This window comes from Arachis ipaensis, chromosome B5 (assembly GCF_059453495.1).
Source record: "Arachis ipaensis isolate K30076 ecotype BB chromosome B5, ASM5945349v1, whole genome shotgun sequence".
NCBI classification, from domain to species: domain Eukaryota; kingdom Viridiplantae; phylum Streptophyta; class Magnoliopsida; order Fabales; family Fabaceae; genus Arachis; species Arachis ipaensis.
This window is the reverse complement of record NC_142440.1, coordinates 29,446,471-29,499,424: the sequence shown is the minus strand read 5'-3', so window position 1 is coordinate 29,499,424 and position 52,954 is coordinate 29,446,471. Positions and strand designations below refer to the sequence as shown.

Here is a 52,954-nt window from a genome sequence, read left to right as displayed (position 1 = left end):
TCTACAATTTATGGTGCAAAAATATCTGTATGCCTTCTTTTTCCTGATTGGGACCGAAAATAAACAGTGATTATTATACTTCGCAAGAAAGACGGCAGAACAGTGGATCTCAATATTCCCGGCAACTATGCAATTGCTTGCTTTTCTTACAATCAAAAGTCAAGTCATATAACGTGGAATAATTGGCGCTGCGTAGCTAATGAATATTTTGAACGTGTGCTTAGAAAATATTAGGTAGCGTTTATTTTCACAGAGACTGAGATTGGAAGATTGGGATTGAGTTTAGTTCTGGGACATAAAATTTCAATTCCGTCAGGATTAAAATGTTTGGAGATAGAAACTGAAATTTTATTAATATTTTTTTTAAAATTATTTTTATTTAATTTTTAAAATTTTAAATTTATTTTTTAATTTCTATATTTATCTTAAACTAATAATAGTATATTTTACATAAAATACAATACAAAAATTTAATTTAATCTTTGTTTCTCAGTTTGTATTTTTCAATTGCAGTCTCTCAATTTTAGTTTCTTTCAAGAGGTAAATATCAAATCGGTACCTGAAAAATTCTGACGCTGACAAAATAATACCTGACTTTTGTTATTGACAAAATAGTCCCTAAAAAATTTTAAAATTTGACAAGCCTGCTCCCGAGCTTGCTGGAGCAAATCTCTAGCAAGCACAATATTGATGTGGCCACCGTGTTTTGGTGATTTGGCAAATCACCCCCTCCCCAACGCACACTCCTTCTCCTTTCCTCCCTCCCCATCGCAGCCCCCATCCCCAACGCACGCTTCTCTCCCATTGCAGCCCCCGCCCCATCATAACCCCCTCCCCAATGTACACTTCTCCCTTTCTCCCTCAACACCACCGCAGCAACAACAACCTTAACAACATCAACAGCAACAACCTCCTCCACTCTTCCTCCCCAACGCACACTACCCCTCCCTCTCTCAACCCCACCACTCGCAACAACAACAACCTCAATATCAATAGCAACAATAATCTCCACCATTCTTCCTTCCCCAACGCACACTCCTCTCTCCCTCCCTCAACACCATCACTCACAGCAACAACCTCAACATCAACAAAATTGTCCCAAATCATGAATTGTCCCAAATTTTTAGGTTAATTTACCATTCAAAAAGATTAATAACAATAAAATTTAGAGAAAACAAACAATTTCATATACAATTATCAAAATAAAATAAAATAAAGTTTAATACAGACACCACCAAAGCAAGAAGCAGATTTAGACAAGGCCAGAAGAAGAACACCAGAGACAGAGGAGGCACGACACGACAGAGCCAAGATGGAACACAGACAGAGGAGGCAGGGCAGCGACTGGGGACGAGCAGTAAGCAGATACAAGCAGTGAAGGCGACAGCAATGAAGGTGCACAGACGAGGAAATGTCAATGAAGGAGACAGACGACGCTGGCGGACACAAAAGACCCGACGACGAGATGGCGACAGTGCGGTGTCGGTAACACTGTAAGACTGGAAAAATTGAACTCCACTGCCGTTTTGGGGGAGAGTGAGTTGAGAGTGTGAGACAACGTGTTGGGAAGGGGATTAGGGTTCAAAGGGGTAAGAGAAAAGGATTAGGGTTCAGAAGGGGGGATTTTGGATTGAAGAGGGGAGAAGTGCGTTGGGGAGGGGGGATTAGGGTTAAGGAGGGGGAGGGAAGGAGTAGAATTGGGGAGGGGGGAGAGTGCATTCAAGAAGGGGAAGGAAGGAGTGCGTTGGAGGGGAAGGATTAGGGTGGGGGAGTATTTTTGCCATGTCATCAAAACGTAGTGGCTATGTCAGCATTGTGCTTGTTGGAGATATGTTCCGACAAACTCGTGGGTACGCTTGTCAAATTTTAAAATCTTTCAAGGATTATTTTGTCAATAACAAAAATTAGGTACCATTTTGCCAGTGCAGGTACCGATTTGGTATTTACCTCTTCTTTCAAATGCAACTTTAGTGACACGTTCTTAATTGTGCTGTTTTTTTTTTTCCCATCATTTACATGTTTTGCCACTATATAAAATATATTCAAAGTGATTTTCTTTTAAATCAGCTAATTGCGGTAGCAATTTCTAGACAGTCTACCACTTTAATTTGCGTTGATAATTCCAACTGGGGCTTTCGTAAAACAAAATTTCAAAGGCTGTTGCTGTGGTGTATAATTTGCCCCTCTTGTCCTACAATGACTTAAAATTTTTTGGTCTTCATGTGCCTTCTCTTTCTTTTTTTCTTTTTTTTTTTATTTTTTTCTTTTTTTTATTTTTAATTCCTTGTATCAAATTAAACACGACTACACCAAATGGGTTTTGAGGTAGGTGTATGCCTTGAGCAATTGCATTATTATGCCCAGAAAAGGAGGTGTTATATGTTAGCATAAACTGAGGACCTATGAGAAATAGCATTGAGGTATTCATAAATTCATCCGTATTTGAATTTAATTTTATATGCACGGAGTGTCTAGTCGTTCAATAAGATTCAATAGTTAAAAGTGAGATTTCATATAGCATTGTGGGTTAGAATTCTAACCTTGTCAAATATAGTCGCATATATAGGCATTTAAAAAAAAAAAAAAAGCAGCGTAGTAGGTTGATCGTGTGTTAGCTCTATTACCATGTCCTTTAATATAGTATGTAGATACTGCTTCGTATATCTTTTCCATACCTACCAACAATGATGTCTCATTTCAACATCAACTAGGTTCAACAGTTTCTGACAATGGTTCACATTGCTTTGGTACTACTTTTCAGCCTTAACTAGGTTTTTTTTGGCGACTTGTAACTTGTAAGGATTGACAGGAAATGATAATTAATTATCAACTCTCATGCCCCGCTTTTAAAAACCTTAGTTATTTTATTGACATGGGGCTAAATGATTAGTTAGAGCTATAAGAGTTGTCCAACTTTGGAAATAAAAAAATATTGTTAAAATAATCTAAACCTTATTAATGATTTTTACAAGTTAAAAAAAAAAAAAAGACAAAGAACGTATTATAACATATATATTGAAATACAAATATATATTGAAAATAAATTAAACAAACACGTGTATTTATATACAAATATATTGATAGCTAATTTATACCCACATCACCCACTTATTGAGATATTTATAAACTAACAAGAAAATTAGTAATGATATTTATTAATAGAAATCTGACGGTAAAAAATAAAAAATAAAAAATTCCCAAAGCCTTAATTAAGAACCAAGAAGACTCTCATATTCCGTACTGTATCTGATGTCATGCTATGAACAATTCGGCTATAATAAGTAGGTCCAAACACTATGAACCCTGAAGTCCCTGTTCCTAATTTCATATACAGCAGCCACAGTCTTGAGTCTTGACGAGGTAGTTACAATTTACAACTCTACTAGCCAACAAAATAGTGACGGTTGAATTTTCCTATGATTTAATTGATAACATTAATTAACATAACTTGTATTGTCTAAGTGCGTTTGATGCAGCATCACTAATCACTGTTCAGCTTAATAAGTAGTAGACATCATTCCAAACTAACAATGTGTTGTTTCTCCGAAGTAACATTATCTTACATGACATGATTGAATTATCATATATTCCAGTACATTTAATTTCTCCCCAAGTCAGTTTTGGTATCCTATGAGGCCCCCCAGATAAATAAAATATTAGAATTATAAACCACTTTGGATTTGTCCAAAAGTGAAACCAATATATACCCAGTGGTGGGAGAGCAAAGCTTATTTTTATTTTGGGTTTAGCTTGATAGAGTAGGGACCATGGTTTGATTCTCAAACTAACGTGTAATGAAAATGGAATTAGATTGAAAATTATTAAACCCACCCACTTAGACTCCACAACCCATATGTTCTCTTTTTATTCCACATGTTAGGATAGTGAAATGCTACATGACAGCATGCCTACTTGGAATTCTCCTCCTAAAGCAATGCAAGAAAAGGAACAATTAAGAAAATGTTTTATTTATTTATTTAACATTAAAATTATTATCATCGCTAATATTCATTTTTATCATTTTTAGATTTAGACAAATTCTCATTTTAAGGTTGAAATTATTAACTTGTTATATTTGACTGAAGTGTTTCGTTGATTATCATCTGTTTTCTTCTGATAATTTTAGGTACTCTTTAAATAGTATTTTAAAACGTTCCACAGAACTTATCCTCCCTGAAAATGTTGCTACGACATGTGTTTTTGGGGTACAGACTAGGGGTGCATATGGGCCGGGTGAAGTCGGGTTTGATGTGACCCAAACCCGACCTGAAATATACACTGGGTCTATTTATTAGACCCGAACCCGACCCTAAACCCGATGAAACCAATACACTTTCGGGCCACAATTATACCGGGTGAAAATCGGGTGAAAACCGAGCCGTTAACATTACATTACGTTGATACCTTCTTGTAAGCTAGCATGTAAAAATATCCAAATTTCTAAGACTCCAACCATTATTTAACATGGTAAAATTCACTTAGAAAAATATAACAAGAACCAACCCTTCTTTAAAATTAAAGCATAACCACAATCAATACTAAAGCAAAACCACAATCAATACTAATATTGTCTAATAATACCAAATATTTAAATCAATACAAATAACACAATATTATGCATTAGTCTAAAGTCTTATGCATTCTAAAAATAAAACATTAACTTATAGTCTTATAATGACTAATAACAAAAAATATTAAGGTTTACAATACTTAAATTCCACATAAGAATAGTCATGATCCATCACTAATAACACAAAATATTAATTATGTATGATAACCGGGCCACCGGGCCGACTTCGGGTGACCCGAGCTATGGCCCGGACCCGACCCGAAATAATGACCGGGTCTATTTTTGAGACCCTTACCCGGCCCTAAACCCGATGAAATCACACCAAATTAACCCCTAAAGTGTTCGGGACCGGGTCGGGTCGGGTCTGTGCACCCCTAGTACAGACTCTCTACTATTAGTCGACAAACAAATGGTGGTGAGAGCATTCATCACTTATAGCTTGAATTCTGATTTAGAGGTATTTTATTTTGGTGACTCGAAAGAAAACAACCAATAACAAAGAAAGAAATAAAAAAAAAAAAAATAAGAAACTGCTTAAAAAAGGCAGTCTGGTTGAATACTACTCTCAAACTCTTTTTTAAGGTAACAAAAGCTCCACTTGAAGAGAAATGGTCCTCATTGCAGTCTTTGCCATGATGTCTGCTACTGTATTTGCATCTCTCAAGATCAATCGGAGATCAGCACGCCATTTTCAATATATAATATCTCGGATTTATAACACAAAAGGATCAATAAAACCATAGTAATTTTGTAAATTATTGACAATAGTAAAGACCTCCACATAGTTTGTCTCACATATAATGTCTTCTTGCTCCGAGTTCCATGCTAAAAAAAAAGCCTCTTCAAATAGCAAGCAACTCTCCTTGCAAAATACTACTACTCTCAATTGTTTTCAGACAGCCTCGTTGCCACTTTTCCTTCCAATCTCTGCTAATACAAGTAAAATCAACCCAATCACCATTGTTAAGATAGTTAGCGTCACAATTAATCTTAAAGATATCCACTGAAAAAAAAAATCCAAGAACCACTAATGGTATAAAACTATAATTAAATAGAATATTTTTATTTTAAAATTTTATCAATATTTCTTTTTAAATGTTTAAATCATGTTAATGAATTGAATAACATGAAAGATAGAGGGAGAAAGGAGTGGGAATTGATTGGCATGAGAGATTTATTGGTGGAAGAAGTCAACCAATGGAAGATCTAGTTATAGACAATGGAATAAAAACACAATCTAATCTTTTTTCTAAATTGTCCCAAAAGCAACATAGTGTAGGGTCCATGCTAGAACAACTGTCTAACGCAAATGCTAAGTTTATTATTTGAATAACATTATAGTTGATGACTTGCATTCACCTGAAAACATTTGTTGTATAAAATATAGGCTTTGCCTGCTCTAAGAAGATATGCCCAGATCTTATGGAAGACTCTTAATTAGTAGTATATAATATATGCTTACATCATCAACCACTTCTTTTATTCCTTCATTTAGGAAAAAAAATAATAATATTTCTTTTTTTATATATATCACATTCATAAAACATGGTCAAGAAAAACAGACTAATAATCTTCTTTTTAATGTGGTTGTGGGTGGTGGTGGGGATGGATAATTACAAAAGAAGCTTCATTTAGTGCTGATTAATCACATTTCTACAGTTAATTAGCTTTTTATTAATTACTTAAATTGGATTAACTGTATTTAATGGGACTAGATAGACTAGCCTAGATATATATATATAGCTAGGAATCCATATTAACAATAATAATATTTATTTGTGCCATTCTCTAAAATAATATATTAATTTATTATAAGCTTAGTTAGCGGACAATACATGAAGCCATTAAGTCATTGGCTGGTTACTAAAATAATCTTATTAGATATGCATTTTAGTACAGTAGTAGATATGTTATAAAGTTAGTGCACCCTTCCTTTCTTTGACTTTTGCAGCTACAGTTAGTTTAATAACTTTAATCATGTCTTAGGCATGGAATATATCTCTTTTTTAAATTAAGGATTTCTCCCCAAGTGGAACTATAATTATTATTAAGTGCTTATGAACCATCTAATTCTATACTAATTTAATCACACTGAATCCTCTCTGATTGAGAAGTTTGAGGTGTATCTAATACAATATGAAAGTATTTTTAATATTCAACTATGATATGTATATACTAAAATAAACTATTAAAATTAGCTATTAATATAAAATATATATTAAAATAAAAATATATATTAAAAATAAATTATATATATATATATATATTTATATATAAATATATTAATAACTAATTTTAATAACTGATTTTAATCAACGAATAATATTTTTGTTTTAATATATAACAAAGCATTGCATGAGAGACGGCTTTTAATTTTTCTTATCTGACTTTTTCTTTTTTTCATTTTTCTAAGTCTCCTATTTTATTCTATTGATCCGTTGGGTAGTCCCCTTATGCTGCCCATGTATTAAAAAACTAATTATTTTAATGGATATATCAACTTATCAGATTACTGATCGTCGAATAGATATTTTAATCTATTAATGAGAAATGAAGTTTTGAGTTTTAATTTACTTAAAAATAAAAATAAAAAATAAAAAAATATTACTCTTTAATAAGACTTATAAATTAAAATTAAATTAATCAAATTATTAATAATAAAAATAGACAAAAATTTTGTTTAAAAAAATAACTATGTTAAGTGTACATAAAAAATTTATTATCTGTAGTATACAATATATTTTAAAAATAAGTTAAACAATATTTATATTTATATACAAATATACGATAACTGATTGGATAATTGATTTTTTGTATATACATAGAATATTTTTATTAAAAAAATACTAAATTAAAGTTATTTTAATAGATGCAATGCATGATATAACCTAAGAGGTTTCTAACTTTCTATAAAAGGAACACATGCCAAACAACTAATCATAGTACATTTCTACTTCAAAATATCACCCCAAACCTAATAATTAAGAGAGAGGGAAAAAAAATGGAAAGGGATGTGTGTGATCTTTCTCCCACATGGGATTGTGAAAATGGCAATAATTCTGTGGAGAAGAGGCTAAGGCTATTTGGATTTGAGCTGAATCCACCTTCAAACAATATGAAAGATCCTAACACTACAGAAGGATCAGATGAAAGTGTGAATTCATCATCTAACTCAGTTTCTTCAGGAGGGGACAAAACCACAGCACAAGATCAAAGAACCACAACCAATAATAATAATGAGAAGAAGTTTGAGTGCCAATACTGTTTGAAGGAATTTGCAAATTCACAAGCACTTGGTGGGCACCAAAATGCTCACAAGAAAGAGAGGATGAAGAAGAAAAGGCTGCAGCTTCAAGCAAGGAAAGCCACCATAAACTACTATCTTCAACAACCCAATTTCCAAAACAACAATTATCATGGTTTTTCTTACCATAATCAGAATCATAATAACAATAACACACCTTGGTTCTATGATCCTTCTTCCTACAACTACTATTCTGACTTCACAGTTTGTGAAGAATCTCAAATTAGCTTCAACCCCAATGATCAAGATTCAAACTTTTTGGTTGAGAAAGCATCAAATAGTAATTGGTATTCATCTCTGCCATCATCATATCAAGCTGCTTCTTCTTCACAACAAGATTCTTGCATGTTCAATTTCTCTAATACTAGTATAGATAATAATAATAATAATAATAGGGCCTACAACATCTTCAAGCCTTGCAACTTTCTTGATTCTTCAAATCATCAAATACAAAGCCATAGTAGTAATAACAAAGCTTTGGATCTTCAATTAGGTCTCAATTTGGAGTCAAATACAAAAAGGGCCTAATTTATTAGTAGTATTATTATTATTGATTAGGGCATACAGGATATATATAATTTATTTATAGTTTCTATGTTTTTGGTTTCTTGATGAATTGTTCAAATGTATGAATCTCAAACATATATCTGGAAAAAGAACAAAATTCACAGTTCATTATAGTGATGATTTTTAGGAAAATATTATAATACAGCTCTTGTGGTAATATTTTCTTTTTAAGAATATAATTTAACCATTGGAAATTGTATATGATTTGCTGTACATATATAACATAGAAGCTTTATTTTATTTTATTTTATTTTCCTTTACTATCTCGTTTAATTATGCATATTATTATAAGATATATGAAGGAGCATGCACTTAATATCAGAACGCTTAGTTGCATGTAAAGGGTGTTAATTAAAATATTAAATGCAAATAATTAACCTTTTGGAAAGGCCTAGTTAGTTGCATGCTAATATATAATCTGAATGAAAATAAATTAAATTTCAAGCTATAACATGGTATATAATTTACAAGGAAAAAATATGGATTACCCATGTAATTTCATGATTGCTTCGATATATCGTGTGAGAAGATAATAAATTAAAGACAAGGGTTTATACATAAAATTATTTTATATTTTCTATTCATATTTATTATATATTATTAATTCAACAAAAATCTATTACGTCTCATTTTTTTATTATAATTAAAATAAAATTTTTTTTCTAAAATTAAGATTTCTCTCTTCTCTATCTCTTTTTTTATATTTCTTATTTTTTAATTTATTGATTTTATCTCTCTTATATATTATTATTAATGACTAATTATAAATTTGACAATTAAAATACGTAACATAATATTCTCTAATTATAATTAAAATTAAATTAAATTAAAATTAAAACTTTAATATTAAAATTGAAATTAAAATATAGTTATATTATATATTACTAATTTAACAACCAAAATATGTCACATGACACTCTCTCATTAAAATTGAGATAAATATTTTTCTTCAAAATTAATAAACTTCCCTCCTCCATCTTCTTATCTATCTCTCTCCCCTTTTCTATTTCTCTCTACCCTTTCTACTCTATATATAACTTATAATTTATATTTTATATTTTATATTACTAATTTGACAAATCAAAATATGTCACGAAATATTCTTTTATTACAATTAAAATTAAATCTTTTCCTCCAAAATTAATAAACTCCCTTCTACTTCTTTCTCTATTTACTTTTTTATTCTATAAAAAATAAAATTATTAAAATAATATAATTTAAATAAATTTATAAAATTATAAAAAATACATTAAATTTATAATTAAATATAATTAAAAATAATTCTATAATATTATTCACATAAAAAAAACATATCGTTATATGCATACTTTTTTGTTTTTTTTATTTAGTTTTAAATTGTTGCTGCTTATCTTTTTAATTTATATTTTTACTTTTCTTCCTACGAATATTTATTACTTTTTATTTGGAGAGAATCCTAATGTTATTATTAATAATTAGAATTAAGATTTAATTATTTCAAAAAAAAAATTTTGAATTAATTTTATAATTATCAATATAAATTCTTTTATATTAATTTTTAATTATATTTTTATATATGTAGAAAAAATATTATATTTAAGTAACAAATATTTTTCAAATACTATGATGGTTCCATTGTTTTATTATTTCGTCTGTTATTCAGTAATCCCAAAGTGTCTTTTTTTTAAATAGTTAGAATATATATATATATATATATATATATATATTCTTGCATAACATAAATATTGTTTAAATCTTTCCGATGTAAAAACTGAAAGCTAAATAGTTTGTGACATTGAAATAGGCTTTCGATAGATCATATAAAATGATAATTATGGGTTTTTTCATACTACTCTTTCGATACAGACACGAATGATTTTTGAAAAAAAAAATTAATATCAAACTCGAAGCGCCATGTTATTATTACTTAATATTTATTTAACAAAGACATGCATAATCTTCTTTTTTTTTTTTTTTAAAGGATTCATTAGCTCCAAGCGTGAGGGAATGCTAGACATTTGGTAATTTCTCCTCCTACGAAACGAAAAAATTCCATTGAAGGGGGAATGGATTAGGCATTCGAGGAGGGGGCACTTGCTCCCACTAAGTTTAAAATAATAATAATAATAATTCTATATAAATTAATATATTTGTTTTAATGTAATTTTTTTTGCCCCACAAAAATTTATAAAAATTTATTTTGAGATCCATGTTAAAAATAATTTTTTTATTAAATTTAACGTATAACAATATTTATTTTATTAAATTTGATTTAATATCAAAATTAAGAAGGAGTAAATAAATCAACTCAATAAAAAAAATTAATAAATAGTGATAATATAATTTTTTAAATCCAATCAACTTGTTAATTACCAAACTAAATCTCTATTTTTTAAATATAAGTAAAATTATCAGTATTTTCTTGTCTTAAAAAATTAGTTGAGATAAAAAATAGTATTTATTTATTAATTAATATTTTTTATTTTAAAATAATATAATATTTTTAATTTTATCTTTTAAATAATTTTACTTGTAATAACTATTTTAGACTAAAAAGTATCTTATGTCATAAAGATTATAAAAAATAAACTTTCTAATTTAATGTGAGGTAATTAATATTTGAAAATTATAATGAGTAGTAGAATAATTATGTAAAAGTATGAAAGTTAATTTTGATATATTAAAATATGTATATTTTTTTACATAATTATTTGATTATATTTATTCTTTTAGATAATTATTTACGTGATGAATTTAAAAGATATTTTTAAATTATAATACATAATTAAATAGATGTATAAATTTTTTAATCTAACAGTATATTAAAATTAAATTAAAAAATATATAAAAAATTAATTATTTCAAAAAGAAAGAGAAAAATAATTGTAAATTAAGTTTTTATTATTTGATATAAAAATATTTTTCATATATAGGTTTATTTTTTATGATATTTATACACAACTATAGTTTCAAATTATAAATGTTAATATATTAATAGGCGCTAACGTGCTAATTGATTCAGTCTTTTATTATTAAATGTATATAAAAATACATAAAAATAAAATTAGTTATGATGATAAATTATTTATAATTTAATTAAAATATTTTAAGTTTAAATTTTAGAAATAAAAACATATTTTTTATATAAATTATATATAATAAATAGTATTTTAAGAATGAAAGTATTCATTAACTCTTTTTAAATTTTATATCTCTATTATATTTTTAATATAATTAATCGACAAAATTTATTTTAAGATATATATTTTTGCCCCATTTTTAAATTTTTTTGGGTCTGTTACTGGAAGCAGCTAATCCTATACATACTGTCCGGACGTACAAATTACATAGTATCATAAATTGCTACAATTAATTATTTTTATTTCTCAACAGATTTAACACTTAACCAAATATAAAAATATACACATTAAATTTTTTCAAATTTATTTTAATATAAAATTAAACTCTTTCATATCAAAATAATAACTAAAAAATTTATCATTTAATTCTTTATCTACAGATAGAGATCCTATTTTTTTTAGTCAATAAAAATTTTTATTTTTACGATTTTTTTTATAAAAGTAGTTTAATTTTATAAATTTTTTATACTATAATCTATCAAAATAAAATTAACATAATTTTAAAAAATTTATGTTTTCGTAACGTCATTAGGAACAAAAACACTAATTATTTAGTAATAATTATATGAGTTGATATTTGAGGAGATGTAGACTTTTGATCAGTCATAATTCTCGAGTTAGACGAGAATGATAGTGAATTTTTGACAAATTAAGTTATTAGTCGTTTGACAGGTATAAAAATTAGAAAATAACATACTCCTTTTTGGACGTTCACCTTATATATTTGGATACGAGAGGAATTTGTACCAATAATAAAGTTAGGCGATCAAGTATTTTTAAATTAAGTCTAATTAAGTTATCTTAGTATACATATGTACTTTTTTAATATTTTATTTATTTGATTTTTTTCTCATTTTTTTATTATTATTATCATTGTGATCGTCATGGTCTTCTTCATGTTTTTCTTTTTATATATATATATATATATATATGTTTGAAAAATTAGAACACAAAAAATTTTGATATACATCATTGAAATTTTGATGTACGATATAAAAAAATTGATGTCTAATAAATTTTTTTTTAAAAGATTATATATTTAAATATTGACACTAAACTAACAAAATATACACAACATATAAATTTTAGTATACAATATATAAATCTAAGTAAATATCATAAGAATGTTAGTGTGCAACACATAAATTTTTAGAATATCACATATCCAAATATAAACTCATTCAACTAACAAAATACCTTTAGAATAAAATTTTATATATTATATATAAATATTTATGAGTTATATCTATAAATTTTTATACTATATCAATAAAATTATGTTATGTGCAAATTTTTATATTATATATAAAAACTTTTATATTATATTAATTAATTTTTGTATTCTTTAACAAAAATTCATGTATTATGAAAGTATAAAAAAAAGCAATGGCGTATACATATGCTTTTTCTTTATTAAACTTATAAATTTAATTATTAGACTTTATTACAAAAATACTTATATTTGTAACATTACCGTTTGTACCAAATTCTTGCCAAATTTAAAGGAATACAATTTGGATTGAATATCCTATAGCCTCATTATACTTCTAAAAGGAGTGTGGATACTTTACATCCAACTGTAAAATTTGGGCCATAATAATATATATTATTTTATAAGTAAAAGTAATTGTATTTTATTATTTAAAAGAATAAATATGATTAATTTGTATCTATTATATTACGCCCCAGCAAAATTTCACTCTCCCCATTAATTTAAGAGAGACATGTGATTAATAAATGTGATCATCATCACGTAGCTAGCTATGTGCTTTACACTGATGTATAGGTTTGGAATCTTATTGAAGATATACCTTGTTATGAGGTTAACGTCCTTATATGCTCAACTGATGATCATTGAACCAATACCTTTGCAACATCTATTAACTTGAATTTATGAAATTAAAATACTTATCCTCGTTCGTTTTACTGTTAATTTGACTTCATTATCTGATTGGCGCTTAGATAATCATTTCTTTTTTGTCATAGTGCTTATCCTCATCTATATAGTGCATTCTCTTTTTAGCCTATCTACGACTACGATATCTTCCCTTTTTTGTGATAATATTTTAATTTAATGCATTATCCTTTCTTCCATTCATTATACGTTGTACATTATCAGTTTTTAATTTATCCTTTTTTTGCATTATTAAATTGTAGTCTAATTTTGATATTCTAGCTAGGAGAAATAACGCTTTATTTTGAGACTTTATGGATCAAAACAAGGTTTGGTCAATCACTAAAAATTTGATGCACTAATAACTATTCAAATAATAAATAATAAAAACAAGAATCAATTAAAATGTCATAATATATATAATTAAATATATGTATACAATATTTTTAAGATAAACAAATTAAATTCATATAATTATCTTTTTTTTTTATCTCGTCTTATATTTAAATTTACTCTTTTTTTAATATATAATTGTTTATATTCTTTTATTTAATAACTTAAATTTTTAGAATAGTAAAATTGTTTTAAAAGTCTGATTGGTTGCATGCTGGATCAAATCAACATGATGCCATGTTTTGAGGTTCCATGTGCCACTCTAACAAGAAACCACTACATTTCTATATATACTTGTATCTAAGCTAAGCTTTTACCGTCGAATTTTATTATTTGATTATTTGCCTCAATGAAATTTTGGCAGCATTCATGTTTGTAACAGAACAAACCTAACATTAATTAGAGTATAACATTAATTTAATAAGCCTGCATTACGCTCTCCTAAACTCCTATCTATAAATTAATTTAATTATAAATTTACATATAAATATCACACTCATCGGTTTGTTTGATTATTCATTGTCAAATATTAAGTAGAAGACAAAATAGAGCTCTCCTTTCTTAATTAACCAGCCGCCGGGCACATGCTTTAAATGGCTTTATTATTTATTAATATTTATTAGTTTTATGAGTGCTGAAAGAGTACAATAATTTTAAAATTAAGATCTTGGAGATTGGGGGAGAAAACTATATAAAGTCAATAGCTTTTGTTCTTTCTAACAATATTAGAATATAGTGGGTAGTTGAAGATACATCAAAAACGAAAAGGTTACAGGGTGAAAAAACAATTTGTTGGCTGCCCTTGATTTTTTGTTCTCTCTATTTTTTTGTTTTTGTTTTTTTTTTTGGGATAACTGATGGAAAAACAAAGAAAATAAATAAATAAATAAATAATTTAACTAGATGGATTAAACGGAATACTCTTCATATATATATATATATATATATATATATATATATATATATATATATATATATATTGCATTTTAGTATGTTTTTCATAGTAGTGTTTATAATATTTTAAAAAAAATTATTAAAATTAAAAAAATTATTGTTTAACAAAATTTTAAAAAAAATATTATTAAAATATAAAAATATAACTTTAATAATTTTAATAATACTTACATAATCTCGTAATATATATATTTATTTATTTAATATTCAAAATAATACTGCTCAATATTAAGAGTATATAGTAAATCCCATGAAACTAATTGAATGAAAAACTTTAAAAAATATTGAAGCTACATGAATAGTCATATTTAATAAGTTTTCTCACATAATAGTTTTGTTTAGATACTTTAAGTTTGATTATATATATATATATATATATATATATATACTTTTTCTAGTTGTCTTCTATTTTTAAATTATTTTTTTTAGAGTAATAAGATCAAACTCTAAATTTTTTATTACATAGATGAAATTACTTATTCCAAAAATTTAATATAAATGTTAAACAATCAAATTCAATCAAGCTAAATTTATGTATGCACATATATTTTTTGTATTCTCCTTTCTCTTTCTCCGATCCTCCTCTTCTTCTTCCTACACCTTCATTATTATTATCATCATCTCCTCTTTCTCTTTTTTCTCCTCATTTTTTGTTTGATTTTTTATTTATACTTTTTTCTCCTCTTCCATTACCACCACCAGCACCACCACCACCTTTTTCTTCTTCTTCTTCTTTTATCCTCTTAGCAAGAACCTATGTCACGGTTAAAAAATTTTTCAATCAAAATTAAGGAAATTTTTTTTCATCTTTTCCTTCTTGTTTCACTTTCTCATAATTCTTCTTGTTTTACCCTCTTAATTAACAAGAGTATAAACAAGAAAAAAGAGAAGAAAAACTCAAATAAAAAAAAGAAATAAAAAATACTACAATAATCACCAAGAAGAAGAGGAGGAGAAGAAAAAAGACCATATAATAGCAGTAACAATAAAAGAGCGACGATGAGGAAAAAATGTGCGAAGAAGAAGAAAGAGTACGAAGAATAAAAAGTATATGATTCACGCGTACGTTATGCGAGTGATTTTTGTTAGATTTAGACCAACTTGGTTGGACGTGGTTGACAAAAATACTTAAATGTACAACAAAATAAAAAATTTAAACTATAGATAAAGACATATAAATAATTATATCTAACACATACCACTACAAGAATATACTGGAATAGTAACCGATTTTAGCGACCGAAAAAATTGGTTGCTAATAGCGACTGATATAAAATTTCTTGGACCAAATCAATATTGGTTGCTAAATCGGTCGCTAAATTACATTCAGCGGCTGATTTTAGCGACCAACAAATTCGGTCGCTAATAGCCACCGAATTAGCGACCGATAAGTTTTAAATACAACCAAAGTAAAATCGGTCACTAAAATCGGTCGCTATTTTTTTATTTAGTGACCGATTTAGCAACCAAAACGGAAATAATGTCTTTGGAACTGTTGGTCACAAAAGCAGTCACTACTTTTTATTTTAACGACCGATTTTGCAACTGATGGTGAAATAGGGTGAACAACTATTTGGTTGCTAATTCAGTCGCTAAATTACTGGTCGCTAAATTGGTTGCTAATTGTTAATTTAGCGACTAATTTTGGTGACCAACATAATCAGTCACTAATAGCCACCGAATTAGCGACTGATTAGTTTTATACAGCTAGAATATAAATGGTCGCTAAAATCAGTCGCTATTTTTTAATTTAGCGATCGAATTAGCAACCAAAACAAAGGAAGGAATGTCCTTGGGACTCTTGATCACAAAATTGGTTGATATTTTTTGATTTAGCGACCGATTTTGCAATCAATCTATAGGTAAATAGAATAACGTGGTTGGTTACTAATTCGATCGCTAATGTTGTGGTCACTAAATTGGTTTGAGAACTATGTAAGTTTCCTAGCATTTTTTGTTAAATATTTTCATTTTTGTAAGTAAGTTAGTTATTAACACTTTGGATCTTTTCTAGATTCATGATATCAGAAATTCAGTAATGAATCAAAGTCTACACCACCTGGCATGGGATCCTAGTAAAAAAATGCACAGTTATTTTTGGTATATAGTAAATGGTTTTAAGTTTCACACAGAAAATTGAAGTGTTGGTAAAAATACTTTCAATGTTGGAATTTGTATTAAGGGAGATGATAATTGCAATGAGGAGAGCTATTATTATGGAGTAATTAAAGAAATCATTGAGATTGAATACCCTGGATATGAATTGAATAGATTAGTATTGTTTAAGTGTAAATGGTTTGATTGTACTCTTAATTGTGGAGTCAAGATTAATAAACAACTTGGCATTGTGGAGATGTGTCATACTAGAGAATATTCAAGATACAATCCTTTCATATTTTCTTAAAATGCAATTCAAGTATATTATGTCTCATATCCTAAAAAGATAATAGAAAAGGCCAATTGGTGGGTTGTTATCAGAACCAAATCAAGACGCACAGTTGATGATTGATATACACTAGAACATGTATATCAAGATGAAACAACACCTAAAGAACCTATAGAAAATGATGAACCATTTGGAAGTTTTAGATCCGAGGATGATGCATACGAAGAAGTTCAAGTGAATGAGGTAAATGTAGTTCACATAGATAATGGGGAAGTTTGAGTTTGACAATGATTCTGAATATGACAGTGAAAATCAGATGGATACATTGCTTGATGATAATGAAGAAGATAACAATGATGAGAATCCAAACAATGTTGATTACAATGATTGTAATAGTGATGATTATTAGTCTATCTCATTCAAGTGATTTTTTCTTTAACATTTGTAAAAAGATAATAGTTGCTTATTATTAGGCTATGTGATTGGTACTTGATTATTGTCTTATTTGGATCTTTCCTTTACATATATACAATCTAGTTTTGAATTTAATTTCAGATGTCTGACAATGACAAAAGAAAAGGAAAACAAAAGATGACATCCAACAGTAAAATAAAAAAAGTGAACCTGACACGATTTGCTGAAAGTTTAGAAGAATCAATGACATCCAATTCTACTACTACTCCATCTATTACAGCCAATACACTTCTGTCATTAACTTCCAATCCAAGTACCTTTGAAAATGCTCAACCAATGTCAGATAAAAGAGAGCAAGTACCTAACAATTAAGTTGAAAACGAAGGCAATTAAATTGGAGTGTTATCTACTCACACATCTTCAAATGTTGAGACAAGTCAAAGAAAGATAAAATTGGACTTGGCAGGGGATGAGTATGTTTTAATATTTTCATTTTAATTGTCAACTTAAATGTGTTAAAAGATTGTAGCGTTGAGGGTGCTAGCTAGTATAGTAGTAAGCTTGGTTGAGTTTGGCATGAACATAGTAATAACCGAAAAAAAATTATTTATTAATAGTTTTCATAGGTTTGCTATAATTGATGTGTCTCATGTGGCAAAACATGAGCTTCAAGAATTGTTGGCATCTCTGATTAGGATGAGTTTGAGGCTGAAAATTCATGCATCTTATTTTGATGTAATTATAATAGCTATTTTACTAGGGCATTAGACAAAATGGTGAAATTAAAGATTTAATACTGGCCAGAAATTTGTGAAAAGAGGTGATATCAGATTTTGGAATTGGATTTAGGATACACTTGGGATTATTACTTGGCACTAACAGATTTTGTTTTGTGTTTTGTGGGGATAGATTTTGATTTTGTTGTTCTTGAGCTTGATGATTATGTGTCACATTTGTGTTAAGTATGTTTAGAGAAGAATTGAATTGAAGTATATGTTATAGTCTTTGAAATACCTGCTGTCCCTTTTTATTTGAAATATATATTATAGCCTTTAAAATGATTTTAATATCTCAACTAATTGAAATTATTCACAAACTATTATTTGCATAGTTGAGAACAAGGTCTTATCATTCTAAGTTTACTTCCTTAACACTATACAAGACTACAGTAATTTTATTTTTTGAAGTTTTTATATTGCATTTCGATTGATATTAAGTAACATCTACAGATTTTTACCTTCACCTACCGCGGCTCATGTGATTTCGGACATTATTAAAGGGCATTACTCTCAGCCATGGCCTTCGTGAAAAAAAAATACCAGATGCTACTAGAAATTTTTAGTGGAAAATGTTCAAAGTAGGTTGATGGGGGCGGAAATCAGCCAATTAAGAAATTAATATAAGCAATACGTTGCGAGTATAGTTCTTAACCAGCAAAAATCCGCTTATCAATTTAGAAAGGTTGTCACAAAATCAGAATAAAAATACTAGGAGTATGAATCCCAGGTCGTCTCCCAATGAGTTGAAAAAATGGTGCTATCTTATTAATCAGGAGTTTTCTGAGAAATTTTGAGAGTTGAATAACAAGAAATAAATAATTGTAAATTAACGCAATGAAATTTAAAAGAAATTTATATATTCAGAATAAAAAGCCTTGACTGAGGGAATGATTAATTGGAAGTTCTGTCCTTGTTGGAATTCTCTCAAGTGTAGTATAAAAAGGTTGTTATTTTCACTTAGTTAACCCTTACTAAATAAAGGAAAGTCAAGTGATTGAGCTAACTCTTATTCACAAATCATAGTCCTCTCCCTTGGGAAGGTCTACCGTTAGTAAATAGAGAATTAGCCAACAACTTCCAATTTAACTAATCACTTGAGCATTTCAACTCTAGGGTCTCCATTTAATCAACCCCCAAGTCAAGTTGGGAGTCTACTCCATTGACATGAAAATTACTTGCACAGAATTAAAAAGGGAATAAAAGGAAGACATGATAAACAATAACTGAGAATTAATTAAAAGTAAAAATAATTCTTTGCTTTAATAAATTCTAAAAATAATCCAATTATGACTCTAAACAAAGATTAAGGATATGGAAGAGTAAGGGAATAAGAAAACAAACTAGAATAATAAATTCAACGGAGGTAATGACCTTCTCAATATCCAAAGCAAAAGCATAAAACTAAAAAATATGCGAATGTAAAGGAAAACCTAGAGGAAGAGTAATTTCTCTCTAAGATTCAAAACTAAAACTAAAACTACGCTAATGAGAATCTGTTCCGAGTCTCAGCTCGTTCCCTGGCTCTAGTATGTGTTTATAGGCCGGAAACTGGGTCCAAACTTGGCCCAAAATTGCCCCCAGCATTTTCTGTGATTTCTGCAGATCACGCATGTCACGCATACGCGTCAAGCATGCGCACGCGTCACTGTGAAAATCTCTAGATCACGCGCATGCGTGAGCCATGCGTGCGCGTCAATGCTCGCTGGTTGTCTCCTTTATTTCTTGTGCTCCTTCCATTTCTGCAAGCTTCCTCTCCATCCTCTAAACCATTCTTGCCCTATAAAGCCTGAGAACACTGAACACACATATCACGACATCGAATTATAAAAAGGAAAATTAAAATATACAAATTAAAGGCTTAGGAAGCAAGTTTTTCAATCATAGAACAAAACTAGGAAGGAATTATAAAACCATGCAATTCGTATGAATAAGTGTGGAAAGACTTGATGAAACCACTCAATTAAACACAATATAAACCATAAAATAGTGGTTTATCATAGATTTTAGAGAAACATTTAATCTTTGGTAGATTAAGAATTCGTCCTTAGTTTGAAAAATATAATATATATCAACTTACAACTATTCTTATTTGCATTGATTATTCAGAGCAAATATCAATTTGTTCTTCCAGATCTTCATTGGGCTCAAAAAAACTTTGGGAAGCGAGGTGCTGATTTACTAAAAAATTTGTTGGGAAAAGCTCGTGCAAGTCGTGTCAAACCTCAATGGATAAGAGAAGTTGTGTGGGATGCTCTGTGCGCTTATTGAAATACTGGTGTTGGGTTTCTACAAAAGAGTGCACAAGGTAAGTTAAATCGAGCATATGATTGTAGCGGGTTTGGAACAGCTCTTCATACTACTGGCTCAATTTCCGTTACCCAACACAAAGCTAATATGGTGATGTTATAGAAAAATTTAGTTATTTATGTTATAATTTTATACACTTCAATTGGTAGTTGATACTCATAGATTTTTTTAATTTATATTTTTGGTAGAAAAAATCATTAAAGAGGACTCCAACACAGTTAGAATTGTTTGCAAAGACTCACAACACACAAGGATGAGACATGGGTGGATAAGAAATCAAAATATGTTGAGGTGAGTCTATCTTAATCAAAATATATATCACTTCCTCTGTATGTATTAAACAATATTACATTAGGGCTAGTGTTCCACCTGATAGGCATGTTCTGTTTATATGGCTATGTGCTTGGGGTTATCGGAACTCTAGATTTGAGTGATCTACTTTTGAGTAATTGAGTCCTTTTTCAGTACTGTTTAATTTGCCATGAGGAATCTCCTAGTTTGTTTCAGAAGTGTTATGAAATTTCTCTCATGAGATGCATGTAATTGATAATTGTCACTCTTAATTTCTTACACTAATAATATAGTTGAGAGAGTATATTCGAAGATATTAAATACAGATCAGGATCTTTCTTCAGAAACTTAGATTGCTTTTTTCTTTGGATCTGTTCTGTGTTTTTAAGTTAAGTTAATTCTGAAAGTGGCATTCTGATAGAATCATAGGAGTCACCAAGATTTACATCTTAGATTTGTTTATTTATAAGGTGATGTTAGATGTTGGTATAAGGGTTAAAAATTAATGCTAAGGCTGTCTCGTTTGATTCTATAACTTGCTTTTATTGATTCTACTAATTAGTTTATTCAGTTTGTTAGTTCAGCTTTCTGAATTGTGATTTCTACTTGAAGTTATAGATATGAAAGAAACTTGTCTCACTTGCTTTATTCAGATTTGAGTTAATAGTTCTCTTTGGGTTTGGCATGGAAGGGTGGATGATAGCCCAATTTGGTGTTTATCCAAATTGACTCTAACAGTTGCTTGATTGCTTCAAATAAACATCATTAAAAAGTAAACCAACTTGTGGCTGAGGCATGTGAATATGTGATGATTGATAATTGATCTAATTTTGGTATTGACAGGATGAATTTAAGAATACTTTAGAACAGGCTATGCAAAAAGCGTCTAAAGAAGGAAGTAATGCACTAAATAAGATGGATGTGTGGTGTGAAATAGCCGGAGTTAAAAAGGGAAGAATTATGGACTTGGAATAGAATTCACTGCAATTGACAAAAGACCTAGTTATCGTGGTTCCAGTTCTCAGTCATCTGATTGGTTGTGAAGGTCAGAACCTAAAGAAATAATGAAGAAAATGCAAGAGAACGATGACTTGAAAACTAGGTTGGAAAAGACAGAAAAAAGACTTGAACTCAATAACTGTTTGCTTCAACAAATGATGAAAAAGCTTAATTTTCAAATTCTGATTCCTCAACTAGAGGATGGAGAAACAAATATAGGAGAGGATGAAGATGGTGAACGTATGTCTGAAGAGTCATTAGTAGTTGTGATGCTAGTTAGTTAATTGACTTTAAATGATGTAATTAGTAATATGAAAGTGTTGTTTACTTATTATTGTTATTGTCTATGATATTGAATTGATGAGTTATTTTGGTGATTATTTAAGTATGTTATGTTATTTGAGATATATTTGTTATGGGTTGGCTTTATGTGTTAAGGTGTAGGTTTTGTGTTGATGGTTTTTCAATATTTGATGGCCTAGATGTAAAAATTTAGTAAAAAATTGATAATTAAAAAATTAGGATCAGCTATGGAAATTTGGTTAGTAAAATGCTTAGTTGCTAATTAGCGACCGAAATATTGGTTACTAAAATACAGGTCCCCACTTAGCGACCGATTTAGTGACCGAAGTAATGGTCGCAAATTCGCGACCAATTTAGCGACCAAAAAGTTGGTCGCCATTTAGTGACCGATTTACTCAGAGACCGATTTAGCGACGAAAATTTTGGTCCCTAATTACCGATCAATTTAGTGACCGATACTCTTTGGTGAGGGTTGGGTGACTTTGTTCAGAAATCGGTCGCTAACGACTTCGGTCGCTATTTTCTGATTAGCGACCAAAATTTTAACGACCACCCAAATTGGTCACTAAATCGATCGTTATTCCGATAATTTCTTGTAGTGTACGACTAAAAAATATTATCTTGACTGAATATTAAGATATTCAACCTCGAGCAACATTCAATATATAGGTTGTAAAATAAAAAGTAATTGCTAATAAATTAAGATAATCTTATTTAATTATACACTTTAGGTTTTAATTTTTTTTTCATAAAAAGAAATTCATTGTGAAGCATTAAAAAGATAACAATATTAAGAATCATTCCACTTAAAAAAAAACTTTGTTTCATAGTTGTAGTTTAATTAAGTACAGACAAACGTTGCTAATGATATGATAAATACATAGTTTTTTTTTTTTTTTTGGCCACTTGATAAATAAATAGTTGCTAATGATTAAACAATTTCAAAATTATATGTGATAAATATCTTTAAATTTGTTCTTGTATTGATTCAATATGAAGATAAGCCGCCTCTATAGTCTATACTCTATACTATAAGCTTCACGCTTTTAAGGAAAAAGTCATCATTATTGTTACGAAGAAATAAAAAATATAATAATAGCCATTCCACTTGATTAAAAAGGAAAAGATCTGTTTCAAATTGCACTTCAAACGGAAACAGCATATTGCATTGAACATTAGTATATGATAAAATAAAGAAGCTAAGGCTGGTTGCTCATCGGTGTTGTTAACTCATATAATTATTGAAATGTACATGTACGTACCTAAAATAAAACAAATAAACAGAAGAACTAACATAATTGAATTCTTATTTGTGTTGATAAAACTGCTTTTATATATCTTTAATTGAAGTTGTACACTTATACTATCTATTAATATATAATAAAAATGTAGTAAATGGTTCTTTGCTTGACAAGTGGAGTAGTGGTCAATATTCGACAAGTGTTATCTTCCATTGCATGTCACGTGTAAGCTGAAAAGTAAAGCTATATGAAAAAAAAATTAGGATGAATTTGCGCGCAAAAAAATGTCCCTTTGATCTTCAAATTTTAAAGAGGCCTATAAAAGGGGAGTTTAGTTCATGTCCATGAACAATTTTCTTCACTAAAGCTTTTTGATAGTATATATCCCAAAAAAAGTGAGTGACTTTTGGTCCATATCTGCAAAAACATGGCAGAAATATGTGATATGTTAATGGATGTTAATTCAAGAAAACTCCAATGGACCTTCAAAGTTTATGTTGTATACTTATGGAAAGTTCCGAACAAGTTCAACGAAAACGAAATCAATGGTATGGAGATGCTTCTTCAAGATATGAAGGCAAGTTTGTGAAACCTTTTTTGGATCTTGATTTTCTTGCTTTTTTTTGTGTGTGTGTTTGTAACTGACATGTAATTTTTTTAATTTTTAGGGTGGTAGAATCCAATCTTCAATCCCAAAGCCACTAGTGAAGAAGTGAAGAGGCAACATATTGGAGTTTAACATGTACGTCATGTCTAACTTCATTGTAGTGGATAAGAAAGAAAAAATCAGGACAACTACAAATAGATTGACTATAAACTTTTCACATAGAACCACTGTTATTTCGGTATCTCATCCAAGTTTCCCTCTAGAGGCATTTTCCTTTAAGCCAATCCCTGAGCTGCTGGCAGCTGAGAAGCTCGACGATTCATTACTTATAGGTAATGCATAAACTCAAAAATTTCTATATAAACATAGGAATAACCTACATTCTCGTGAGTAATTTAATTTTGTTTGGACATGTCTTTGTGGTTTAGATGTTATAGGTGAAGTTGTTGGAAAAGAGGATCCAAGAGAATTCATTACTAGCAAAGGCAAGGAGACAAAACGTTTGGATGTTTTGATAGAGGACATTGAGTAAGAGTTCCGATAACATTTTTATCTATTTTAATTAGATATGCAATTAGTTTTTAACTAAATGAATATTCTTCTGTGTTTATTTTGAAGAAATAAAAATATTGGTTGTATGTTGTTTGGAGACATGGTAGACCAAATTCTACCCTATCTTAAAGAAGAAAGGGTCGAGCCTTTAATAGTTATAGCGCAGTGCTTTAAACCAAGCAGGTGGAATGGTATGTCTTTAATCCTTGCACTCAGTTAATGTTAGAAGCATAAATCCATAAAAAATATGTGACTCATAATAATGTCTCTTCTCTTAATGCTGATCTAGAAGAGGTTAGAGTTTTCCGTGACAGGTTAGACTAACACCCACATTGAGTCATTATGTTATTAGAAGTGAATATTTTATTTACTGGCCTGTGAATTATTTATTGAATAATTTTTTAGGAGGCATTCTGGGAAACCTGCGAACTCAGCTAGAATTAGTCAAGTGTCATCCCATGGTCTGCGTTCTGGTGCTGAGGAACTAAGGAAGGGAGATGCCATTGTTAAATTTGTACAAGAAGCTATTTTTGAGATTTTTATCATCAGATATTAATTTTTGAATGTTATTGTGGACAGGAAGGGCCTGTATGGATTGTTGGTACAATAATTTCAATAAACTCTGGCAAGGATGATTGATTTTACAAATCGTGTTGAAAATACCCGAAGAAAGTAGAAACTCCTATTGAAAACAAATATGAGTGTGAAAAATACGGACATACTCATGGAGCTGCATCAGTTAGGTGTGTTCTCTAGGTTAAATAAAAAAAAGCATGTTTTTTTATTTAGTTGATTTTTTTTTTAAATTTCATTTTCAGATTTGAAATAGGTACAAAGTTAAGGTAATGGCATGTAATGAAACTGGGAGCATAGCATTGCTAATGTGGGATAGGGAGACGATCCACCTCTGTGGGAGGCAGGCTAATCAGATCAAGGATGATGTTGTATGTTAATTTTTGCAGAATTATTTTAATCTCCATTATCTCTTATTCATATCACAAAAAATATAGGGACTTATATCAATTAACTCATCAGGTTTTGGGTAGAGATGGATACCCCCAACTTTGGAAATAATGATAGATAGAAAGTTATTTTTCAAGGTTAATGTTAAATCTTCAAACATTAGACAATATAATCATATTTATACAGTCATGAAAATTTGTGATTATGAGGAGATTGTAAAGATGAATCACCCAAAGAAAATTCAAAACTCTAACTTTGCTGCTGTAACTGTATATATTTTAGTAATTTCTATTTGACTATGAAAATATTCATTCAAATATGAACTATCACATAACTTTTAAGTAGCATTTTCGGGTGTCTATTTGTAGGAGAATGTGTGCAGTGACTCATTTGATGTGTCAGCAGTTGTGGCCAATATGTATAATGACACTGATTCTATTCTTACTTTGGTAATTTTAAAGAATTAATTTTAGGAAACATTTTTTTTTAAATTTCGGTTTTCTATATTAAAGTTTCAAGCTAAATTTATTTTCTCAGGATGGTTTGGAAGAGTGTGTCACCAGCCTCAAAGAGGAAATCTCAGCTAAAAGAGCTCTCATGGGGTAAAACATACTTTGACTATAAATGTTGACAATGAAGACATAGTGAAATTTTCAACCAACAAATTCAATTGAAAAGGTGAAAAAAGACAGAAGATACAAATTAGTGGGAGTAACAATTGATCATAATACATGATTCATAACATGGTTGGATATCAGGATGTTTATTTGTTTTCACATTAGGAGTAAAAATTAGTTATGGTTTCAAGATGTTAAAGTTAGGGGTCTCTATATATTGAAATGGGCAGTATTTTGTTATTTGCATTGGGAGCAATGTATCAGTTTAGCCCTCAAATCAGATATGGGTTTGACATTTATTTTGTATTACGGTGAATGTTTTGGGTGTGGAATTAGTTGGCTAATGGATTTGAGAATAAATTTTATGTTATTTTCATATGATCAGTGTATCTTTGCTTGACATTTATTTTCCTATCTAAGCTTTTATATGTATTTTTCATCTGCAATATATTGCAGGAGTATGGAATCAGCTATAAAGTATATTGTGAAATTACTTTAAGGTGTACTAGACGGAGCATACTTGATTGTTGGATTGGTATGGTGAATCAATGGAGTTCCCTGCAAATAAAAAAAATTAGGTGTTACTTATGAAGACTTAATCAAAGCTTATTCAAAGGAAATATAATTAGTTCCTTTACATGATTTAGTCAACGAAAAAATATAAACCTTTTTAGGAAATTAACAATTTCTTAAATTTTGTGTGTAGAATAATACATGGTGATAGATATCGACACCAATCTCTATAACTGACTAGAAAATTCTAAACTCTGAATTTTTATACTTTTCAACAAGATATCTTGAAATATATTGACTCATAACAGAATGTATTAGCATGAGGATTGTATCAAAAGTTATATAAATAAAAGAATGTTAGTTTTATCAAAACTTAAATAAAGAAAACAAAGTTAGTAAGATATCTATAACCACACACAGTATATTCTACTAACAAATAATCATAGAATAATAGGACTAAATAAGAGTATATTTTCAATATCAAACAAGATTAATAGAGAAGTAGGACTTGGTAGAAGTGAAAGATGCAGAAAGTTTAAAAAATCAAGGAAAATAAATAATTTCAAAATAAGTAAATTATCAGGTAAGAATATAGGGGGTTAGTGTTTTGAAATTTAGGAACCGGATTGGTCATTCAAATTCATCATAGGTTTTAAGAATTATTAAAAATAATCTCTTGAAGCATGGCATTAGAGATTAATTTGCATGAAATAACGTCAAAGTTAGGATTTTATGTCTAGGAATTGCATGTTAATATAATAAAAATAAATTATATATAAAAAGGGGGATAAGTACTTTTTTCGTCCCTATGGTCTGGGGTCAAAATCAAAATCGTCCCCGACCTTTTTTTTTTATTAAAATCATCCTCAACGTTATAAAACGTTATAAAATCGTCCTTTTCTGTTTTTTTGGACCAAATTATCCTTAACTATTAATAAAAATTAAAAATAATATTAAAAAAATAAAACCCCACCCACCCACACCCATCAGCATTTCTTTGTCTCTCTCCTCTCCTCCCCCCCCCCCAATTTCCCTTCCTCCTACACCCACCCCCAAACCCTCACTCCATCACTCCATCACCCCCTCACCCCCGCCGCCCCTGCGTCCATCCCGCCGCCGTCCCGCGTCTAGTCTGCCGCTGCCCTGCGTCCAGTCCGCCGCTTCTGCTTTTCTGCTTTTGCTTTCTGCCTTCTGCTTCTTCTTCTTCTTTTTCTTCTTCTTCTTCTGTGAACTGGATTTTTAATGAAATTTGTTGTTGTTGATGAAATTTGTTGTTGCTAAAATTTGAATTTCTGGATTTTTGATGAAATTTATTGTTGTTGATGAAATCTGTTGATGATGATGATGATGACCATGAAGAGAGGGGCATGAGAAAGGGGGTTGGGGGTTACGGTGAGGGAGTGGGGTGAGGGGGTTGGGGGTTACGATGGGGGGGTGAGGGGGTGAGGGGTGGGGAGGGTTACGGTGAGGGAGGGGGTGAGGGGGTGAGGGTGGGGGGTTACGGTGAGGGAGTGGGGTAAGGGTGTTGTTGCTGTTTGGTGGTGTTGGTATTGGTGTTGGTGTTGGTGGTGGTGTTTGTATTTGTGTTGGTGGTGGTGGTGGTGGTGAGGAAGGTGAAGAGGAGAATGATGATGATGAGGGTATTTTGGTCCAAAAATTTGAGAAAGGATGATTTTAAAGCGTTTTTGAACGTTGAGGATGATTTTAATAAAAAAAAAGGTCGGGGACGATTTTGATTTCGACCCCAGACCTTGGGGACGAAAAAAGTACTTATCCCCATAAAAAGGTTTAACCAATTTTTAAATGAGTGCAAGATAATACATTGAGATAGGTGTAAACTCTAATCTATTAAAGAAAAAGGACAATTATGAACTCTGAACTTTTATCCATTCCAATAAGCAAGATATCTTGAAATAATTTGAACCATATCAGAATAAAAAGTTTGAGGACTTTATGAATGGGGGTGAATGCTTTGAAATATAAGAATTCATTATGTCATTAAAAAGGCTCATAATTGTCCATATATTGTAAACAAGATCCCTGAATAGCTGGGTGTAGAGATTTAGTGGATTGAGCCAATGGTGCAGAATTTATAACCCACAAACTAACCGGCAAGTGCACCGGGTTGTACCAAGTAATACCTCAGGTGAGTGAGGGTCGATCTCACGAGGATTGATAGACTTAGCAAAAATAGTTAAGTGATTTACTTAGTTAGATAAATAGAAAAGAGTGTTTTGGTGTTCAAAAGCATTAAATAGTAATTCAGAGATTAAGACAGCAAGCAGTAAATTGATGAGAATATATCGAGAAAACAGTTAAGGCTTTAGAGTTATCTATTTTCCGGATTGACTTTGCTTACTAACTATTTTAATCATGCAAGATTCAATTCATGGCAAACTATATGTGACTAAACTCTAATTCCTTAGACCTTTTTAGTCTCCTCTAACCTTCATCAACCGCCAATTCCTTGGTCACTTAACTCCAATTAGAGGGTGAAGTTCAATTCTAGTTTATATGCCACAAAAACCCTAATTACCCAAATATAAGAGGATTATATGTCACGTATCTTGTTAAGTCTAGATAATTAGAAATTTAGGAAAATATATTTTCAAGCTGTTATTCAAGTAAAGAGCTTTTTCAAGTTATACAAGAACTCAATTAGAACAAGGGTCATACTTCCATTCCACCCAAATTCATAAGATAAAGAACGAAAACAATTCTTGAATTAGAAATTAGTACATGAATTAAAATATAAAAATAATAGTATCAATCCATACAATAGACAGAGCTCCTAACCATAACAGTGGAGGTTTAGCTGCTCATGATTCAGAGAGAAAATTAGGATTCTGCAAAATTGTAAAGTGCGGAATGAGGTAGAAGAGAAGAGAAGAAGCTCGAAGGGCTAATTCTTTTTTCTTTTATATCTAATCCTAATTAATATAAAATATAATTCCTAAACTAAATAATATCTTTTCCTAATTATAAATAAAATAAAAGTCTAAATCAAAATTATTTTAGATTGATCCGTGCAGCCTTTGGATGAATTGGGGACCACTTGATTCATTAAGGTCCACGCTGAACTTGGAAATTCTCAAGTTCAGCGTGGATGAGGGAGTGTGTTTCCTTTGTGCTTTTCTTGAGTCCATGCTGAACTTGGATTAACCTAAGTTCAGCGTGGGGTGATACGTGATTCTTCCTTTGGAGTCTTCAAGCTGGCGCTGAACTTGGAAGGAGCCAAGTTCAGCGTGGAGAAGGTAGAGTGAATTCCTTTGGAACTTTGCATGTTGGCGTTGAACTTAACTATTGTCAAGTTCAGCGTGGAGATCATACGTTTATTCCCTGGGAGGTGTTGATGTTGCCGCTGAACTTGAATAACTTCAAGTTCAGCGTGGAGGAGGCAGCATACATTCTTCACTCTCTCCATCCTCTAGCCTTGACTTAAATTCCGTAAAATCCGTCCAAAATGCTACCTGAAATAAACAGAATTGCACACAACTCAAAGTAGCATTCATAGTGGCTAAAATATATTAAATTTTGATTAAACTTAGAAATTCAAGTGCAAATTTACAAAGAAAAGATAGAGAAGATGCTCACGCATCACAACACCAAACTTGAATTGTTGCTTGTCCTCAAGCAACCAAAATTAGTACATGATTAAGATGTGAATTTTCATGAGAAGTGAGAGTTCAGTTATGCTCATGTCTATTCTTAAAGTGGGGTTTATTTATTATAATTCTGAACAGTTTTGGCATCTCACTCTCCTTTGAGTAAGAGGAATGTCACTGTCATTCGGGATTAGAATTTAGATTATATTATGAATTCTCTGATCTTCATACTCTATTTTAATCCTTGAACACAACATATATCCTTTACTTCTCAATGAGTTGGTGCTTTATACCCTGAGTCTAGCCGTGACTTTAAATGTTCCATTTCAATGGTTTGTTGACACAAGAACACCATAAGCACTTAACTGGGGAACTCTCTTTAAGTCCTGATTATTCTTTCAGCTTCTCCCAAACAGTGGTGCTCAAAGCCTTTGGCATACTCTGCTAAATGTATTTGGTCATGACTCTAAATATTCTGTCTCAATGATTACTTGACACAAGAATACCACAAGCATATAACTAGGGAAACAGCTCTTTGAGCTTTTAATCATGTCTGACCTCCCTAGTCATTGATGCTCAGAGCCTTGGACCTTGCTCTTATTCTTCTTTTTGCTGTTTCTTTTGCTTTAAGGATTAAATTTTTGTTTATTTCAGAGAATTTATAATAGTTCTCTAAATTCCTATTCCTCATACATTAAAATCCCTTTATTCAAATTCAACTATGCACTGTTCATGTCATGCATTCAAAATCACAACAATACTACCACATTTAAGTAAACCAGACTAATCTTAAATATAAACTCAATTTCTCATGCATTACATCTTTTTCTTCCTTCTTTTCTTTTGATTTCAAGTTCAGTGAGCAATACAAGAGACATTCTTTCAGAATAAAAATCAAATAACAAAATAAGCAGTAAATTAAACTAAAATCTAGGAATTTTAATAACAACTGATCATGCAATAACAAAACAAGCAGAAAAAAGGAACCTAATCATAAAAAATAGCAAAATAATAAGGAAAATGAAGAGGAACTGAGCCACCTCAATCATCCTAGTGGCCGTCTCATTCTTAAAGTTGTGCTCCTCCGTGAAGATGATTCGCCTCCCTTTGGTGCCATAAAAATAAACAGAAAAGCCATAAGCAAAGTGACAACACCAAACTTAAAAGTTTGCTTGTCCTCAAGCAAAGAAAAACTGAAAGCAGGAAGAGACATGAAAAGATGTACGGGGGAGTAAAAATAAATATTATTGCAAAAGAAGAATAAAATGATAAAAAGACAAGAGAGAATAAAATTTTATATATATATATATAAAAGAGGATATAAGAGGGGAGGGGAACGTATTATGTATAAATATAAGGGGGGGAGGGTTCGTATTATATATATATATATGGTAGGGGATGAGGGGGGTTACATATATGTAAGGGTGGGGAGGTCACGGATGGGGGGAAGGATCAGGAAAGGTGGGTGAGATTTGGTCGGGGGAGAGGGGGAGGGGGTAAAGGCACGCTGAACTTGAAGGGACCAAGTTCGGCGCCACTGCTTGGCGTATGTGTTCTCCTTTTTTTTATGTCGTTCTCCACGCTGAATTTGGAATTTTTCAAGTTCAGCGTGGGCCTTTCAGAGCCTCGCACCCAATTTGTACGTACACTTCTACGCTGAACTTGCAAAGGATCAAGTTCGGCGCCATATGCTTCTCACTTTGCATGTTATTACGCCGCTTTTCACGCTAAATTTGGGAAATTCCAAGTTTAGCATGGACCTTCTAGAATCAAAATTTCTTTTTATATGCATGCACGGCGCCGAATTTGGAAATCCCAAGTTCGGCATCAACTTGACCGAGTCAACCGTCTCTAGGGTGGGCAAAAATTTTCTAAGTGTCTGGTTCCTGTTCTAAAAATATCTGCATGATTAAAGCACACGTAAAACAAAGAAAAAATAGTAAAAACTCAATAAAAATCAAATAAATAATAAAACTAACACAACGGAAAATAGACTAAGGATATGAAACTATCAGGTTGCCTCCCGACAAGCGCTTCTTTACCGTCACTAGGTTGACGGTCAGCTCCTCTAAGGAGGAGGATCATAGGAGCTCAGCTCTTCACCCCTCACTGTGAACTTCTTTCCTGTGCTCCCATTCATCAACTCTATATGCTCAAGAGATAGGATCCTGTTCACTGTATGAGGCAGGATTGGGCATATAGTGAATACCACTTTCATTACTGGGGAGAAGTTTTCAGTGGAAATCTTTTTGTTTCTCCATCTCTTGGGTACTTTCTTCTTTTTGGGAACCTCCTCCTTGGTGGATGATGCCTTCCCAAGACCAAACTTAGGTTTGATGTCAGGAGAAATTTTATTGATTGTCACCAAAGGAGGTTTGAGCTGCAGATTCTGTTGTGCATCATCAGGGAGTTCTTGAAGGTTTGGATCAATAAGCTCAGTCTACATGCACCTATCTTCTTTACCTGCTGAATGCATATCCTTGAAGACATGAAATACTAGTTGCTCATTATGCACTCTAAGCAGTATTTCACCCACTTCTAAATCAATTAGAGCTCTTCCAGTGGCTAGAAATGGTCTTCCTAGAATTATAGAGGCATTCTCATCCTCTCCCGTGTCAAGAATCACAAAATCTGCTGGGAGGAAGAACTTACGCACTTTGACCAAAATATTCTTCACTAATCCATATGCAGGCTTTATAGATTTGTCTGTCATCTGTAATGCTATCCTTGTGGGTTGTGCCTCTCGGATTTGCAACTTCTTCATCACAGACAAGGGCATTAAATTTATGCTTGCCCCCAAATCACATAGGGCTTTCTCAAAGGTGGTGCTCCCAATGGTACATGGAATTTGAAAGCTTCCTGGATCTGGCATCTTCCTTGGCAAGTTATTCTGAATTATGGCACTACATTCCTTAGTTAGGACCACTGTCTCATCTCCCTTCAAAGGCTTCTTCTTTGACAACAGCTCCTTCATGAATTTGACATAGAGAGGCATTTGCTCCAAAACCTCAGCAAAAGGAATATTGATTTGCAACTTCCTGAAGACTTCCAAGAACTTTGAAAACTGCTTGTCCTTGGTCTCCTTTTGAAGTCTTTGAGGATATGGCATTTTAGGCTTCAGGCGCCTTAGGCAATGTAGGATGAGTGTCAAGAGAGACTGGGAATGGATTATCTGCATGCTTTGGAGGGACGTGCTCTACTTCTTCCTTCTTCTCCTCTGGAGCTTCTTTTTCAATTGGCTCCTCATTAATTTGTGCTTCAGTACTTGCCATTTGTCCACTTATCAAGGTGATAGCCTTACATTCCTCTCTTGGATTTGGAATTGTGTTACTAGGAAGGCTATTAGTGGTCCTCTGATCAATTTCATTAACTTTTGTGGCTAATTGACCCATCTGATCTCCAAGTTCTTGATTGATGTTCTGGTTTCATGTATAAAGCTTGCCATTAGTGCTTCCAAATCATTGTTCTTTTTAGACTGAGGAGTTACTTGCTGAGATGACTAAAACTGGTGGTTATTAAAATTGTTTTGATGGAAACCGCCTTGAGAATTATTATTAAAATTTTGTGGCCTCTGAGGTTGCTCTCTCCACCCTAAATTTGGGTGATTTTTCCACCCCTGATTATAAGTCTTCGCATATGGATCATTATTGGGGTTTCTAGGAGCACTCCCCATGTAGTTGACCTGTTCAGAAGAAGATGGAGCATAATCATAATTCTTATTTTGCATAAAATTACCTGTCATGTCATAAGGGACCTCTTGAGGTGTATTCTGGGTGTTGACAGCTGAAACTTGTATTCCACTCAACCGTTGAGTAATTAGATTTACTTGCTGAGACAAAAGCTTGTTCTGAGCAAGAAGAGCATCAACAGCTTCCACTTCCAAAACGCCTCTCTTTTGAGGGGTCTCAGAGTTCATAGGATTCCTATTGGAGGAATATAAGTATTGGTTGTTAGAAACTAACTCAATAAGCTTAGTGGTCTCCTCTGGTGTCTTCTTCATGTGCAAAGAACCACCTGCAGAATTATCTAGGCGCATCTTGGACATTTCACATAAGCCCTCATAAAAGATATCCAGCTAAGTCCATCTAGAGAACATGTTCGGAGGGCATTGCCTAGTCAGTAGCTTGAATCTCTCCCAAGCTTCATAAAGGGCCTCACCATCTTTCTGTCTGAAAGTCTGAAGCTCCACCCTTAGCTTAGTCAGCTTTTGAGGAGGGAAAAATTTAGTCAGAAATCCAGTGACAACCTTATCCCAGGTATCCAGACTTTCCTTGAGTTGAGAATCTAACCACAGCTTTGCTCTATCTTTCACAGCAAATGGGAAGAGCATGAGTCTGTATACCTCAGGATTCACTCCATTGTTCTTCACAATGTTATAAATCTGCAGGAAATCAGAAATAAATTGATTTGGATCTTCCTGAGGGAGTCTATGATACTGGCAATTTTGTTGCACAAGAGTGACAAGCTGAGGCTTAAGTTCAAAATTGTTTACAGCTATAAGAGGCACCACAATACTGTTGCCATAAAGATCTGCATTAGGAGTAGTGTAAGAGCCAAGCACTCTTCTAGGTTTCTCATTCCCATTCGGATTTGCCATATTGGCATTAGCAGCATTATGATGATCCATGGTGGACTTTGCAGCCTTGTGAAGTCTTGCTTGTTGCAAATGCCACCTGAAAGTCATTTCAAGTTCAGAATCAAAGTCTAACAGAAGTTCTTTATCCCTGTTCCTGCTCATAAACAGACAGAAGACAAGAAAAGATGGGACTCTCTACGTCAGAGTGCAGAGAGTTCCTAGTGAGGTAACCTGTGTAAAATAATAAAATAAAAATACTTACTACTTAATGCTAAAATTTTTTGAAAATAATGATTAAAAAGCAAGCTAAAAATTTTGAAATTTTAAGGACAAATTAAACAGAAAAACTAAAATAAAATTAACTAGGTAACACTAAACTTAATTTCAGAAATAAAGGAAAAATAAAGCTAGAGGAATTCGAAAGTTAAGATGCAAAAATTAAATAAATTTAAAGCTAAAACGCCTAATATAAGCAATCAAACAACTAATAGTTGTCAATTACAATCAATCCATGGCAACGGCACCAAAAACTTGGTGCGGAATTTATAACCCACAAACTAATCGGCAAGTGCACCGGGTCATACCAATTAATACCTCAGGTGAGTGGGGGTCGATCCCACGAGGATTGATGGACTAAGCAACAATGGTTAAGTGATTTACTTAGTTATACAAACAGAAAAGAGTGTTTTGGTGTTCAAAAGTATTAAACAGTAATTCAGAGATTAAGACAGCAAGCAGTAAATTGATGAGAATATATGGAGAAAACAGTTAAGGCTTCAGAGTTATCTATTTTCCGGATTGACTTTTTTACTAACTATTTTAATCATGCAAGATTCAATTCATGGCAAACTATATGTGACTAAACCCTAATTCTTTAGACCTTTTTAGTCTCCTCTAACCTTCATCAACCGCCAATTCCTTGGTCACTTAACTCCAATTAGAGGGTGAAGTTCAATTCTAGTTTATATGCCACAAAAACCCCAATTACCCAAATATAAGAGGATTATATGTCACGTATCCCGTTAAGTCCAGATAATTAGAAATTTAGGAGAATATGTTTTCAAGTTGTTCAAGTAAAAAGCTTTTCCAAGTTATACAAGAACTCAATTAGAACAAGGGTCATACTTCCGTTCCACCCAAATTCATAAGATAAAGAACGAAAACAATTCTTGAATTAGAAATCAGTACATGAACTAAAATAGAAAAATAATAGTATCAATCCATACAATAGAACATTGGAGATTTAGCTGCTCATGGTTTAGAGAGAAAATTAGGATTCTGAAAAAATGTAAAGTGCAGAATAAGGTAGAAGAGAAGAGAAGAAGTCCGAAGGGCTTATTCTTTTCCCTTTTATATCTAATCCTAATTAATGTAAAATATAATTCCTAAACTAAATAATATCTTTTTCTAATTATAAATAAAATAAAAGTGTAAATCAAAATTATTTTAGATTGATCCGTGCAGCCTTTGAACGAATTGGGGACCACTTGATTCATTAAGGTCCACGCTGAACTTGAAAATTCGCAAGTTCAGCGTGGATGAGGCAGTGTGTTTCCTTTGTGTTTTTCTTGAGTCCATGCTGAACTTGAATTAACCTAAGTTCAGTGTGGAGTGATACATGATTCTTCCTTTGGAGTCTTCAAGCTGGCGCTGAACTTGGAAGGAGCCAAGTTCAGCGTGGAGAAGGTAGAGCGAATTTCTTTGGAACTTTTCATGTTAGTGCTGAACTTGACCATTGTCAAGTTTAGCATGGAGATCACGCGTGTATTCCCTGGGAGGTGTTGATGTTGGCGCTGAACTTGAATAACTTCAAGTTCAGCGTGGAGGAGGCATCATACATTCTTCCCTCTCTCCATCTTCTAGCCTTGACTTAAACTCCGTGAAATTTGTCCAAAATGCTACCTGAAAATAAACAGAATTGTACAAAACTCAAAGTAGCATTCATAGTGGCTAAAATATATTAAATTTTCATTAAACTTAGCAATTCAAGTGCAAATTCACAAGAAAAAGATAGAGAAGATGCTCACGTATCAGCCAACATCAGGATTGAAACTATAGGAAGATAGGGTCAGACATAGGCATCCCTTTTCAGTATAATACATGCTCTTTTTAAAAAAGCAAGAAAAATAAACACATCTGAATAGCAAGCAAAAATGTCACTTCTGATAAGTAAGCCCCTTTTGACTTTGATAAATTAAGATATATTGGATTACTTTGAATCATAGCATAAAAGAGGAATACTCCTCACACGCTAATGCCTTTCCTGAAGTCACTGTGAACAAAATTGTTAATTGTCAATCCTAGATGAAGAAAGTATTAAAGTTAAAAAAATCAAGAAAAATAAACAATTTTGAAATAAATAAATTGTCAAGTAAGAATATAGGGGGTTAGTATTTTGAAATTCAGGCATTTGATTGGTCGTTCAAAGTCATCATAGGTTTTAAGAATTACTAAAAAGAATCTCTTGAAGCATGGCATTAGAGATTCATTTGCATGAAATAACATCAAAGTTAGGATTTTATGTCCAGGGATTACATGTTAATATAAAAAAATTAATTATAAAAAGGTTTAACCACATTTTAAATGAGTGCAAGATAATACATTGAGATAGGTGTAAGCTCTAATCTATTAAAGAAAAAGGATAGTTATAAACTCTGAACTTTTATCCATTCCAACAAGCAAGATATCTTGAAAGAATTGAACCATATCAGAATACCAAAAAGTTTGAGGACTTTATGAATGGGGTGAATGCTTTAAAATATAAGGATCTATTGTGTCATTAAAAAGGCTCGTAACTTCCCATATATTGTAAACAAGATCCCTGAATAGCTAGATTTAGAGATTTAGTGGTTTGAGCTAACATCAGGATTGAAACTATAGGACGAGAGGATCAGACATAGGCATCCCCTTTCAGTATAATATATGCTCTTATTAACAAAGCAAGAAAACCAAACACATTTGAATAGCAAGCAAAAATGTCACTTCTGAGAAGTAAGCCACTTTTCACTTTAGTAAATTAAGATATATTGGATTACTATGAATCCTAGCATAAAACAAGAATACTCCACAAACGCTAATGCCTTTCTAGAAGTCACTGTAAACAAAATTGTTAATTGTCAATTCTACATGTTAATAGGTGTTTGCATTAGTTAGGAAAAACAAGAACGGCAAGTCTAATTTGTAACTTTTTCTAGACTCAACATTTAACATAGGTGGTTTCATTTGACTCAGTAGTTTAAAATAAATATACGCCAAACAAAATAATGAATACCCAAAAGTGAATGACTACTAATTTGTTAATTGTCAAACATATGTGACGATATGTATAACAATAAGCACATTTCAAATTTGTGGCCTTTTATTAGTCTCAACATTTAAGATATATGCAGTACTTTGACTCATATCCCAATCAAAATAAATGTCAAACACCTTAATGCATACTCAGAAGTCTATATACTTTTAATTGCTAATTGTCTAACTTCACAATCTTGATATACGTGTAGTCAAGATTGACAGTAAAAAGATGTGTACCACATTGATCAGATGCCTAAAAAATTTTAGAAAAAGTTTAGTAAAAGTAGGTCTGATCATTATTCAGGCAATCACACTCTATAGTATATCTAATATGCATATTGAACTTTACAAAGTTATCATGCTAGAGGCAAGAAATTTTAAAATATGGTTCCTTTGATTAGTCTTTTGACGATTAAGTCTTGGCATGACTGATGGAAATATATATAGTATCCAATGCACATGGATGCATATAAAGGAATATGTAGTGTCCAGGATTATACTTATTAGGATAAGGATTGGATAGATCGGTATATAGTCTATTAGGTAAAGTTATACAATCTCCAATGCACATGAATAGAAAGATATATAGTCTCTAATACATATTGATGTATATAAAGATAGATTTCTTATTACGATAAGGATTGGACATCTTAGCAATACGATTTTGGTAGTCGTGCAAAGATTTAAAATTCTTTTGACTAATAACCTCTGGATAAAGATTGTAAACAAAATAAAATCTATGAAGTAATATGCAGTATCATACAAGTAGTCAAAATGGCTATATGATCTATCACAACATATTTAAATGACAATTTTGTAGGACCTATATATATATATATATATATATATATATATATATATATATATATATGCTTTTAAAATTAAACCACTTTTTACACAACAGATTTAACAATCACACATGTGAATTAAAGGGGTGAGTGCTAAGATATATTATATTAATCTTAGTTTAATTATTCTTAGTAGGGCCTGTATTTTTTTCAATTTATTCCATGGCTGTAAGACCCGAAAAAGGAGTTTTATAATATAAAATTATATTTTAAACCAAATAATATTATACAAAAACTAAGACAAATAGTACATGAGATAAAGATGGATATTAAGATAAATAGATTCTTAATAAGTCACACATTTTGCATATAAAGTTCATACATATATACAAGGATTTAAAATACTTTTGACTAATAACCTCTGTATAAAGATTATAATAAATAAGTAAAAAGCTGTGATGTGATATGCATTATTATCCAAGTTGTCAAATCGACAACCCATATGACGTCACTTATTTCCCAATTTTACTACTATATATATATATATATATTAAACCACTCATTACACAGTAGATCTAACAGTCACATATGTCATTTAAGGAGACTGAGTGCTGATGTATATTATATTAATCTTGGTCTAATTATTCTTAGTAGGGCCTATAATTTTTTTATTATATTCCATGGTCTTAAGACTTTGAAAAATAGTTTTATAATATAAAATTATATTTTGATTAAAGTAATATTATATATAAAATAAGACAAATGGCACATGATATAGAAATATATATTTATATAAATTGACTCTCAATAAGTTGCATAATTTTGTATTTAAAGTTGATACATATATACAAAATATTTTTATTGGCAACCGTCATTATCACTCACCATTTGTATAAATCACATGAAACTCAAACCAGTTAGTGCTAATACGAATCTCCGTTCTATTTCACTGAAACATTTTTGCAAAAACTTCACAAGATGTGTTCGACTACTTAGCAACTCTTCACTTATGAGTGTTAATCTTCCACATCTTAGTGAGGATCTTATATGGAAGATCATTGTGAAAGCAAATTCCAAGACCGCTGGTAGGTGCAAGACCTTGAGTAAAGGCTGGAATTTCAGACTTTGCACACTAATATTCGTGAAGGAAAACTTTAGATAAAACAAGGAATGCAACAGGAATGCTATCATTGGGATTGGTTACCCCTCAGTGATGAAAACTCTATATGGTTCATAAGAGCTTTTGTGGACTTCGGTCGTTAAGTACAATTCAATGTTCCCATTGACATCAACTAGTATGGGTTTTATGCTTTAATCGGTTTTGACCAAGGAAATGTTTGCTTGAGGATTTCAATGGGTGGCTTAAACTCAAGGCTACTTATTTGGAACTGTCTCACCCGTAAGAGGCGATATGCAACTAACGAAACTAGCAAGCATTCCGGGCACGCTGTCTCGCTTTATGCAATTGGATTCTTACATGACACAGTTGAGTATCGAATTCTCCATGCTTATAAGAAGTTTTATACTCAAATAACTCTTTCTTTGTCATTGTATACATCATTTGAAAGAGATTGGACTCATGTCGGGACCTTTGAGTCCAGCGTGCAGAAGCTCAGTCCTAAGTATATTGTAAACAAAGGGATTTTATACTGGATAGGGTGGGGAGGGCCTAATTTTCTAGAGGCAACAACAATAGTTACTTTCAATCTTTGTCAGAGAATGTTTCACGAGGCCGAAACACCCACCCAGGTAAAATCTGATTACCACTCATTGACGCATTTCAACGATGGTGTTGGCTTTGTATCATATCATACTGTTGGTTACACAAGACAGGTCTTGGTTTGGCAATTAAAAAATGATTGGGACACCAATCTCGATTGGGAAAAGATGATCAGGGTTTTTGGATTTGAAATTCCATATACTCCAACCCTGTTTGTTGACAAAGACATATTATCAGTGCTGGAAGCTAGGAACGGCCATGGTTCTTCAAATGACTCAGAAGCAACTGATGTTATACTTTCAAGGCTTAGGTACATAGAGGGTAGAAGGGAAAATTTAGTCCACCGAACTTGGCATAATCATGTTAATGTTAAAATGATTACATTGCATTCGGAAGGGCTCTTCATGGTTTAATATCTAATTAGGATGCTTTTTGCACCCCACTACTATGAAGCTATAGTGTTTAGTTAATTAGTTGTTGTTTAAGCTTTTATTATGTACTACGTTCCTAGGTGTATTAGCTAAATTTGGGTTTTTAAATGTATGTTTTATTTTCTTAAAAGAAAAATATGTTTTTGTAATAGAGTAACCCCAATTAGTTGTTGGGGCGATGAACAAAACAAGTAAGGTGTTTTGCAAGAGTATTCGCATAGTGTTTTTAGTAGTTTCGTTGATACTAAATAATATACAAGCCTGTAAGACCCATTTATCCACATGTTAATGATATTCAATGTTAAATGATTCTAGATTTAGTGTATATTAGTACATATACCGTATTGTAAATGATTGTCTGGGTTAGCGTGATAAGAGTTAGTATTATAAAGATAATATAAACAAGATATTAAATTAAGAGTTCTGAATAGATATTACAGTGACATAATCTTTGGTATATTCTAATAGTGCAAAGGAAAAATTGACTTAGTTCAGACTACACAAAAAAAGAAGTTCCAAAGCAAGTAAAAGGAGGGTAGTTAACTTGAGTGGAGGTGGGTTTTAATATGCAGCTCAAGTTAAACAATCAGAATTATGGTGAGTAATAAACCTTTAAAACTCACTAATATAGTTTTTCGAAAACAATATCAGCTCAAGGTGACTCCAACTTACATTGATCTAATTGATATGAGACACTCATCATTGACTTAAACACTTAACTGTAAACACTTAACTATATACTTAGTTGTAAGAAACTTATTTTCTATCATATACAAAATTAGTATCATATCCATTTTAGGGTCAGGTATAAACAGTGCAGTAAAGGAATTATTTATTATTTCAAAGAAATAAATTCAGATTATAATAGGATTAAATGTACTTGATCAGCTCTAATACTATGAATCATAGCAAACCACTTAAGTATTTGATGAAGACAACATTAACTTAATGCAAAAATATAGAAGTGCGGTCTAAACTAATGCATCACCTTAGGTCTACATTGCCTACAGTTGATAGGCAACACACACAAACGTTGTATTGAGATAATTTTTCAAGCATACATACAAAAGAGCTTATTCCACTACAAACCACCGGGGGACAAAATTTTCTTATTGTCTCAATACAACTTAAGTAAATAACATGGAACCTCAATATATGAAAAGTGCACCTATATAGATGAAGATAAATTTTATATCATAATTTTCCAGGTTTAGGATAGATAGTCCAACAAAACCAGTACACAAGATGAATGGGGTTCATATTCCTCATGGGCAATATGCAGATAACACAGGATGCATAATGCCTTTGACAGAGCTACAATTTTATTCCAGTAGCAACACTCAAGGTATGTTTCTTAACTGTATATTTAAATTATTAAAGTAGTGATTATATACTATCATTTATCCTCAAGAGAAAGTGTCACCTTAAACAAAGTTATCACATCTTCAAAAATATAAATGAATCTTTTTTGACTTTGAGTTCAAACTATGAGTAAAACCCCAAGTCTGAGGAGCTTTTCACTTATGCAGAATGTAGTCAAAGTTAATTTTATTAACTATGTTTATAATATGAGTTATTCTGAAGTAGAGTTTTCACTTTAAACAAAGTTTTCACATCTTGAAAGTGTAAAAAAATCTGTTTTGATTTTGAGCTGAAACTAGGAGTAAAACCGAAGTGCATTAAGCTCTTCACTATGGGTTATGTAGTAAAAATTTATTTTATTAACTATATTTATACTACTATTCATCACCAAGAGGAAGAGTCACTTTAACCAGGATTTTCATATCTTGAAGGTGTAAACAAATCTGTTTTTGTTTTGAGATGAAACTAGGAGTAAAATCTAAGTGCGTTCAGTTCTTCTCTTACACAAAATATAGTGAAAATCCAATTTATTAACTATATATGTAATATTCTCAATTGAAGAGAGTTGTGGCTTATTAAACAATAAGCGAAAGGTGGATGAATACTGGAATACTAAATGGACAACCCTGACAAACACAGAACTTAATAGTTTAGTAACACCTGAAACAATTCACCCCTATGAAAAGAGGGAGTCTCCACATTCAGGTAAGCATTGAAATAAATTTCTAACTCATTATGACAAAGTTTTACTCACATTGGATATGCCACTTACAAAGGGAATTTCATTCAGAATAATCAAACATGTGAAATGCCATGGTGGTGAAATAAGATCAGTGTAAGAAGAGTTACTATGTCTTATGAATGTCTTTTGCAGATATGCAAGTATTTTCACATATGATGTTAATGGATGATTCATGCAAAGATATAGATAACAATAAAAGAAATGCTATCAGAACAAGAAATAAGGTTGCAGAGTCTATATATTTTCATATGAATAATAGAATATATACAAGGGAGGAGTGCCAAGTTTTGGAAACCAATCCCATTTCAGAAGGTAATACACAAAGTGTGATTGTTCATATTATTCAGATTTTATTAGAAACTATTTGTTCATTGTGAATAACTAATTACATAGCACATCTGCATCATCAGGTCACACAAGACATGCTAGGATAGAACGAGCATTAAATTTAGCAAAGAAAAGAAAGTGCTTAGGTATTGCTTGCTAGGAAGGTAGAGTTACAAGAAAACTGGCCTTAATAAACGAGATTATCATGATCTAATCGGAAAAAAATATTGGTAGAGTGTTGCATCTGAGTTCTATCGGAGATCTTACATCAATGGATGAGGCTAAATGATGCATATATATTTGTACCAATAAATATTCTAAAACTCCTAGGAAATAGAAATAACCTCTCAAATTATTCATAAACTTTTACTTTTTTCCATAAGATGTATAAAATTTTCTGCAGTATCTCCAATGGGTAATAAAAGTGAGATCATTGAGGGAAAGAGCAAACAAATTTTTCCTGTTACTTCAGGTAATTAATACACAGAAATAATCTATTCATTTTAGGGTATATTTATACACATTATTATGAAAATACTTCGAATTGTACAGGGAATATAATCAGTATAGAAGATGACTATAGAGTTTTGAGTTCAGAGGACAAGAAAAATCACATAGCGGGCGTGGCATTTGGATCCGCTATGGACTAATGATATTTCGATGGAAGTTTGCAAAACTATTTATAAGACAATGATTCTACAACTTTGCTAGCTGGAAGTCAACAAACACTCTCTCCATCAAATGGTAAGTTTCTTATACTTAGACTCAGAAAAATTCGAAAGATATAATGTTGTATATAAGCTATAAATGAATAAATTTTTTCAGTTAAGGCAGCAATACTATCAATAACTAATTACTTTTAGTAGAGGCAGCAAGACATGCTAGGAATAAAAGAGCCATCAAATTAGCCAAAAAAATTCCAAAGTATCTCAGACACAAATAAGTAAATGTTAATTGTTCAAATAATTAATTTTCACCACCACAAATAGATAACCATGGTTTTATATAAGTGTATTTTATGATTTATATTATTGTTCTTTTTTAACACATGGATAATCTCTACAATTACATGCACCACGACTACTGCAGTTTAGACTTCCATGAAAGGTAACACACAATAAGTGAAATGTGAGTTAAAATCCTTAATTCAAAGTTTATTCACCATAAATCTTCAATATAAAAAAGAATTGCTAAGGGACATGGTCTACATCCAGGGAACTCAATATCCTATATACACATTTATAACTTAGTGTTAGTTAACGTGAATAATACCTCCCCTGATTATATGCAATTGAACATGCAAATATCTGGTGAATAATCTAAAAAAATACTGATTTTTATGTGTTCAGGCATCAGCCATTTGAAAACTTATCCAACATGATTTGATCAGAATTTGTTTTTATATAACTCACACGTAACAGATCAATGGAAAGCTGCTAGAAAGGATAGAAGACAAAAAATGAAAAGAACAAGACAACCTGAAAATGAGCAAAATGGACTAGGTGTGCATAGTTATCCTTATATTCTTTTGAGGCTATTATGTTGTTGTTCTGTGAATGTTCTTGTTTTTTAGAAATATTTCACAATATTATTCGTAGTAATTAAGGAATTTAATGACATTATTTATCTATACTTTAAAATACCTATGGATCATGGAACTGGAAAATTGTTCATTGAAATTGAAATAGGAAGATATAACCAGTTGGACATCAAAAGTGGTAACTCAAGACAAATTTCGAAGGTATGTACAGGTACACTATATACATAGAGTGTTTACTACTTTATTTAGATCTAATGTATTAATTGTTTGAGATACAAAACTAGATTAATTAATAGTATATTTTATTAACAAAAAGATGATGTCCTCAATAGATAAGTTAAAAATTGAAAATTTTGACAAATATTTGCAGAAGATTTAGTAACAAAGAGAACTCTGCCAGCTGGAGGAAATGATTGCACCAAAACTAGTAGTGAGTAGTAACCGTGTAATTGATAGGATTTTCTTCAGCTGGATAATGTATTTCCTCATTTTGAATATTTGGACACTCATATTACACCCAAATATGGATTTTTAATCACTTACTAGGCATGATATTATTGGATAAGATAAAAATCACTGTATGTTTGTACTGGACATGCACGACAGAATACTGAGAAATAAATTGTTCAATCAAGTAAAAAGAAATCAGAAAGGGTGAACAAAGATGTCTATGGTGCCGAACAACAAAACAAGGGTATGACATAATGCAAAGCTCTTAAATACATAGCTAAATTGCACGGAAATTATTAAGCTGAATATCACAATTATTTATGAATCAGTTTTTTTCTTTGCATTTTGTAGAGTATGTGCACATGGGAGATGCATTTTATGAGTGTGAATACAGCAATGCTTTGTTTTGGTATGCTGAAAGGTCAAACAAAAACTACATCACACCTGAACTGAAATTCACATTATGTTGTAATGGAGGAAAGATTCAAGTACCACACCTACTAGAAGCTCCTAAAGTGTTATATGAATTGTTATTCAATAATAGCACAAACAGCAAGCATTTTCGAGATAACATAAGATCTTACAATAGCATGTTTCAGTTCATATCAATTGGTGCAAAGATTGATCGTGGCATAAATACTTCTAGAGGTCCACCAACATTTTGCCTTTATGGGGAGAACTACCACCTAATGGGTAGTCTGATACCACGAACAGGAAACTTCCTTAAATTTGCACAACTTTATGTTTTTGACACCCAGAATGAGGTTCAAAATCGCATGGCCGCTATTCGGTAAGTAACAAAACCATGAATTTATAGTGTTGGTGTGCATCATTTAAATACCATTAAAAGATGTTATAGTGAACTGTTTAAATTAATTACAATGTTTGATATTATCAATTTTTTATCTAGGGGTGAGGAGAACAAAGTAATACATGAAGACATTGGTAGAGACTTGAAGAAGATGTTGGATGAGAACAATGTATTAGTGAAGGCATTTTGTATGGTTAGAGGGTCAGTCGCCAATGACACAAATAGCACAGTGAAGCTTAGGCTATTCGGGAAACGAGGTAAAGATGGTAGAAGATACAACTTGCCATCAACTAATAAGGTTGCGGCACTGATTGTTGGTGACTTTGATATTGATAAGATAGATAGGGACATTGTGGTTGAGACATAAAGTGAAAAATTACAAAGGATTAATCAACTAATCCGGCTTACCTAGGATTACAGTATCCTTTGTTATTTTCCTTTGGAGAAGATGGTTACAAGGAAGATATACCACTTAATAAGTGTAATCAGAATAGTAGTAAAGGGCGTTAGGAAGTTTCAATGAGAGAATTTTTCGCATACAGAATTCAAGAAAGGTTAGCAGATGGCTCTCCTCTGCTATATTCCAGGTGGCTCTTCCGACAATTTTTTGTCGATGGGTATTCAATGATTGAATCATCTCGACTAAACTATATACGGTTAGACCAAGAGAAATTTAGATGTGAGATGTGATGATAAGATTTCTTGACGGTTTAGAATTCACAAATGGATTCTCGTTGTAATATAGTTTCTAAACCAACACTAATCCTTTCATACAAAAATTTGTTTGTCACTAAAACAAACCCCTAAAATTATAAACCGAAGTATTTAAACCTCGGGTCGTTCTCCCTAGGAATTGCGATAAAGTGTCTTGTTATTGGTTATGAGGTGTGTTTTGGGGTTTTTTGAGATAAGAGACATGGAATGTAAAATAGAAAGGAAATAAACTAATTGCTAAAAAGGTCTTGGCAAGGGTTAGTGGTCAAGGATCTCTATCCCTATCACTAACCACAACTAGGACTGGCAATGGGTAGAAAATCTCAATAAAACCCTACCCTACCCTACCCGCGGGTTGAGAATCTCTCAACCCGAACCCTACCCGCACTTTAAATTACAAAATCCTACCCTACCCTACCCTACCCGCAGAAATATTAATTTTTTTAAAAATAAATATAAAACTTAATCATTCCAAATTTCATACATATTAATAAAATAAAAAAATAAACTACTAAATTCAAATTAAAATAAAAGACAATAAAATCTTAAAGAAATTCAACATAAAATTACAAACATAATATTGTTATATTAATAAAATAAAAAACTAAGTTTAAATTAAATTTAAAAACAATAAAGTCCTAAACAAATCCAACATAAAATTACAAATAGCATAATTATCAAGTACTTAATAAAATTAAAATAACATAAACAAAGATAAATGTCTTCAAACATTTCTTTTAATTCCAAGTTCTTGCAACATTATTCTTCTGTCAGTTCAGAAAATGCATCATCATCTTCATTAGCAATTTGATAATTAGGTTTTCCACCTAAAAATCAAATACAACAATTTTATTATATATAATTTTAACACAGTTATAATTTCTAAACAAATTAAAAAACTTGAAAACATAAATAACCTCTTTTATAATATTCTGCCCACAACTAATTTTAATTGCACATAAGAGCTTCTACCGTATCTTCATGAAGACTACCATGATGAGTAGCAATTATATGGCCACTTGTGCTAAAAGAAGACTCAGAAGCAACAGTAGACACAGGAATGGCAAATATGTCTCTTGCAATTTTCTGAAGAATTGGAAACCTAACTCCATTTATCTTCCACCAAGCTAATATATCAAAATCAGGAGTTAAAGGATGAACATCTTCCTTTACATAGTGATCAAATTCCGTCTTCACAAATGAACCTTTTTCCTTCTTCTTTTGTCTAATATACAATTGATAAAAAAAACAATATCTTTTTATAAAAATTGGAAATTTCTTTTATGACCTGACTTCATATTGAAAAATCGTATGTGATTAAACTGAGGATAATATTTAAGAATACAATTTTCTAATATATATTACATTCACATCAACTATAAATCTGAAGCAACAAATTTGATTAATTCAAGCATTTACATTCCAAGAAAACAAAACTGAGCTGGTTGGGCACAGCAAGCATTGAATAAAACTAAATAATACAGATAATTATGGTGCAATGCAAAGGCATATATATACACATGCATATTGCATAAACTGTAATAGTAGGACCGAATAATTACATGAACTTGGTTTTTCTTTTCTTTTTTTCTCTCTTGTTTTTGGTATAGCTACTTTCCTACAGCTACCAATCACATCATCTAACCAAACTCTAGCATGAAAGACTTATGATTCACTACCAGTATAGATATCTAATTGCATGGACCAAAAAATAAGCAATATATGCATACAAAATTCACCACCAGTATAATTATTAAGATTGATACATATATATTTAAACGAATTGAAAGAAGATAGCAGAGATACAGAGAAGGAGCAAAAGTCACAGATTCAAATGCAAAGTAAAGCCCCAATTTTCACAGATTCAAACGCAAAGTACATACCAAGAAGAGCACAGAGCAACAGCATAGAGAGGAGAGAAGGTCACGAATCAGCGGCATTGCGAGGAGAGCACAGAGGAGGAAGAAGAGTGGCGGCAAATCGGCAATGGAGGAACGAAGAAGGAGATTTGGATCTTGCAGTGAAGCATTGAGGCTTATGGCTTGGGAAGAAACGGCGCTACCAGCCTCCCACTTAGTCTTAGGGTTTCTGATTTGAGTGATTTCTGAATCATGAATTATATATGATTTTTATTTTTGTTTAATTTTTATTTTATGGTAACTTCATAAATATACAAATGCAATATATTATCAAAGTAAGTAGCTAGTTTAGTGGTTACTTACTTGTTACCAATGTTCTGAAAACCGGACCAGACTAGCCGGTTGAACCGGTCCAACCAGGAACCGACAGTAAAAACGGTCCGGTCCACCTCTAATAACCGTCTCTTGGAAAACCGCTGTCAAACCACCGAACCGGCCGAGAACCGGTCGGTTGGACCGGACCGGTAACCCGCCGGTTCTTGATAAACAACGCTGTTTTGATTTTTTTGAGGAAAAAAAAACCAACGTTGCGTTAATGCGTCTACAGTTTACACCCTCACCCCTTCCCCCAACAACCCCCTACCAATTCATGAATCACTCTACTGAAGGAAAGTTAAATCCCCAAACCAAATCCCTAGGTCCTCCTACAACATTTCTGCCGCACTGCTGCCGCCGTCCGTGCTGTCGGCGTCGTCTATGGCCAGGCCCTCTCTTGTAGCTCAGCGTCCTCCTTCCCCCTGTCCTCCGTCCGTCCTCCGTGGCTTCTCTGTTTTGTTGGCTTGAAGCAGCTCAGCGTGTCGTCGCTCGCCGTCGTCTCCCCGGTCGCTGTCCGTGTCTCCGTCGAAGGTTAGTGTCACAGCTTTCACTTCTTCAGTTCTTATTCGTGTCTCAGTCTTCTCTCCCCAAAGCCTCTGTTTGTTGATTTCACTTCTTCAGTTCTTCAGTTCTTCAGTTCTTGTTCGTGTCTCAGTCTTCTCTCCCTAGAGCCTCTGTTTGCTGATTTTTAATGTGAAACTGTGAAATTGCTAATTTTTGCTGATTTTGTGCTGCTGCTCTTTCTTTACTTCCTGATATTTTTGTTGAAATTTTCTTGTTGCTGCTAAAATTGAAAATCAAATCATTGTTGACATTTTTGTTTAGGGATTAGGGATTACTTGTTGCTGTTTTGTAATGTTTGTTGAAATTTCAGGTTTAGTGTGATTAGGGATTACTTGCTGCTGTTGAAATTTCAAGTTCAGTGTGACTAGGGATTACTTGTTGCTGTGTTGTAATGTTTGTTGAAATTTTAGGTTCAGTATGAATGTGTGATTAGGGATTACTTGCTGCTGTTGAAATTTCAGGTTCAGTGTGATTAGGGATTACTTATTGCTGTACTTGCTGCTGTTGAAATTTCAGGTTCAGTGTGACTAGGGATTAGTTGTTGCTGCTAACAATGCATTTGTGAATAATAACTTGCTCCAGTCCTCCTATTTTGATTTTGTTACTTTTAAATTTGCTCCAGTCCATTTACAGGTTCATAAACACAGATGAAGTTGCATTTGTTAATAACTTCTATGTTTCTTTTGCTTTTCTAGGATTTTTAATTGCTATATAGCTTCAATTCAGTCACTATTTTTTTGCTGATCTGCTAATGGTTTACCATTGCTGCTTTTACAATTGCTGCAGCTGAATAGTTCTTGTGCATATGTCTGGACTATTTATTTAACCTACATGGCAACTTGAGAAAAACTAGAGCCATGCATTTGATATAAGGCTTAGCTTTTAGATTTGTATATTTAGTATTTACAACCTAAGCAATTTCTTTCTATTATTATTATTATTATTATTATTATTATTATTATTATTATTATTATTATTATTATTGCTTACCGTATCTGTTTAGTAGTACTTTAATGTATTGAGTTTGCTGTTTTTAGTGTTTAGTTTAGTGTCATCACTGCCTTGCTGAATGATGTTGCTAATGTACTGGTGTAGTGTTTTGATAATGTACTGGTGTTGCTGATTTAGTGTTTTATAATGTGTTGCTATTTCATTGTTGCTGTTCGATAATATACTGATGTTGCTGTTTTAAGGTTGCTGATGTACTTTGGATCTTTTAATATTTATATTAGACTATAATTATATTTTAGGGTGTTTAATTATAATTTATATATTATTTTATTCTAAAATGATTTTTCCGATTGAACCACTGGTTAGACCGATTGAACCAGTAAACCAGTGAACTAGTAACTAGAGCGGTTCGATAACCAGTCTAGTTCTTAGAACCTTGCTTGCTACACATGAAGGAGGTTGAGGGTTCAACTCTCACCTTCTTCACTATGCATATAATTTTTAAAAAACATGTTATATATGGAGGGTGCGGGTAGGGTAGGGTAGGGTACACCCTAAACCCGTACCTTACCCTACCCTCAGGCCTACCCGGACCGCACTCTACCCTACCCGCAGCGGGTCGGGTAGCCTATCCTACCCGAACGGGTTGAGCCGGGTAGGGTATGTTTTACCAGCCCTAACCACAACATGAGAATTGGCAAGGATCAACCCCATTAAGTCATCCTCTAACTAATAAAGGAAAGTCAAATGAGCTATGTCAATCCAAGTCCATAAGTCCTAGTTCTCCACCAATTCAATTAATGAGATCTAAAGTTAATGGCTCCCAATCATTAATCACTTGGACATTAGTAACTCAAGAGTTCCTAAGATACCTTCCCAAGCCAAGAGCATAAAATTCTACTCTAAAATCTAACCAAGCATTTTATCAAATACTTGGAAGGCATAAAAGGAAAGCATAGTAAAATTGCAAGGAATGTAAATCTACACTACTCAATTGAAAGGAATTAAACAATAACAAATCAAATGAATAATAAAGGAACATGAAAACATTAATTGCATTAAAGAGAAATAAAAGAACAAAAGTGCATCAACATAAAAGTAAAGGATTACAAGAATTAAATACAAAACTAGAGAGAGGAGAAGTAGAAGAAGAAGAATTGATAAAGAAAAAGTAAATCTAAGCATGAAATTAACCTAGATCTAAGAATTTTTAATCTAGATCTAACCTACTCCTAATTCTAGAGAGAAGAGAGAGCTTCTCTCTCTAGAAACTAACTAAAGCATCATAAAACTAAAATAAAACTCACTAACTAACAAGATGGGTCATCCCTCTTCAATTCTTGGATTAAATAGCATCAGAAATGAGTTGGATTGGGCCCACAAGGCTTCTAAAATCGCTGGCCACGAGTTGCATTAAGTGAACCATGTGCCACCATCGGTGTGTACGCGTACCGTGCGCGTGCGCGCCCTTATGCGCAGTGCAACTATAGAAAATATTATATCATTTTGAAGCCCTAGATGTTAGCTTTCCAACGCAACTGGAACCACATCATTTGGACCTCTGTAGCTCAAGTTATGGTCGATTAAGTGCGAAGAGGTCAGCTTGACAACTTTTGCGATTTCTTCATTTCTTCATGAGTTCTCCTTTTTTACATGCTTTTTCCTTCATTTCCTTGATCCAATCTTTGCCTCCTAAACCTGAAATAACTTAACAAACATATCAAGGCATCTAATAGAATCAAGGTGAATTAAATTTAGCTATTTTAAGACCTCAAAAGCATGTTTTCACTCTTAAGTACAAATTAGGAGACAATCATGAAAGCATGCTATTTCATTGAATAAATGTGGGTAAAAGGTTATAAAATCCCCTAAATCAAGCACAAGATAAACCCTACAAATGGGGTTTATCAAGATGTATAAGGGAATAAAGGAAGCAGTTCTTAGTGGGGAAACAACTCCATCATCGCGCGGCAAACGTATTATATTGCCATCTTCGTTCACGGGAGGTCCAAGGTATATGATTCAGAACTACCAAGATGCAATAGCAATATATAAGGTAGTTGGTTATCTAG

At 31.7% G+C, this 52,954-nt stretch overlaps 3 protein-coding genes and 1 non-coding gene across 4 annotated transcripts in view; all 4 read left to right on the top strand.

Annotated features, from left to right (window-relative positions):
- Positions 1-7,502: 7,502 nt before the first annotated feature.
- On the top strand, positions 7,503-8,684 carry LOC107643493 (uncharacterized). Its single transcript, XM_016347162.3, has one exon. It carries the CDS (start codon positions 7,572-7,574, stop codon positions 8,400-8,402), a length of 831 nt encoding a protein of 276 aa, XP_016202648.1. The 5' UTR covers positions 7,503-7,571; the 3' UTR covers positions 8,403-8,684.
- Positions 8,685-23,948: 15,264 nt separating this feature from the next.
- On the top strand, positions 23,949-26,249 carry LOC148563724 (uncharacterized). Its single transcript, XM_088486915.1, has 9 exons — positions 23,949-24,102; positions 24,290-24,460; positions 24,557-24,656; positions 25,086-25,194; positions 25,260-25,268; positions 25,350-25,423; positions 25,510-25,624; positions 26,012-26,092; positions 26,181-26,249. Exons 1-9 carry the CDS (start codon positions 23,949-23,951, stop codon positions 26,247-26,249), a joined length of 882 nt encoding a protein of 293 aa, XP_088343041.1.
- An 8,220-nt stretch (positions 26,250-34,469) lies between these two features.
- LOC148563723 (small nucleolar RNA R71) lies at positions 34,470-34,575 on the top strand. The gene has a single exon (XR_015884331.1). It is a non-coding gene; the product is annotated as a small nucleolar RNA R71 (small nucleolar RNA).
- Positions 34,576-52,779: 18,204 nt separating this feature from the next.
- The window catches only part of LOC110262438 (uncharacterized), a 1,571-nt gene continuing 1,396 nt past the window's right edge, over positions 52,780-52,954 (top strand). Inside the window, exon 1 of the mRNA XM_021123699.1 lies at positions 52,780-52,954. This exon is cut by the window's right edge and continues 177 nt beyond it. Coding sequence (XP_020979358.1) covers positions 52,780-52,954 — 175 coding nt within the window.

Bases quoted from the DNA above. Each gene is read 5' to 3' on its own strand.
- LOC107643493 (XM_016347162.3), top strand. From the start codon at position 7,572: ATGGAAAGGGATGTGTGTGATCTTTCTCCCACATGGGATTGTGAAAAT.
- LOC148563724 (XM_088486915.1), top strand. From the start codon at position 23,949: ATGGCAGAAATATGTGATATGTTAATGGATGTTAATTCAAGAAAACTC. The intron at 25,424-25,509 runs GTGTGTTCTCTA...GATTTGAAATAG, and splicing joins CATGGAGCTGCATCAGTTAG to GTACAAAGTTAAGGTAATGG. The intron at 25,625-26,011 runs GTATGTTAATTT...GTCTATTTGTAG, and splicing joins ATCAGATCAAGGATGATGTT to GAGAATGTGTGCAGTGACTC.